Source organism: Osmerus eperlanus, chromosome 2, assembly GCF_963692335.1.
Source record: "Osmerus eperlanus chromosome 2, fOsmEpe2.1, whole genome shotgun sequence".
Lineage (NCBI taxonomy): Eukaryota > Metazoa > Chordata > Actinopteri > Osmeriformes > Osmeridae > Osmerus > Osmerus eperlanus.
In genome coordinates, this window is record NC_085019.1 from 783,070 (window position 1) to 845,569 (window position 62,500).

The 62,500-nt window shown below is 50.9% G+C and overlaps 3 protein-coding genes across 4 annotated transcripts in view; 1 reads left to right on the top strand and 2 right to left on the bottom strand.

The window, feature by feature from the left end:
* The first annotated feature begins 5,531 nt into the window (after positions 1-5,531).
* actb2 (actin, beta 2) lies at positions 5,532-9,755 on the top strand. The gene is made up of 6 exons (XM_062485514.1): positions 5,532-5,687; positions 7,088-7,217; positions 7,403-7,642; positions 8,120-8,558; positions 8,656-8,837; positions 8,959-9,755. The coding sequence occupies exons 1-6, from the start codon at positions 5,542-5,544 to the stop codon at positions 9,100-9,102; spliced, it is 1,281 nt and encodes a 426-aa protein (XP_062341498.1). The 5' UTR covers positions 5,532-5,541; the 3' UTR covers positions 9,103-9,755.
* A 2,551-nt stretch (positions 9,756-12,306) lies between these two features.
* On the bottom strand, positions 12,307-51,417 carry tnrc18 (trinucleotide repeat containing 18). Its single transcript, XM_062485527.1, has 31 exons — positions 51,267-51,417; positions 49,188-49,522; positions 40,678-40,818; positions 38,930-39,034; positions 37,039-38,838; positions 35,099-35,216; positions 34,794-35,005; positions 33,999-34,133; positions 33,496-33,683; positions 32,553-32,976; positions 31,380-32,360; positions 31,110-31,255; positions 30,244-30,374; positions 30,058-30,168; positions 29,740-29,968; positions 29,305-29,641; positions 29,000-29,206; positions 25,656-25,823; positions 25,010-25,452; positions 24,602-24,633; positions 24,427-24,529; positions 24,118-24,256; positions 23,720-23,837; positions 23,559-23,634; positions 23,176-23,284; positions 22,969-23,085; positions 22,464-22,613; positions 18,931-20,819; positions 18,447-18,683; positions 18,216-18,290; positions 12,307-15,708 (listed from the first exon to the last, which is right to left on the bottom strand). Exons 2-31 carry the CDS (start codon positions 49,393-49,395, stop codon positions 15,502-15,504), a joined length of 9,336 nt encoding a protein of 3,111 aa, XP_062341511.1. The 5' UTR covers positions 49,396-49,522; positions 51,267-51,417; the 3' UTR covers positions 12,307-15,501.
* Positions 51,418-60,619: 9,202 nt separating this feature from the next.
* slc29a4a (solute carrier family 29 member 4a) overlaps positions 60,620-62,500 on the bottom strand; it is an 8,081-nt gene continuing 6,200 nt past the window's right edge. For both annotated transcript variants that reach the window (XM_062482642.1, XM_062482636.1), the window contains exons 9-11: positions 61,992-62,179; positions 61,498-61,738; positions 60,620-60,790 (exon numbers count right to left, since the gene is read on the bottom strand). In XM_062482642.1, coding sequence (XP_062338626.1) covers positions 60,651-60,790; positions 61,498-61,738; positions 61,992-62,179 — 569 coding nt within the window. In that variant the 3' untranslated portion in view covers positions 60,620-60,650. The remainder of the gene's footprint in view (positions 60,791-61,497; positions 61,739-61,991; positions 62,180-62,500) is intronic.

A 62,500-nucleotide genomic window follows, 5' to 3' on the forward strand; every position in this document is an offset into this window, starting at 1 on the left:
GAGAGAGGCTGATGTATAAAGTAGTAAAGAAGAGAGAGAGGGAGCAAGGGGTTGTTGAGCTGCACATTCCGGTGCTGGTCTCATGCAGCCGGCTTTCCACTTCCTCTTAACCACTTCCTGTCTCTGCTGCTGGGCTATGCCCTTATTTGGCAGGTCACAGTAGCCAATCAGGAGCGGGCAGCATGCTCATTTAAACGCTGAGTGAGAAAAGGGTAGGATACTGAAAAACAGCACAGTATATTTCAAAACAATACAGCACAATGAAACAAAACACACACACACAAACACACAGCAGCTGAGAGAGAGTCCTCTGCAACACGTGTTTGGGAGAGAACACAGGGATTCTGTTTCAGTATCAACAGACAGGAGAGAGGAGAGGTGGGGTGGGGCGGCCGAGGAGAGAGGTGGGGCGGCCGAGGAGAGGAGAGAGGTGGGGCGGCCGAGGAGAGAGGTGCTGGAGATTCACAGAAAGAAAGAGAGAGATTACAGAGAGAGGTAGGACATCATATAGAGAGAGAGGGAGGGAGAGGTAGGACATCATGTAGAGAGAGAGGGAGGGAGAGAGGTAGGACATCATGTAGAGAGAGAGGGAGGGAGAGAGGTAGGACATCATGTAGAGAGAGAGGGAGGGAGAGAGGTAGGACATCATGTAGAGAGAGAGGGAGGGAGAGAGGTAGGACATCATGTAGAGAGAGAGGGAGGGAGAGAGGTAGGACATCATGTAGAGAGAGAGGGAGGAGAGGTAGGACATAATGTAGAGAGAGAGGGAGGGAGAGAGGTAGGACATCATGTAGAGAGAGGGAGGGAGAGAGGTAGGACATCATGTAGAGAGAGAGGGAGAGAGGTAGGACATCATGTAGAGAGAGAGGGAGGGAGAGAGGTAGGACATCATGTAGAGAGAGAGGGAGAGAGGTAGGACATCATGTAGAGAGAGAGGGAGGGAGAGAGGTAGGACATCATGTAGAGAGAGAGGGAGGGAGAGAGGTAGGACATCATGTAGAGAGAGGGAGGGAGAGAGGTAGGACATCATGTAGAGAGAGAGGGAGGGAGAGAGGTAGGACATCATGTAGAGAGAGAGGGATTATATACATAATAAGGAATGTGGCTCAACCTGGAATTGTTCATCCAGCCAAACCTGGTTGATCTACAGGGACACCAGAGGAGGCTTGGTGTGTGACCTCTGACCTCTCCTCTGGTCAGCTTGAGGCTTTCCTCTCAGTACAGAAGAACCAGGAAGTGTTGTGTGAGCCGTTTTCATAATGAGCCAATCAAGGACCTTAGTCTTGCTTAAACTGACCAATCCTGAAAGAGGGTCATTACCCATAATGCAGTGACAGATGGTGCTGGATAGATGAGCTGTTCTGAGCTCAGCGTTGTGCAGGGGGTATGAGAGTAGTGTGTGAGTGTGTGTGCATGTGTGAGTGTGTGTGCATGTGTGAGTGTGTGCATGTGTGTGTGTCAAGGCCTTCTGAGGATCCTGCACCCAGGAGTGAACACCATCAGATCCTTACATGGCACTCGAGCTCATGCCTGGCCAGTGGGAGCACAGAAGCAAACACAGGAAGTGAGGTGATGATACAGGAAGTCACAGACACAACGACAGAAGCCCCAGTGTGTGAGGGAGGAACAGGAAGTGAGGTGATGATACAGGAAGTCACAGACACAACGAAAGAAGCCCCAGTGTGTGAGGGAGGAACAGAAAAGCAGAAGACGGGGCGGGGCGGCTGTGGCTCAGGGGGTAGAGAGGGTTGTCTGTTAATCGCAAGGTTGCCGGTTCGACCCCCGACTCCTCCCAGGCCATGTGCCGAAGTATCCTTGAGCAAGACTCTGAACCCCAAGTTGCTCCCGATGGGCAGAGCGGCGCCTTGCATGGTAGCTCGCTGCCGTTGGTATGTGTGAGTGTGAGTATGAATGGGTGAATGAGAGGCAAACATTGTAAAGCGCTTTGAGTGCCGCTAAGGTAGAAAAGCGCTATATAAATGCAGTCCATTTAGCCTCACCTGCCTAGGGGCCTGTCCTGTGATGGACCATCTGAACATCTCTTATCACTCTGCAGCATCCAGACTCACACCTCCTGACCTGGTTCCCACTGCGCAGGATCATCTGGTTTCATGAAGAATTTGTTTTGTGGTGACACAACTACACACACACACACACACACTCTGTCACACTATCTCTCAGAACTGTGGTCTGCTTTTCCTTGGCATGAGAATTCATAGCAGTGAGTGTGTGTATGTATGTGTGTGCATGTGTATGTATGTGTGTGTGAGTAAGTGTATGTAAACGTGTGTGTAAATGTGTGTGAGTGTGAGTGTGTGGGGGTGGAGTTGAGGATCATTTCAGGACGTAAAAGGGAGGTTAATCCAATCAGAGCACGCAGAGGCCAGCTGGTACACACACACACACAAACACACACAGACACGCACACACACACACACAGACACACACACACACACGTCCAGCTGGTGAGTGGTTCTGCTCGCGAGTGGGGCATCAACACTGTGACCTACGGATCAATGAGACTTTAGGTGACCAATCAGAGAGCTGCTCCAGGAATGGGGGATGGGACCACGTCTTGTAATCCTGAGCGGTCAGACTGCAGGGTCAGCAGGACAATGAGACAAGCTGGGCCTGATTCTAAACAGGCATGACCAGGGGGCGTTCGATCCTTGGAGAGAGAAGCAGGGGGGAAAAGGAATGGAGAGGGGGAGAGGCAGTAGATAGACAGAGAGACAGAGAGACAGATAGACAGAGAGAGAGACAGAGAGAGAGCGAGAGAGACGGACAGAGAGAGAGCGAGAGAGAGACAGTCTGCAGGAGAGCACCGTACCACAAGTATGTGCTGTTCCACTGCACTGCTTCGGCACTTCCACGAATTGTAGAAAAGAGAGCCAAATCAAAGTATGGATTACATATATAAACACAAGCATTTATACACTATCGTCCACACACCCTGCCGTCCACTCACAGAGAGCATGACTTCAACATCAAAATTCCTGGCTGGCAGTGAGGGTTGAACTCCAGCCTGATAAAGGAGCATTCCAGGACAAAAGTATCATTCTGACTCTCTCACACCTCCCCCTCTTCTCCAGCCCTCACCACCTCTTTCACTCTTCCAACTTCCTCTCACACCCTCTCTCTCTCCCTTCTTCTCTCTCTGTCTCTCTGTCTCTGTGTGTGTGTGTGTGTGTGTACCATCCTCTGCCTTCATTTTCAATCTTATTCTCGGAAGAGTAATGGATAATAGATTTTGTTTTGAGCCAAGGCAGTCTGGGGCATGTGTTTGTGTGGGCTGGGGGAGGGGGGTACACTTGTGGCATCTTCTCTAGGGAACAGGAAGCGTGGGGGAGGGGCTGGCCAGGGGGAGGGGCCAGGGGGCGTGGTGATGTGGAGGCTCTGTTGCAGCAACTGCAGTAGAAACGACTATACTTCCTGCCTTCTGTTCTTGCCTTATTTGACGAGAAAGCACATTGATGATGTCACAGTGGAGCCGGGTGTCACAACATGTCAAATCAGTTGTTTCTTAAAGGGGGACAGAGATAAGGAAGAGGAGGCTATGCTGTCGATGCTGACTGTCATACCGACAGCATTACTCTGTGATCAGCTGCCAGGCATAATGTTTGTGAACGCTGATCTCTGACTTGGAGACTCAGAGACACACACACACAGGTCACTGATTTACTTATCACATAACATAGGGACCGCCCCCGAAGCAAGACATAAGGCCCTAAACACACCCTGGCACACACACCAAAGCAACACGTTGTGTATCTCCCTGTTTCAGTTCTCCAATGGAGACTCTGGCTCTTCTGGCGTGTCCTCTTCTTAACAGCTGGCATGAGCACTACTTGTTAGTGCTATTAAGTGGCTTTGTCTAAACAGTGCTGCTCATAGTTATTATGATACTATACAGCACCTGGGGGGTCTGTGTGTCTTCTGGTCTGTGTTAAACCATCAGCATACTCAGACCTGGTAGACACAGCCAGCGATGCAGCTCTGCTCTCGCTTCAAGGGTGCTCCTGCTCTCACACACACACACACACACACACACTCTGGTGGTTGTTATGTTATAAGAGACAAGTTTTCCTGGGACAGTATTCCGAGCACTTGGCTGGCAGACATTCTCGCCGTTCCCGGTGTTGACATGCCACTTAACCCTGTGACCTCTCACTTACTGCCAACAGGCCACACACACACACACAGATGCACACAAACACACACCGCAGATTCAAAGTCCACAATACCTAACGTAACAACACTCCAATCAGATTTCACTGTCCATAAACATTCCTACCCAAACCAAGGTTACGCTCATTCTCTATCAGCTGACGGTCCAGGAAGTGATGCGGGGATCAGGCCCAAAGCCAACTGCATAGTTCTCAATCCTTAAAGGGACCTTTGAACTCCGAGTCACATGATTACACTCCAGGGCACACTCCTTTTCTCTCTCCCCCTCTCTCTCTCTCTCTCTCTCCCTCTCCCTCGACCTCTCAAGAAGTTTGAATACCACACCCTGCAGTCGGGATCAAACCTTTCCTCCTTGCCGATCCCTGTTAACGACATCATACTGTCAACATGAACTGCCAAAGAGACACCTATCTTTATCGAGACTAACCTGTTCCACCTGCAGACCATGCTGAAGAAACTCCTGAGAGAAAAACGTAATAAACAGAATCCCTAAATAATACCGCCCGTTGAGAGAAAGGGGGTGTGATTTGTCATGTAGTTTGGTGTTGTTGCACAGAGCCTTGTGATACCAGGCATGCAGCGCCATCCTGAAACTGCCATAACCTAATACTTACCGCTTTAGCCTTGATAGACAGGGAGGGGGGAAACAGGCTAGGCCCACATTCTGTATGTGTGCTGGTGGGAGGGGTGACACTGATGTGTGTGTGTGTGTTCTGTGTCTTAGAATAATGCACAGTTTCATAATAATTGTTTACCTGTACAGGCTAACCTTCTGCTGCAGCAGGTCCTCCTTGTCAGACTCTGCTCCTCCATCTTGCTGTTTGACTACTACTCCATACCACGATGAGTCTAACACTGCTTACTGTGGAAACCATCAACAACCAGCCACTCCCCATACTGTCAGAATGCAGGGCTTAGATATATTAGATATGTGCGTCTGATTGCTGCATGGTTGATGAAGAACAAGCACAAATATAACAGTAATTGATAGATCTAGTTTTCTGTAGTACACACATTTTCGTGGAGTAGCACTAGCAGCCTTGCTAGGCTCATGCTCGTGTCTGGCTGTAGGTTCTATGTTATGACCACGGCATTTAAACTGTTTAGTGCACAAGTATGACTTAAAACACACACGGGGCCTATGCACTATGCAGTACAAGGGAGTCAACACGGGATTACATTCTCTAACCCTGGTACTATCATTCTACCCGCTATTTCCTTCATTCCTTTTCCTCCTTTCTCTCTCGCTCTCTCTCAAGTCGCGAGCAGTTGAGTGCAGCAGTGTGCACGCGACGCGCCCGGGTGCGTGACGCCCGTCCAATCAGATCGCGCGAATCCGAAAGTTTACCTTTTATGGCTCGAGCCGGGCATCTGACCATGGATAAAAACCACGCGCCCACCATTAACGAATTCACTCTGAGCGCCGTCATTAGCAGCTCGTGCGGGATATCATTTGCCAGAAACCGGTTCCCTAAAAACGAAAAGCCCCCCACCCAAAGGTAAGATTAATAATAATACTAAAGCACAACAATTACAATGTCATATATTCAATGCACTGTCCACTGGTTGTAATACAAATATTGTAAGGTTTACTTTTAACTGTGATATGGACCACGAGGCTCTTTGTCTTATAACTGTAGCCGGCTTGATGGCAAACTTGGGTTCAGCATTGTAAAGTACACTGGAATCAGTAAAATCAAATTGATGATTCAATTGAAATTTGGTTTTGTCTTGGAATTTGACAATGCTAATTGCTAGCAAAAGCTGATAAGACGGCTAATTGGCGCATAGTCATCTAACAGGTGCGTCTGATTTTGGGATAGCAGTTAGTAATTTGGTTCCTCAGCTTTTTCAGTGGTAGATTTATTAAATTGCCATTTACTGCGTGCAACCGATACTTGTACTCTCGGTATGCCGGTTTTGGGTTCGGTCATCTTTGGACTGCTTCCTTTGTGCGCGCTCTGCGGCTGGGTGTGACCTACTTAGCTAGCCTGTTGGCCTAGCCACATGCTAACACCGCCCTTCACCATTTTGCAGATCTGCATTCAGTAACAATTACGTTATCTAACTGACACTCGCTTACAAACAAAATATGCATCGTATTTGACTGTTCCACGACATCTGCAGTTCAGTTATGGAACTAGTTGCAGTGTCAGATGTTCATCCAAAAATATTGTTCAACGATTTAGTTTGTAAAAGGTGGGTACTGTTGCAGAGTACCTAAGTAATTGGCTTGGCGGTTTAAGTGTCCATCTAACGAAGGATTGCGAAACTTATGTTAAAAGGCGTGGCTTTCAGGAAGTGGCCATAAGTCAAGGACTTGGAGAACCAAATGATGACTCAACCTAGGTTTGCGAGCCAGCTAATTGTAATGGATTGCTGGTGCTAAACTAGTGTGAAGCATTTCGCAAGACATGTGTACGCATGGAATTGAGTAATCATGCGTTCCATTTATTTGGACAGCTTGTTATGACGCAGTAACATGCAGCATAGTTGTGAAGGACTTGATAGTCACATTCCGTTCAGGGACCAGAGCAGAAGGGGGGAAGCGAGGGAGGCTCGCTTCTGGTATGACCATATAAGAACATGTTTGTTTGAGCTACTTGGCCGCGGCCTTGCCGGTTGAGGCGTTGCGCGCACCGCTCAACCGGCAGCCGCGGCAAAGTAGCTCAAACCAAACATGTCCTTATATGGTCATAACAGAGCGAGCCCTGCTTCCTTTGTCTGGTCTGAACGAGCTTTAGCACGAGCTCCGCCCAGCGGTCAAACCCTGAAACTGCAACGCGTTAACACGAATCGAGAACGTGCTTCGTCATACGGGCGCTCTGCGGAAGTGTTTGAGATTTGAGGTCTTCCGTCGAATACAATTTGAATTAATCGTATTTTCCCTTGTTTTTAGTTCAGCCATGGAAGAGGAAATCGCCGCACTGGTTGTTGACAACGGATCCGGTATGTGTAAGGCCGGATTCGCCGGAGACGACGCGCCTCGTGCTGTCTTCCCCTCCATCGTCGGTCGCCCCAGGCATCAGGTGAGCTTGTAGACCGTTGAGTCTAAATGCAGTGACACCAGTTAGTCACCTACTGTTTGCTTGCTAGCTACAAGAGCAGCACATGCATACTAGAATCCCATTTTTCCCAACAAAATCATTTTTGGTTTCCATTTGATACATTTTAAGAATGCATATCTAAATGGCCATCTTCTGTGTGTCTCCAGGGTGTGATGGTGGGTATGGGCCAGAAGGACAGCTATGTGGGGGACGAGGCCCAGAGCAAGAGGGGTATCCTGACCCTGAAGTACCCCATCGAGCACGGCATCGTGACCAACTGGGACGACATGGAGAAGATCTGGCACCACACCTTCTACAACGAGCTCCGTGTGGCTCCCGAGGAGCACCCCGTCCTGCTCACAGAGGCCCCCCTGAACCCCAAGGCCAACAGGGAGAAGATGACCCAGGTACCCACATGAGACTTTCATCCAGACACACTTGGAAGCTTTCAGAACTTAAAGGCTTTGTAGCAGTAAGCATTAGCATACCCCATCTTACCAGTGAGGGTGTTGCCTGTGCTATAGGTAGGGGCGGTGCTAATGTAGGTTTTGGGATGGTCCTAGTGTCAAACTTGTATCCTCCTCCATCCTGTTCTCCTCCTCCTCCTCCAGGCCCTTTCTTCTCTGACCTGATCTGTTCATCTTTCTCTGCAAACTTCAGGTTTCCTCCTTCGTCTGTGTGCTGAATTTCTCTGCACTTTTCTGCCCCCTCTAGTATTTAGCACTGAGCTGGTTCACATGTACTCAGACGCACGTCAGTGTGGCCCCAACACTTCTGCCTCCTGCACCCAGTCCTCAACTAACCCTCCTCTACTGCATGAGTGTGCTGTGCTATGCAGAAGCCTGTGGATGACCACCAGTACTCACTGTCCTGTTCTCCTCCAGATCATGTTCGAGACCTTCAACACCCCCGCCATGTACGTGGCCATCCAGGCTGTGCTGTCCCTCTACGCCTCTGGTCGTACCACCGGTATCGTCATGGACTCCGGTGATGGTGTGACCCACACAGTGCCCATCTACGAGGGCTACGCCCTGCCCCACGCCATCCTGCGTCTGGATCTGGCTGGCCGTGACCTCACCGACTACCTGATGAAGATCCTGACGGAGCGTGGCTACTCCTTCACCACCACGGCCGAGCGTGAGATCGTGCGTGACATCAAGGAGAAGCTGTGCTACGTGGCGCTGGACTTCGAGCAGGAGATGAGCACCGCTGCCTCCTCCTCCTCGCTGGAGAAGAGCTACGAGCTTCCTGACGGACAGGTCATCACCATCGGCAACGAGAGGTTCCGCTGCCCTGAGGCCCTGTTCCAGCCCTCCTTCCTCGGTGAGTTGCACTCCTCCTCAAACACCAGCCAGACTCGCCGCATCACTGTGACCTGGCCGCCATCTTCTCCATGTCTAACTGCTGTTTTGTGTCCCAGGTATGGAGTCCTGCGGCATCCATGAGACAACCTACAACAGCATCATGAAGTGTGACGTCGACATCCGTAAGGACCTGTACGCCAACACCGTGCTGTCTGGTGGTACCACCATGTACCCCGGCATCGCTGACCGCATGCAGAAGGAGATCACAGCCCTGGCCCCCTCCACCATGAAGATCAAGGTGAGCTGACCAGCAACATCTACCTTTTGAAATGCCCCATACGCTGTACTTCCATTCTAGTAGAAGATCTAAATGTCAGATCTGTAGTTGGTGCCTAACCTGTTCCTCTCCCTCCCCCCAGATCATCGCCCCACCCGAGCGTAAATACTCTGTCTGGATCGGAGGCTCCATCCTGGCCTCCCTGTCCACCTTCCAGCAGATGTGGATCAGCAAGCAGGAGTACGATGAGTCCGGCCCCTCCATCGTCCACCGCAAATGCTTCTAAACAGACTGTTCATTTTTTTCCCCCCCGACCAAACGCCCAACAACGACTTCAGCTCTGCGCAGACACCACCCTCTCTCATACACGCTCCGGCGCAGAGCCTAGACAATGTCTCCATTGGCATGGCTTCAGTTATTTTTGGCGCTTGACTCAGGATCTAAAAACTGGAACGGTGATGGTATGTTTTCTTTTTATGGCTAAATAAAAGCACCCCGAGGTTCTCCAGTTTCATCTGAGGACTTAAAAAAAAAAAAAAAAAATGTACATTTCTTTTTCTTTGAGTCATTCCAAATGTTTGTTAACTGCATATTGTTCAGACACATATTCCAAATGTTAACTGCATTGTTCAGACACGTATTCGCCTCTGTGAAGGCTGCCCAGCTGTTGAAGCATACTTAACATCGTCGTCGTCGCTTGTATGTAAATTATGTCACAATGTCTGGGTTTTTTGTACTTTCAGCCTTAAAAAAATATCTTGGTCCTGTTAATATTTTTTTTTTTTTTGTTATGCAAAACCCAAGCGTGACCTCCTTCCCTGTCGAAGCTGTTGTCCTGTGGCTGCAGGGCTGGGAGGGTGGAGGTGAGGGGTGACTGTGGGGCCAACCTGTACACTGACTAAACAATCCCAATAAAGTGCACATGTGTTCCGACATGAACTGTCTTGTCTCTGGAGTGTTTCTGGGGTGTGGGGAGTAGAGGACTAGAGCAGTAATGTAGGTATCACTGGGATCAGATCCTTATGTAGCAGAACCAACTGGTTGCTTTTTAAATATACTAATTACTCTAAAGATGTCTGGCAATGCACTCAGCATGGTGCCATGGTAACGTTGACCTCTACCAGGTCAGAAACCTGGTCTAACTGCAGCTCTACAGGAGCCTGAGGGGTGTGAAGCCCACCAGGGGGGTGAGCCCCCCTGAGGGGTGTGAAGCCCACCAGGGGGGTGAGCCCCCCTGAGGGGTGTGAAGCCCACCAGGGGGGTGAGCCCCCCTGAGGGGTGTGAGCCCCCCTGGTGGGCTCACCTGGTGGCTCACCTGGTGGTTACTGTACAGAGTGACATGTTTGCTAGTCAACAGGAGAGGACATGGTCACTAGGTGAGCCTCAGGATGGCTGGGCTATATCCACATTTCTAGTTTCAACACTGTCAAAAGTTATTAGAGGGCATCAAGTTTGACAGATCCCAACTATACTGTGTAGTAAGTACTAGCGCTCTGCCTGTGGCATGTACTGGAGGGCAAAGCATGCTGGGTATGACCTGCACCTGAGACCAGTCCCTTCCTGCTGCTGGTGCAGTGTGGCTGTTCCACCTCGGTCACCTCTACTGACGGCTCGGCCACACTCCCTACCCTACTGATTCAAAGGGACATGTCTCTAGATTTTGGATAACCATTTAGTGGTGTTACCCCTTACTGGACTGTCGTGCTACTCCCAGATGTGACGGACACTTCTGTGGTTTAGACACCAGAGGGCACCAGATACACATCTGGATAGAGGGCCTGTCAGTTTCACTCCAGCACCAAAATGATTCAGCATGCTAGCAATTAGGATTTGTTCTGGATTAAAGTTGGAATGAAACCCTGCAGGTAGGGCAGCACTCCAGGAGCCGGCCTGGGTATCCCTGCTCTAGATACAGCACAGCCCCAGTCCTCCAGCACAGCCCCACGCCCCAGTCCTCCAGCACAGCCATGCCCCAGTCCTCCAGCACAGCCACACCCCAGTCCCACTGCTCTGCTGGATCTGAGTAGCTAGCTAAAGCTACTCAGATCCGTATCATTGCTGTGCAGTAAAATAGCTCATGTAGAGTTACAGTTAGCATGCGGGTCCCTCTAATCCATAACTCGCCTTTGATGGAAAGTCTCCACTGCTAAAACTATTTTTTGGAAATCAAATGTGTCTCTGGGTCAAAAAGAGATGAGGTAAGTAAAGTTCATGGATCCAGAGGCAGGAGATCATGAGAGTGAAGAAGAGGTGTAGAGAATGAGAGATAGTGTGTGTGTTGAACTGAGCAGGGTGTTTAGTATTGGAGATGTGATGGTCACAGCAGCTCTGCTCTGTGTTTTTCTGCTGAAGCTGCTCATCTGTGATGTCTTCTGTCGAGACAGCAGAAACCTCTGCCAGACACTGCATGAGAGGCTTACACTGCGCTGAGTCTGTGTGTCTGTGAGAGCAGTGTGTGTGTGTGTGTCAGTGTGTGAGAGCAGTCAGTGTGTGAGAGCAGTGTGTGTGTGTGTGTCAGTGTGTGTGTCAGTGTGTGAGAGCAGTGTGTGAGAGCAGTGTGTGTTGGTGTGCGTGTGAGAGGTATGTGGAAATGTGTCGGTGTGCATAAAAGAAAACCGCACTTCATCCATGACACCTCTGCAGCTCCACTGGCTGAGACCAGCAGCTGCCTGTCCTTCCTGCTAACCACCAGCAGGGGGAGCTGCAGTCTGAGGGTCAGGAGCAGCGTCTGCCTAGCTGAAAGACATTCACCAGAGTTCCCTGATGACTTTGCGCTGTACAGATACAGGCTAAAGGAAGATCATGCAGGGGAAAAGCAGAGGTTGGCGGCAGCTCTCACTGATCATCTTAGGTGAATAAGAGAAGTGGGACATGGAGGAGAATTAGTCAACAATGACAGGAAACAAGAGATGGTGGGAGAGAGAGGGAGAGAGAGAAGGTGAGGGGGGGAGAGGCAGAGAGAAACAGATGCGGAGGGAGAGGATATGAACGATAGGGAGGAGAGGACGTCAAGCGACGTGTTGACAGGAACAGAAGCCTTGGGCTCTCATGGTTTCACAGCCTTGATACAACCGTCACAGTAGCCTGGCGTCCACCGTGACATCATCAACCACAGCCTGCCTCCGCTTCCTCCGAGGCAGTGGGTCAGTGCCTCCCGCCTCTTTCAGTGCCTCCCGCCACTTTCAGCAGCTAAGCTGTCGTTTCACGTTACTGAGGAAGCCTGACTTCTAGGATCTGAAACCACAAGACTGAGTCTCTCTCTCACACACACACAGCTCTGAAGTACAAGTCATTCGTCAGCAAGGAAAATCTATCTTGAGTGGTCAACACACACAGCATGAAAAACTGAACTTTCCACCATTTTATCCGCAGATTCATAACAGAGAAGTCAAAATGGATTCCTGCTTAAACACTCATGTTGTCAGAGTCGCTCCCTGATCCTCTGGAAGACAGGCTGGCACAGGGGACATGAAACACGACACAACAGCAGTAGTTTTTTTTTCACGTTTATTGATTAGCTATAAAATACTGAATTACTAAAAGGATTGGAAAGAAACACTGATTAAGTTTGTTGTTTTCTGTAAAAAAAGAAAAGACTCTGAGACAAGTCTCCGTACACGTGCAGTGTGGGGACACAGATATCTTTAGAGTTTTTCTAAAACGTATTCCTTCTCTTTACAAGACCAGACGCGTTTCAAAGAATATGCAGATTTCTCCCCCTCTCATGAAGGACCATTTACAAAACATCATTTTGTTTAAACTTTCAAAATATATTTTTCTATAACATGACATATCGAAACAGCAGACAAAGAACCAGCCTCCTATCTCTCTCTCATCCCTCTCCCTCTCTCTCTCATCCCTCTCTCTCCCCCATCCCTCTCTCTCCCCATCCCTCTCTCTCCCTCATCCCTCTCTCTCTGCCTTGGCAGCAGAGCTGCACTAGAGGCAGGGATGATTGTTCTGAGAGGGGAACCAAGCGAATGCGATAATGAAAGAACAATATTGCAGAGCAGAAAGCCTGTAGCCTGCAGCAGACACATAACCCTAACCCTGTTGTTAGTGTGGCCCGTTCACAAGCTAAGGTGAAACACTGATCATAAATGGTAAAAGTCTAATTAAAGACAAAACAAACAAAATATATACGGGACACAGTCTGAGACAAGCTCAATCCTGATTTGACACCAGATCACAGTGAAGGGAGAACAGGATGAGACGGATGAAAGTGTCACGTGTGTGTCGTGTGTGTCACGTGTGTCACGTGTGTGTCACGTGTGTGTCATGTGTGTGTCATGTGTGTGTAGAGATGAAAACCTGGCATGGACGGAGGAAAGGGGTTGTATTGGATGGGAAACAGGCAAGTGTGTGTGGGTAGTAATAGCATGGGAGTGTGTGTGTGTGTGTAGTAATAGCATGGGAGTGTGTGTGTGTGTGTGAGTGAAAGAGAGATCCCTCTGGTTCTTATCACCCACACACAGAAGAAAGTGCTTCAAACAGCTGGAGGGTTAAACATTCATATGGGCACTTAAAACAGTCCAGGAACATCTCCCACTCTGACATCATCAGACAGGGACCAGTCCTGATCTGGAGCCACTCTGACATCATCAGACAGGGACCAGTCCTGATCTGGAGCCACTCTGACATCATCAGACAGGGACCAGTCCTGATCTGGAGCCACTCTGACATCATCAGACAGGGACCAGTCCTGATCTGGAGCCACTCTGACATCATCAGACAAGGACCAGTCCTGATCTGGAGCCACTCTGACATCATCAGACAGGGACCAGTCCTGATCTGGAGCCACACTGACATCATCAGACAGGGACCAGTCCTGATCTGGAGCCACACTGACATCATCAGACAGGGACCAGTCCTGATCTGGAGCCACTCTGACATCATCAGACAGGGACCAGTCCTGATCTGGAGCCTCACTGACTGAACTCTCCTGACTCAGACATAACACAACGACCAGAGAACAACAGTGCACACAGTCTGTCTGCACTGTGAGATCTGTAGATACTCCCACTAGCAGCAAAGGATCTATTATATATATATATATATATACTGGATGTCAACCTCCAACTCTGATTGCAAAACCATCTTGTGGCTGTGATAATATATCTTACAGTTCAAAATGTAATAACGGACATCCTATGGATTGCCTGCAGGGATCATTAAGGTTTCACCTCCAGACATCACACAAAGATCTCAGAGTGTAGAAAAAACTGATGATTTCCTGGACACCTCTAGACAAGACCAAACGATCTCAGGTCACAGATTAGAAATATAAACCTATTGAATATCAACAAGACATCGTCTCTGCAGGAGAGACAGGGCAACGTGGTATGAAACACTAAAATAAACATGATCATTTCAGATACTGATATCTGATATACTCTGATGTACACAAGAGTATAAACTATTAACTTTTTGAACTCTCAGACTGGCTGAGGGCTTCAGGAACAGGTTACAATTCCATGCAGACGCTAAGCAGTCTGGGTACAGGGGGAGAGATGATTTGGCAAAACATTTCCATCAAGCCTGCGGACTCCAGACTCCCGGCCTGAACACTGTGAACTCTCCCCACCACATCATGCATACAGAAACACACCAGCAGCCAAAACATCGACAAATATTTCAGTGTCAAAAAGAAGGACTAAATACATCCGAGTGTGTGTGTGTGTGTGGGTGTGGGTGTGGGTGTGTGAGAGAGTCTACAGAACAGACTGCAAGAAGGGGAGGGTCTTAGGAAGACAGACAGGTCTCCCACCCAGTCAGTGACTCTCTTGTGCAGGGCAGTTCAGTGATCAGGCCCTCCATTGTCAGCCATGACTGTGTTCAGAGGACGGGAGCAAAGGGTGCCTATTACAGACAGGAAGAGGTAAAGGAACTTAATAATGGAGACAGAAATTGCCAGAACTATATATTTTATACCCCCCCCCCTCCCTTTTTTTCTGTCCGTCTTTCTCTCTGACCTGAATGGGAGGAAATGTCACGTGACAGAGACTGACTCACTCAACCTGGGTTGGATTGTCGAAGGACTTCAGTGAGCCGAGCAGTATGGAAGGGATATCTGTTGGGAACCATAAACATCCTCTCTCTCTCTCCTGCTGTCCTGTATCTCTCTCTCGCTCTCTCTCTCTCTCCTGCTGTCCTGTATTTAGATACACTTGAGATACGATCAGGTAAATGGAACACTACGGTAACCTCAGGACAACGTCACATGACTGGAGTATGTCTACATATGCAGAGGAACCGGCAACATCACTCTCTATCCTTTCTCTCTTCCTCCATCACTCACAGTTCATTAAAGCTTCTGTACTTCTTTACTCTTTAGAAAAGTACTCTCACATATCTGTGGTACACGAAAATAAGACGTTTGTGTTCCTCTATATATATCTGTGTGTTTGCTAGGAAGTATGTACAGGTGTGTGTACATGTGTGTGCAGTGGAGTATTTACAGGTGTGTGTACGGATGTGTGTTTTAGTCCATATATACAAATGTCAGCCTATGCACTAAATGAGCAAAGAGAGAGTGTGTTTGTGTCAGTACGTCTAAAAGGAGACCTAGGCCTCACTGGTTTCCTCACAACACTGTCTTTAGTGTCTCCAGTCTCAGGTGTGTGTCAGAGTTGGCAGGGTCAGATGTAGCTGGGCTCCCGCTCCGTGTAGCGTGTGTGTAGCATGTTCAGCAGATGACGGGCACGCCGTCCGTGTTGAAGATCATGCCGGTGGTGGGTTCGTACGTCCCGGCCAGGTAGTACAGGTCTTCGCTGTCGGCATAGCGACGCGTGTGTGTCATCTGAGCGTACTCGTCCACGCTGACCACCAGACACTTGTGGCTGACCGTCTGGACGTCGTTCTCATCGCTGTGGGACGACTGGTACAGCGCCCGCTGGGAGGAAGAGGAAATGACAACACATGACACACTGGTACAGCGCCCGCTAGCAGGAAGAGGAAATGACAACACATGACACACTGGTACAGCGCCCGCTGGGAGGAAGAGGAAATGACAACATGACACACTGGTACAGCGCCCGCTGGCAGGAAGAGGAAATGACAACACATGACACACTGGTACAGCGCCCGCTGGGAGGAAGAGGAAATGACAACACATGACACACTGGTACAGCGCCCGCTGGCAGGAAGAGGAAATGACAACACATGACACACTGGTACAGCGCCCGCTGGCAGGAAGAGGAAATGACAACACATGACACACTGGTACAGCGCCCGCTGGCAGGAAGAGGAAATGACAACACATGACACACTGGTACAGCGCCCGCTAGCAGGAAGAGGAAATGACAACACATGACACACTGGTACAGCGCCCGCTGGGAGGAAGAGGAAATGACAACACATGACACACTGGTACAGCGCCCGCTGGCAGGAAGAGGAAATGACAACACATGACACACTGGTACAGCGCCCGCTGGCAGGAAGAGGATATGACAACACATGACACACTGGTACAGCGCCCGCTGGCAGGAAGAGGAAATGACAACATGACACACTGGTACAGCGCCCGCTGGCAGGAAGAGGAAATGACAACACATGACACACTGGTACAGCGCCCGCTGGCAGGAAGAGGAAATGACAACATGACACACTGGTACAGCGCCCGCTGGCAGGAAGAGGAAATGACAACATGACACACTGGTACAGTGCCCGCGGGGCAGGAAGAGGAAATGACAACATGACACACTGGTACAGCGCCCGCTGGCAGGAAGAGGAAATGATAACATGACACACTGGTACAGCGCCCGCTGGGAGGAAGAGGAAATGACAACATGACACACTGGTACAGCGCCCGCTGGGAGGAAGAGGAAATGACAACACATGACACACTGGTACAGCGCCCGCTGGCAGGAAGAGGAAATGACAACATGACACACTGGTACAGCGCCCACTGGCAGGAAGAGGAAATGACAACATGACACACTGGTACAGCGCCCGCTGGCAGGAAGAGGAAATGACAACATGACACACTGGTACAGCGCCCGCTGGCAGGAAGAGGAAATGACAACATGACACACTGGTACAGCGCCCGCTGGCAGGAAGAGGAAATGACAACATGACACACTGGTACAGCGCCCGCTGGCAGGAAGAGGAAATGACAACATGACACACTGGTACAGCGCCCGCTGGGAGGAAGAGGAAATGACAACATGACACACTGGTACAGCGCCCGCTGGCAGGAAGAGGAAATGATAACACATGACACACTGGTACAGCGCCCGCTGGGAGGAAGAGGAAATGACAACACATGACACACTGGTACAGCGCCCGCTGGCAGGAAGAGGAAATGACAACACATGACACACTGGTACAGCGCCCGCTGGCAGGAAGAGGAAATGACAACACATGACACACTGGTACAGCGCCCGCTGGCAGGAAGAGGAAATGACAACACATGACACACTGGTACAGCGCCCGCTAGCAGGAAGAGGAAATGACAACACATGACACACTGGTACAGCGCCCGCTGGGAGGAAGAGGAAATGACAACACATGACACACTGGTACAGCGCCCGCTGGCAGGAAGAGGAAATGACAACACATGACACACTGGTACAGCGCCCGCTGGCAGGAAGAGGAAATGACAACATGACACACTGGTACAGCGCCCGCTGGCAGGAAGAGGAAATGACAACACATGACACACTGGTACAGCGCCCGCTGGCAGGAAGAGGAAATGACAACACATGACACACTGGTACAGCGCCCGCTGGCAGGAAGAGGAAATGACAACATGACACACTGGTACAGCGCCCGCTGGCAGGAAGAGGAAATGACAACATGACACACTGGTACAGCGCCCGCTGGCAGGAAGAGGAAATGATAACACATGACACACTGGTACAGTGCCCGCGGGGCAGGAAGAGGAAATGACAACATGACACACTGGTACAGCGCCCGCTGGCAGGAAGAGGAAATGACAACATGACACACTGGTACAGCGCCCGCTGGCAGGAAGAGGAAATGACAACATGACACACTGGTACAGCGCCCGCTGGCAGGAAGAGGAAATGATAACACATGACACACTGGTACAGTGCCCGCGGGGCAGGAAGAGGAAATGACAACATGACACACTGGTACAGCGCCCGCTGGCAGGAAGAGGAAATGACAACATGACACACTGGTACAGCGCCCGCTGGCAGGAAGAGGAAATGACAACATGACACACTGGTACAGTGCCCGCGGGGCAGGAAGAGGAAATGACAACACATGACACACTGGTACAGCGCCCGCTGGCAACATGACACACTGTTTAGTCACTAAAACATGCAGTGACGCGCACACACAGACACATAGGGTTACAAACTAATGCATACACCAAGACATTCACATGTACTCATTTCAATAATGTCATTTCAATTTAGTGTGTGTGTGTCTCACCTCCATGAAGTCTTTTCTCTGGGCAGAGGAGTGCAGACATGCAGGTAAAGCTTGTCCAGACATCTGGTCCCAGTTCTACACAGAGACAGAGAGACACACACAGAGAGAGACAGAGAGAGCGAGAGAGAGAGCGAGAGTCAGACAGATAGATAGATTAGTGTTGATATTCAAGAAGCATCACTAATGTAAAACAAACTGCCAAGTCAACCCCCCCCCCTCCTCCTGTCAGACCTTCTTGTCTGTGAGTTTCTTCCCAGGGCTGGTCTCCTCTGGGTGGTAGAACCAGTTGACGCGCACCACCATGTTGCTGCCCCAGGACTCCCACATGCTCTGGATGCGCCCGATGAAGGGCAGGTTGGGACGGCCGGCCGATAGGAACACAGCACAGTCCCCGATACGGATCATCTCACGCCCGCGGACGATGGCCTTGTAGAACAGCTTCTTGGCCTTGCCCTTCATACCTCGCCTCTGTGGGGCAGAGGGACGTTTCAGAGAAGGTGTGTGTGTGTGAGCGTCTGCTAAAGGACTAAATGTAAATGTGTGTGTGTGTACAAACCGACACACTACATGAGTGAGAGTATTTATAGTACTGAGTTTACAGTATACATATACTGTTCAGGTATACCATATGTGGATGTGTGCTGAAGAGGTCTGTCATTGAGACATCTTCAGTGTGTGTGTGTGTGTGAGACAGACACAAAGCCCATGTTCTGACCTGCGTGGGTTTCCCAAACCACTTCCAGAGCTGGCGGGCGGGCAGGAAGGCTGATATCTTGGGCCTGTTCTCCACGCTGGGCAGCCTCTGGCGTTTGGCCAGCTCCTTGGTGGTCGGCAGGTGGACGCCCTCCCTCCTCCTGGGCCTGCCCACCGCTGGGCTCCCTCCGCTGGGCTTCTGCTTGGGAGGCCGGCCCCTCTGGCCGGAGCCCTTCCCCTGGGCGCGCTGGGAGGACGAGGTGGGCCACGGGGAGGAAGGTGGAGAGGTAGGAGAAGCAGCTTCTTCTTTCACTTCCTCCTTCTTCACCTCTTCCTCCTCCTCCTCCTCCTCCTCCTCTCCCTCTACATCTGCCGCTGTGTCCTGTGGGGGAGGGGGAGGGGGGGGCGTCTCCTCGTCTGAGCTGCACGATGACTCCTCATCGGTGGAGGACGAAGAGGAGGAGGATGAGGAGGAGGAGGAGGAAGAGGAGGTGCTGGAGGTTGAAGAGGAGGAGGAGGAGGCGGGGCTGGAGGAGGAGCAGTTAGAGCCACACTTTTTCTTCTTCTTCTGTTCTTTGTCCTCCTCTTCCTCCTCTGACTCCGAACTGGTGCTGGTGTGAGAGTCCTCTTTCTTTTCTCCCTCCTTCCTCTCCTCTCTCTTCCTCTCCTCTCTCTTCCTCTCCTCTCTCTCCCCTCCTCTCCGCCCCTCAGCCTTTTCCTTCCCTGACACAGGGCCTTTGTAGGCGGGGTCTCTCTCTGGCCCCGCCTCCCTCTCCGGAACCCTCGCCTTGGGCTTTGCTGGCTTCTGACTCCCTGTTGTCAAGGCGACGGGAGCATGGCCCCGCCCCTCCAGCAGCATCAGAGCCTTGGTCTTCTTGGTCTTAGGAGAAGTCACGCCCTCGTGGTCCAGCTTCACCAGGGGCTCTGCAGGGGGGGGCTTCCGCCTCGGCCCCGGGGCCCCCTCCCCCTGCCTCGGCCCCGGGGCCCCGTCCCCTGGCCTGGGCTTGGGCCTGGAGACGGGTCTGCTGGAGTGCTGGGAAGCGGGCTTTGGTCTGGGGCTGGATGAGCTGGGTTTGTGGGCACCTGGACCATGTGGTCTGGGGATGGGGCTGGGCCCTGGGCTGAGCCTGGACACAGAATCAGGTGGATGTTTTGGTTTGGAGGTGGTTTTGGGGGTGGAGCTAGGTTTGGGAGTGGAGGTGGAGATAGGTTTGGGGGTGGAGGTGGGTTTGGGGGTGGAGCTGGGTTTGGGTGTGGAGCTGGGTTTGGGGGTGGAGCTGGGTTTGGGGGTGGAGCTGGGTTTGGGTGTGGAGATGGGTTTGGGTGTGGAGATGGGTTTGGGGGTGGAGCTGGGTTTGGGGGTGGAGCTGGGTTTGGGGGTGGAGCTGGGTTTGGGGGTGGAGCTGGGTTTGGGTCCTGGTCTGGGACTGAGACTACTGCTGCGACCAGCCTCCCTGCGCTGGTTGTAGGAGTTCAGGCTGGGTTCAGTATACAGGTCCACTGTGAGAACCTTCCCATAGCCTGAGGGGAAGAGCGAGGCAGGCGGGGCCCTGGCAGGCGGGGCCCTGGCAGGCGGGGCCCTGGCAGGCGGGGCCCTGGCAGGCGGGGCCCGGGCAGGCGGGGCCCGGGCAGGTGGGGCCCGGGCAGGCGGGGCAGGAGCTGGGCCTGGGCTGGGCTTCTTGGGCGACTGGCTAGGGGAGGGGCCTGTGGAGGAGGTGGAGCTAGGGGAAGGGCCTGTTGAGGGGGTGGAGCTTTTGCGGCCTGTTTTGGGCCCAGGCTTAGTGGCGGACAGGGGTCTTTCCTGAGCGGCTCTCTGGGCTGGGGAGGGCTTTTCTTGGGCAGGCATGGCAGTAGGTTGGGGTCTGTCAGGAGGCTGGTAGGAGGGTGGAGGTTCTGGAGTAGCTGGGGGCTCTGAGGGAAACAAGAAATGAAGATCAGCAAGTATATACACACACTGACTCAGTCAGAAGTATTTACACACACTGACTCACAATACCAGGTGAGACTGAGTTGGATGGATACACTCATGAACAGCAAATATCTGTACTTTCTACTTCTAACATTTTAAAGCCAGGCTTGTTACTTTAGTTTTAATCTGTATTTGGTGACAATCATCAATATTATCACATTGCACGCCTTTTTTCCATTTCTGGACTATCATTCACAACAAATGTTAACTAGTCTATGAAGCACCATGGAGCAAGGCAGAAGCCAACAAAAAAAAAGTTTCCCAAAAACTACACAGTGTCGTGTTGTGTGAAAAAGTATTTTTTTTAAATAAAAAAGTACATTTAAACCCCAAAAGGTTGAAAAATAATATATATTTTGTCATCATTGATGAGTACTTGATGTGGACTCTACTGTACTCTGTTATACTCTGCGCTACTGTGCTGTACTCTACTCTACTCTGCTCTACTCTGCTCTACTCTGCTCTACTGTGCTCTACTGTGCTCTACTGTGCTCTACTCTACTGTGCTCTACTCTACTGTGCTCTACTCTGCTGTGCTCTACTCTACTGTGCTCTACTCTACTCTACTCTGCTCTACTGTGCTCTACTGTGCTCTACTCTGCTCTGCTCTACTCTACTCTACTCTACTCTGCTCTGCTCTACTCTACTGTGCTCTACTCTACTGTGCTCTACTCTACTCTGCTCTACTCTACTGTGCTCTACTCTACTGTGCTCTACTCTACTGTGCTCTACTCTACTGTGCTCTACTCTGCTGTGCTCTACTCTGCTGTGCTCTACTCTACTGTGCTCTACTCTACTCTGCTCTACTGTGCTCTACTCTACTGTGCTCTACTCTACTCTGCTCTACTGTGCTCTACTCTGCTCTACTGTGCTCTACTCTACTCTACTCTGCTCTGCTGTGCTCTACTCTACTCTACTGTGCTCTACTCTACTCTACTCTGCTCTACTGTGCTCTACTCTACTCTGCTCTACTGTGCTCTACTCTACTCTACTCTACTGTGCTCTACTCTACTCTACTCTACTGTGCTCTACTCTACTGTGCTCTACTCGGCTCTACTGTGCTCTACTCGGCTCTACTGTGCTCTACTCGGCTCTACTGTGCTCTACTCTACTCTACTGTGCTCTACTCTACTCTGCTCTACTGTGCTCTACTCTACTGTGCTCTACTCTACTGTGCTCTACTGTGCTCTACTCTGCTGTGCTCTACTCTACTCTGCTCTGCTCTACTCTGCTCTACTGTGCTCTACTGTGCTCTACTGTGCTCTACTGTGCTCTACTGTGCTCTACTCTACTCTACTCTGCTGTGCTCTACTCTCTCCCCTCTCATCCTCTTCTTCTCTCTTTTCACTACATATGCAAAAACAGTTTCTAAAGGTTTAAAAAACGTTTCTCCGCAAAAAACGTTGCTGAGAAAATGCTGTTGTTGCTCTTAGTTTGTAAACCAGACCATTCCATGGTACTAACTAGTGTGGTACTGTGCACTTCTGGTCATAGATGAACTGTCTATCTGCCCTGTTGGTTTGCTGCTGTGGATGAAAGCGTGTGCTAAATGAGGCCATGTAAGACGGTTACGAGGTAAAACAAACCAAGTTTGGGTTTGGGTTTACGGCCCCTCCCTCTGTTTTTGGGGGCGGAGTCTTGGACCTTCGAACCAGTGTCTGTGCACTCCTTACTGCACTTCCTGACACGCCTCCTGGAGCAGCTGGCCACTAGCAGCGCTGGGGAGGGCTCGGCACCTGCAGGGGGAGGGGCCAAGGGGAGGGAGGGAGTGGTTAGTTGGTATAAGAGTGTCTGCATGACTGAGTGTGTCTTTGATTGAGTGTGTGTGTGTGTTAGTGTGTGTGTGTATACGAGTGTGTGTGTATATGAGTGTGTGTGTGTGTGTGAGTGTGTGAGTGTGTGTGTGTGAGTGTGTGAGTATATGAGTGTGTGTGTGTGAGTGTGTGTGTGTGAGTGTGTGTGTGTGAGTGTGTGAGTGTGAGTGTGTGTGTGTGAGTGTGTGTGTGTGTGAGTGTGTGAGTGTGAGTGTGTGTGTGTGTGAGTGTGTGAGTGTGAGTGTGTGTGTGTGTGAGTGTGTGAGTGTGTACTTACACTGGATCTTGTAGTCGCGGGGCAGCAGGCGGATGTGGCAGAGGGGTATGCGCCCTGTGTCACCATCGTCAAACTCCACGGTTATGAGGTCATCATTCTCATCCTCGTCTGAGCTTCCTGTACAGACAGGAAGAGGAAATGGAAAGAGTTCAGTCAGGAACACACTGGGCCGGATGGTTGAGTGTGGGTTTGGGAGTGTGTGGTTACCGTTGACGACGGTCCCAGGGTACAGGCAGCGGTACTGCTGGCTCCAGTACGCAGCTACACGACAGCCCTCAGGGAGACAAGCCACTGACGGGGGCTTCACATCCACAATCTACACACACACACACACACACACATCAGCATTGGAGATTTACACTCAAATATACAGTGTTTCCATGTATAATCCCAAACACAGGCAGAGACCACCCCACACCCCCCCACACTCCCCCACCCCCACACACCCCCCCCACACACTCCCCCACCCCCACCCCCACACACCCCCACCCCCACACCCCCCCCACCCCCACACTCCCCCACACCCCCACACTCACCCACCCCCACACTCCCCCACCCCCACCCCCACACTCCCCCACCCCCACACTCACAGCCTCCTGCAACAGTTGTTCCAGGCAGTAGATGTGAGGCCTGTTCCCTCTCTCTCCCTCTACCACCACGCTGTATCTGCAGGGGTCAGAGGTCAGTGGTCAACTCTGCTCCTGATACACACTGTCAATGTGTGTGTGTGTGTGTGTGTGTGTGTACTCACATGTCTGGGGAGTGGACAGTGTTGACATGCCCAGCGTACAGCAGCTGGTCGTCCATGGGGATCAGCACTCGGAGACCGTCCACCAGAGAGTCTTTATCCAGAACACACTGGATGGGAGCTGCCAGGAACACATCAACACACACCTGTCAGTCCCAGTACTGTCCATCACCACACCTTCAATCACCTGTCAGTCCCAGTACTGTCCATCACCACACCTTCAATCATCCTACCACTCACAAGGCTCGCAGTCACAACAGACCACAGCATACAGGAGCAGTATATTCAAACGGTTTAAACATTGAGAATATACTAAATGATACATTACCCTGTACAGGAACACACAAAATGGGACTAAACAAATATAAATACAGTATAGAGCATGTGATGTGTGTACTGACCAGGTGCGGATGTCTTCTCTGATAGGCTGTTGCTAGACGGTGGGAGGAGTTCATCTTCACTGAAGCTGCTGTCCTGATTGGGCTCAAAGTCCTCATCTGCTGCCATGCTCTCCATCAGCCTACTGACTGCACCCCGAGACTACACACACACACACACACACACACACACACGGCTTAATGGTTAAGTGACTAGACTACAGTGTGAGTGTGAGAGCATCTCTAGTCCCCCACCAACACTTCAACCCCTCCTCCTTCTACTGCCATGTAGTGTGTGTGTGTGTGTGTGTGTGTGTGTGAGAGCACACTAACCTCTCTGGCCTTGGCCTTGGATTGGCTCTTGTGAGAAGGGCTGAGAGGACGAGCCAAAGGGCCATCTGTGATTGGACTAGACCTAGTGGGCGGGCTGACAGGGCTGTCGGTGATTGGACTAGACCTAGTGGGCGGGCTGACAGGGCTGTCGGTGATTGGACTAGATCGAATGGGCGGGCTGACAGGGGAGTCCTTCATTTTCTTCTTCTGTTGCCACATACACACACACACACACATACATACATACGCTCAGAATGTTATCATAAAAAGGATTACACAATCTTGGCTACATTTAAGCCTGCAGGCATTCAGGAATTCAATTCAATTTCAAATATTTTAGAAAAAGTTTCAGAAAAAGATATTTTGGAAAATGTTTGGAAATGTTTTGGGGTAAAAAGGTTAACGCTTCAAAACATTCTTCTTATAATTTTGATATAATATAAGGTTTAAAAATATTTTGGAAAAAAGTTTTGGGCAAAAAAACGTTTTGACAAAATATTTTTGAGAAACTATCTGTACTTCCACTTGAGTGTGTGTACTTTTGCCATCTCTGAAAAGGAAAATAACATGAACAGTGACTTGCCTTCCCAGTGTGTTTCCCCTCCATGCTGGACGGGGGGGGGGGTTTGGGTTTGGAGGGCTTCGGGGTGAGGGGAGGGGCTGAGCTGGAGGAAGACATCTGGTTGGCGGAGGTCGTGTTGGATGGAGAGATTTGATTGGTCGCTGCCTCATGGAGGAAGATTCTTTCGCTGCGTCGGCGAGTCCAGCACTCCTCTTCGCTGACCCCTCCCACCGAGAGGTCAAAGGTGAAGCGCCGTGGCGAGGGGCGTGGCCTAGGAGGCTGTTTGCGTTTGATTGGCTGCGGCTCCTCTCGCTTGGTCGGGCTGGTCTGGTCGATGCGGCGGGTTGCCGGGGGTAACAGCGGGAGTTCGGGGGCAGAGCGCTTGCCGTGAAGCAGAGACGGGAACTTCCTCAGACGCACGTCAGAGCCCGAGTCTGACCCCTCTGACTCCTCACACTCTGACCCTGAGACCACACACACACACGCACAATAAATACACTAAACTATCTCTGTGTTAAATGACCAAACACTGTGAATACGAATACTGATCCATTAGAAACAAGTGAATAATAATAAGCATCTCAGTGAGATTCTAAAAAAAAATATTCATTACATTAAAAATTTAAATGCCTGGGGTCTACTGTTCACCAGTCGAGCGTGTGTTTACCCAGAGTGCTTAGCATTCTGCGGTGTTTGCTGTCAGAAAGGAGGATGACGGACGTGGAGGTCACAGGAAGCGCCCTAGCCGCAAACCTGGCCAGCAGGCCCAGCCCACTCTCCTCACCCTCACTCCCCTCCAAGCCAGACTCATCATCATCATCCTCGCTGGAGGACTCTGTTTCACAGGGAATCAACAGATTATTTCAGGTCAGACAGTGTTCTACAAATGTCAACAAACTGTTGTTCTTCTCTAAACCTGGGAGGCATGTGTTACTGAGGCTCCAGCCAGACAGTGGGGCCTAGTTGTTGCTGGGATACTCTAAGCCAGGGAACATATTTAAGCTATGTGGCTGGGCATGTGGCTGGACATGTGGCTGGGCATGTGGCCCTACTCTTTAGGTCTCAGGTTAGAGGCTCGTCCTCCAGACTATGATGGTCATTCAGTATAACCTTCACACTTAAAGTATTAGAGAGACAAAGAGACTCAAAACCAACATGGCTAGATTCAATATGCTCTGCAAGCAGGTTACAGAACAGACCAGCTAAAACACACATGTGCATACACACACTGCTGAGATCATCAGAACAGAAACACTGACTCAGTCATCTATTATTAACGACTTTCGAACTAAAGGAGAGATAGAAAGGGGGACGGAGGGAAGGAGACAAAGAGCCAAGGTAGCACTGTCATCATGCTCTAACTGCAGTGAGCATGTGAGGTTACAGTAGAAGCAAACAGGCGAAGAAGACAAAGTGTTCTCACACTTGCAAGCACAGCAGCAACACACTGGCAGTTAGCTGTTAGCAACACACTGGCAGTTAGCTGTTAGCAACACACTGGCAGTTAGCAACACACTGGCAGTTAGCTGTTAGCAACACACTGGCAGTTAGCTGTTAGCAACACACTGGCAGTTAGCAACACACTGGCAGTTAGCTGTTAGCAACACACTGGCAGTTAGCTGTTAGCAACACACTGGCAGTTAGCTGTTAGCAACACACTGGCAGTTAGCTGCTAGCAACACACTGGCAGTTAGCTGCTAGCAACACACTGGCAGTTAGCTGTTAGCAACACACTGGCAGTTAGCTGTTAGGATCATGGCAGCAGTGAAGGAGAGACAGCGCCTCCCTCAGATTAGTGTTAACGGAGCAGACAGACAGGCACTGAGAGGACAGCCTTGTTAGGACCCCTGGTGGTGCTCACACCTGGCCCAGTCAGCCGTGGTTACACCCCCCTGCCATCTGCCCACAGAGGTTCCTCAAAGATCTCAAAGTGCTGGAGGAGGGAGAGCATTGTGAGGATGGCTCCATGAAGCCCCATAGTGCTGGATGTGCAGCCACCGCACTGGCAGCCACCCCACTGGCATCACCCTACTGGCATCAACCCACTGGCATCACCCCACTGGCAGCCACCCCACTGGCATCACCCCACTGGCAGCCACCCCACTGGCAGCCACCCCACTGGCATCAACCCACTGGCATCACCCCACTGGCAGCCACCCCACTGGCATCACCCCTCCAGCTGTTTGAGGTCAGTGAGGGTTAGATGCAGGAGACGGAGGGTATGATCAAGGCTCTCGGACACACTAGAAGGGCTTTAGATCATTTGTGAGCAGAGAAATATCAAGCAGATCTGTAACAATAACAGTATACGAAGTCAGGCAAAAGTTAATTGAGTTTTTTTTCTGAGAGTGTGTTTAACACCAGATTGATTTTTCGTGTTAGCGTTCAGGTAGAGAAAGGAGGGGCGTGTCCTACTTACAGAGCAGGTGACAGGGGTGTGGCCTCAGGCAGGGCGGGGCAGCGCAGAGAGTAGCCTAGCCGTAGCTTAGCCTAGCCATAGCCTACCATAGCCTAGCCATAGCATAGCCTAGCTTTAGCAGAGGTTAGCCATAGCATGGCCTAGCGGTGGCATAGACTAACCATAGCGTGTGGCGTAGGCTAAAGGTTGCGCTAGTCCCGGCCAAGCTTCTGTAATGTGTCGCCACAGCAGAGGCACAAGCACAGACAGGTTGAGAGACACAAAGCATCATGGGTAGGAGAGGTCAGGAGGTGAGGGGTGAAAGGTGAGGTGGCAAGCAGGCTGGAGAGGGGGCAGGTTATCTGGAGGTTTAGTAGCTGAGGAAGAAGAGCCCTATTCTCCAAATATCCCAAGGAGCCAATCAGAGAGCTGGATCTGTGGTTCCAGTGATGTCAGAATCTTGGTGGAGGTGTTCCTTCCCAGCACTACAGAACCTCAGATTTGAGTTGTCATGGAACCCATCAATGTTAACCTTCACTACCTTTAGTGACAGCACGACACACTAAACATCATAATGAACATGTTCTTTAATAGTACCTTTATATGTGTGTGTGTGTGTTTTCTCCTTGACCATTACTCTGTCACTTCAGGAATAAAGCCTAACTACCATTCCAGTGTTGGAAGGAGATGAGTGGGGATATTTGACTAACAGAGCGCTGTAGGGCTGTGCGGTGCGGCAGTAGCTGGACAGAGACAGACAGGTAGACAGACAGGTAGACAGACAGGTAGACAGACAGGTAGACAGGTGAAGCAGACACAGGGACTACAGCTGTTTGCTTTCTGTACCAATCAAATCAACACCTTTAATAACGCTTAGAGAAACCAAACTGCAATACAAATTAAAACAAAAAACGTTTTAACAAAATCCACACATTTGTCAATATACAAAATTCTACAAAAAAACTTTGCAAGCCATAAAAAAAAAAAAAAAAGAAGAAGCTGATTCTTATAAAAAAGCACCATTAGAAAAGCTAGCAGCAGAGGGAGCAAGCTAAGGCAGATCCTGGTGGCTCCCACAGCACCACCACCTGTGGCCGGCAGGAAACCTTCTGTCTGACAGGGTGGAGGTGGGGGGGATGAGGGGTAGGGGGTGGTGGGGTAGCAGGGTGATGGGGGTGGAGGGGTAGCAGGGTGAGGGGGTGGTGGGGTAGCAGGGTGATGGGGTGGAGGGGTAGCAGGGTGATGGGGTGGAGGGGTAGCAGGGTGATGGGGTGGAGGGGTAGCAGGGTGATGGGGTGGAGGGGTAGCAGGGTGATGGGGTAGCAGGGTGATGGGGTGGAGGGGTAGCAGGGTGATGGGGTGGAGGGGTAGCAGGGTGATGGGGTGGAGGGGTAGCAGGGTGATGGGGTGGAGGGGTAGCAGGGTGATGGGGTGGAGGGGTAGCAGGGTGATGGGGTGGAGGGGTAGCAGGGTGGTGGGGTAGCAGGGTGATGGGGTGGAGGGGTAGCAGGGTGATGGGGTAGCAGGGTGGTGGGGTAGCAGGGTGATGGGGTGGAGGGGTAGCAGGGTGATGGGGTAGCAGGGTGGTGGGGTAGCAGGGTGAGGTCAGTAACCTTGGTCAAAGGAGTCATCAGAGGAGCTGAGGCCCGCCTCCTGCAGCAGCAGAGATAAGTGCTTGTGTTTCCTCTCTCGAGACGTCTGATTGGCCAGCAGGGACGTCGGCGACGTGGTGGACCGCCTCTTCCTGTTTCTGTGGGCTAGCGAGCTAGAGGGGGGGGGCCAGCCCCCCCGTACTGAATCATCCTCCTCTGAGTCAGAGTCTGACAGAGAACACCAGGACACACACACACATAGATTACATTCTCATGAATCTAGAAGAAAAGTTGCAGAGTTGAAGGGCTTGTCCAGGAACACTCACTGTTGGAGAAGCTGCTGATCTCTGAGCGGAGTGGAGATATCGCCATCTTCCTCTGACCTTTCACCTCTGACCTCTGACCTTTCACCTTCACGCCAGCCTCGGAGACCACAGCTCGGCCCTCCGTCTTGTGTTTCCCCCCTTTGGCCAACAGGGGCCCTCGCTCCTTCCTCCGACCCTCCACCGCTCTGCCCTTTGACCTTTCACCCTTTGCCAGGGGTCCGGTGGGGGGTCTACGGGTCGAGGCAAAGGAGCCCAGCTGAGAGAGGGAGAGGGCACGGTCTAGGTCGCTCGCCAGCTGGTCCTGCTCACAGACAAGCCCATGCTTTCCTTTAAATATCTGAGAGGACACACACACACACACACAGTTATGCAGAGGTGAAACCTGCCTACAAGCCTCAATATCCCCTGAGGCACACACACAGTTTGAAGGCAGACCTCTGGAGTGTGACTGGTGGACGGCTCCTGGTCGGCCCACATCATCTTGTTCTTCTTCTTCTTCTTCGCTCCTCCGTCCGTCTCGTCCTCCTCTCTGGAGGGGCGGAGCCTATCGTCCTCCTCTCTGGATGGGCGGAGCCTATCGTCCTCCTCTATGGAGGGGCGGAGCCTCTTCCTCTGGGCCTCGCCGGCCTCAGAGTCCTCCGAGTACTGCTGACTCCTGGCCAGCCTGCACACAGCAGCACAAACACACACACGCATCATGTACTGGACACACACACATTCACAAACATACATGTGGGCTTAGTTGATACTCACCTCCCAGGCCTGCTGTCTAATTTGGAGGGCGTGGTCAAGTATTTCCTCTTCCTGGGTCTGCCCCGCCCCCGTGGTGCCAGACTCCGCCTTTCCTCCTCCTGCTGCCTCTCACTGACACAACCAGGAGGTGTGAGTGAGCCAGACGTGTGTGTGCGTGAGAGAGTGTGTGAGTGTGTGAGTACTCACTGTCTGTCTGTGTGTCTCTGTATGCGCCCCAGCTCCCTCTGCTTGTCCTTGTATCTCCTCTGCAGCTCCGCCAGGCGCACACGCAGGTCCACCTCCAGGACGTCCAGCACCTCCTCCGTCTTACTGAACAACTGAGGGAGGAGGAGGAGCTTAAACAAACCTGATGTTAAAATCCCAAACCAGGAGGACCTCAGTGTTGTCTCCCTCCAGGGGGTCTCCCTCCAGGGGGGCCTCCCTCCAGGGGGGCCTCCCTCCAGGGGGTCTCCCTCCAGGGGGGCCTCCCTCCAGGGGGGCCTCCCTCCAGGGGGGCCTCCCTCCAGGGGGGCCTCCCTCCAGGGGGCCTCCCTCCAGGGGGGCCTCCCTCCAGGGGGGCCTCCCTCCAGGGGGCCTCCCTCCAGGGGGGCCTCCCTCCAGGGGGTCTCCCTCCAGGGGGGTCTCCCTCCAGGGGGTCTCCCTCCAGGGGGGCCTCCCTCCAGGGGGCCTCCCTCCAGGGGGGCCTCCCTCCAGGGGGCCTCCCTCCAGGGGGCCTCCCTCCAGGGGGGCCTCCCTCCAGGGGGCCTCCCTCCAGGGGGCCTCCCTCCAGGGGGTCTCCCTCCAGGGGGGCCTCCCTCCAGGGGGGTCTCCCTCCAGGGGGTCTCCCTCCAGGGGGGCCTCCCTCCAGGGGGGCCTCCCTCCAGGGGGGCCTCCCTCCAGGGGGGCCTCCCTCCAGGGGGGCCTCCCTCCAGGGGGTCTCCCTCCAGGGGGTCTCCCTCCAGGGGGGCCTCCCTCCAGGGGGGTCTCCCTCCAGGGGGGTCTCCCTCCAGGGGGGTCTCCCTCCAGGGGGGTCTCCCTCCAGGGGGGCCTCCCTGGTCTTCCTCCAGACTTACCGGCTCCTCCTTCCTCTGCCTCCAGCTGTAGGTCTTGTGGGGGCGCAGCTCCCGGGCCAGCTGCATGTGAGACTGCTGCTCTATGGCCTCCAGCAGCACCTGCCGGCTGGCCTCCAGCAGGCAGCCCAGACCGCCCAGAGCCAGCTCTGCCAGGAGCACAGACACAGCACAGGGTTAGGACGGCAGCACAGGAGTTAGGACAGGAGTTAGGACCACAGGAGTTTAGACAGGACAAGGTTAGAGAGCTCATGCATCTGTCCTCTTCCTCACCTTGCTCCTGCCTGATTCTCTCCATCTCCAGCTGAGCCATGTGGCTAAGCAGGACCATTCCCTCCAGAGCCCAGACCTCCAGGGTCCCAGCACTGCCACTCTCCCTCCCCAGGAGAGAGAGTTCCGTCTGGGGCAGGGCCAGCAGAGCAGGGGTGGAGCCAGGGCAGGCCTGGGGCATCTCACTGGCAGCCAGTAGCGCATTCATCCCCGCCATGGGGTCCTCAGGAAGGATGGCGAGGGGGGAGGAGGGGGGGGGGAGGTGGAGAGGGGCAAGCCCAGTCTCTCTCAGGCTGGGAGGCTGGGAGCGTGTGTGGGAGTGTGTGTCGGGCTGCTGTGGTTCACACACACGGGCCGCCTCATAGCTGGCAGTACCAGCAGTAAGGCATGATGGGTAATACGTGACCTGTGACCCCTCTGTGACCTCTGTTTTAGGCTCCGCCTCTGGAACAGGCGGTGGGAGCGAGTAATCCTCCTGGCAGGGGTAAGATGACACCTCCATTTTGACCGGACCTCTGTCTCTCTCTTCTTTCGCTTGCTCCAAGTGCTGCTCCAGTGCTTGCTTGGGCAGGGGGCCGGCGGGGGCCTGGGGGCCGGAGGGGGCCAGGGGGCCGGAGGGGGCCAGGGGGCCGGAGGGGGCCAGGGGGCCCTCCCCCTGCTGGTGGGGGGAGGCTGGGCTGGAGCTCCGGTGGAGAGGGCCCAGGGCAGCCAGAGTCATGCCCAGCTGGGGCTGCTCCAGGTCAGGCTCTTGTTTGAGCAAGGGTCCCTGGACTGGAGGATTCACAGAACTGGGCTTGACGTCTGTGGAGAGGGGTATGGGCTTGATGTTCACAGGTGGCTCGGGGGCGCCTGGGGCTATGGCATGGGGGTGGAGAGGGGGCAGAGAGTCAGTGTTTGCCCCCGCAGGGATAGGGAGGCGGTAGGAGGGGTATGGGGAGGTGACGGGACCAGTGAGGGGCTGGTATGGATAGCCCGGAGACATTTCTGCAAAACATTAATGAAGGGACATGAACTTTAACACATTAGCAACTATGCCAGTGTGTTCGCTCAACACTGCTGCTTCTGCCCGTATCGGCACTGGAAGAGTGATACGTAATGAGCTAAGTGAATGTATTTAAATATGAACGTTAAACATGGGGTCCATCAGGCTGTAGGGAGAGTAGGGGTGTAACTCACCTGGGTAACGGCTCTGGAAGGAGCTCTGCTTCTGCGCCTCCCTCTGCTCCCTCCGCCCACCCTCCCCCGACTCCAGTTTAGGTCTGAGGGGGGATGGGGGAGGTGGCGAGGCGGAGCGAGGGGAGGCCGTGTGAGGGAGGGGGGTCGGTGGGTGGGATAGGACTCTCGGTCCTTCCTCTGACTTGAGGGTGTTGACGGGGGAGGGGAGGGGGGGCAAGGGGGTGAAGGAGGAGGAGGAGGGGGTGAAGGAGGAGGAGGAGGGGGTGAGGGAGGAGGAGGAGGGGGTGGGCGAGCGCAGAGGAAGCTTGCGAGGGTGCAGGACAGGAGAGGGGGAGGAGACTGAGGAGGGGCGGGGCTTGGGCTCAGGGTTCCGTTTGTCTGGCTTGTCTTCCCGCTCGCTTCTCTCACTAGCCTTCAGACGCTCCTGACACACACACACACACACACACACACACAGATTATTTCGTGCAATACAATGTCTGAAACTGTTTATATAAATGAGAACGTTTGAAAGTTTGTCTGTGCATGCTTGCACAATAGTTTTGTGTGTGTGTGTGTGTGGTTTCAGGAGTGTGTGTGAGTGTGCGGTTTCAGGACTGTGCGGTTTCAGGAGTGTGTGTGTGGTGTGGATTCGTATATGTTTAGTGTTTGCGCCTCCCTGCCACAGTAAATTCTGTGTTTGTATACATACATGGCGAATAAACCGAATTCAGCAGTGTGTGTGTGTCTGCAGCAGGGAGTCAGGTGGCTGAGCGGTTCGAGAATTGGGCTAGTAATCAGAAGGTTCGATTCCCGGTCATGCAAAATGACGTTGTGTCCTTGGGCAAGGCACTTCACCCTACTTGCCTCGGGGGGAGAGGCCCTGTACTTACTGTAAGTCGCTCTGGATAAATGACTAAATGTAAATGTGTGTGTGTTCTTAGCAGTGTGTGTGTGTCCTCACCACCAGCTGTGCGTTCCTCTGTAGCTGCAGCACCTGCGCTGTGTGCTGCTGGATCAGCATGAGCTCATGCTGCCTGAGGAGCTGCTGCTGGGAGAGCAGCTGCAGCTGGGCTGCATGCTGCAGGGAGCTGCCTGCACCGTACAGGCCCGGCCACACGGGGGCGCCACCACGCTCCAGCACCTCTCCTCCTGCAGGGGGCACAGCTCCACTTACTGCACTACAGCACTCAAAACACACACAGGCTATAGTTCCTGTACACACACACACACACACAGGCTATAGTTCCTGTACACACACACACACACACAGGCTATAGTTCCTGTACACACACACAGGCTATAGTTCCTGTACACACACACACACAGGCTATAGTTCCTGTACACACACACACTATAGTTCCTGTACACACACACACACAGGCTATAGTTCCTGTACACACACACACACAGGCTATAGTTCCTGTACACACACACACAGGCGGGCACCAGCACACCCCAGCATACCGTAGTGTGGCAGGTGCTCTGTGGGGATGACCAGCAGCTGCCCAGACTGGGGGTCCCGGGCAAACTGGTACGGAGTGGGCATGGAGCCTGGCAGAGAGGAGGGGTATCCTGGGGGCAGGGAGGAGGGGCCCAGACCTGGAGGAGAGAGGGAGGGAGGGAGGGAGGGAGGGAGGGAGACTGATGTCAATGTGTGCTCTTTGTCATAAATACTTCATACAGCAGGACAAAGTTGATCCTGCAGTATGGCCCTCTCTGCTGAGAGGCTCCCAGGCAGGTCTGAAGAGTCAACACAGAGTAAGCCCTCTGGGAGCCGTGTGTGTGTGTGTGTGTGTGTGTGTGTGTGTGTGTGTGTGTGTGTGTGTGTGGGGGGGGGGGGGGGGTCTGTGGGTTATTTCTGGACAAGGGAGCACTTCCGGAATGTTCTACAATATTCTGGTTTGTCTGCTGCGCTTAGAATCTCTAGGAGCCACACACACCAGCCAGGCAACACACACACCAGCCAGGACACACACACCAGCCAGGCAACACACACACCAGCCAGGACACACACACCAGCCAGGCAACACACACACCAGCCAGGACACACACACCAGCCAGGACACACACACCAGCCAGGACACACACACCAGCCAGGACACACACACCAGCCAGGACACACACACCAGCCAGGACACACACACCAGCCAGGACACACACACCAGCCAGGACACACACACGCCAAACGGCAGCTTAGAACGGCGTATACAGCAGAACATGCTTAGTTGTGTGTGTGTGTACGAGTGTGTGCATGTGTACCGTAGGGAGAGCTGGACAGCCAGACAGGTGGTGCTCCCGGGCGAGGCAGCCAGTGGTGAGAGGTGAGAGGTGAGGGGTCACCGGGCCAGCGCCCCGCCCCCAGTGCGGCTCCTCCTGTCACCATCAGGTTAGGGGTCATCATGCTGGAGGTCAGACTGCTGGACGCCAGGGGGGGGTGTGTCTGGGTGAACTCAGCCAGCTCCTTGCTCTCTCTGATCACACACACACACACACACATTAGTACAGTCTCTCAATACACAACAGGAAGTGCAGTTTTCCTGTGTTTCTTTAACCACGCCCCTTACCTGAGCACTTTCTCCTGTTCACGCTCAATACGGCCAGCCAGGAGCCTGTCGTCATGGTGACGGCCAGCCAGGAGCCTGTCGTCATGGTGACGGCCACGATCTTCCCCTCGCTCTTCGTCTGGGGAGAGAAGAGAGACGGGTTGATTGGGAAGCTAGCTCAGCGTGTGTGTGTGTCATAGTGACCACCCCCCTCTCAGAGCACGCTCATCAGAGATGACCAGAAACATGTCAACAACCTTGTCTATTCCCTGCATCTCCACCCCTCTGTCTACATAACTCTCCTGACCCCACAACCCCTTGACCCCCCACCTCCCACACACACACCTCCCCCCCAGTATGAGGCTCTGACATACCAGGCCAGACACGAGGACCTCGCCTCATCAGCCACTCACTGCTCCACACCACTCAGGAATAAACATGAACATGTGTACGTGAGTGTGTGTGCGCATGTGTGTGTGTGTGCGCGCGTGTGTCTTAAGCAAGGCTGACTGTCAGTCCCTAAGCACCAGAGTTGAGAGAGGGGTTTTATACAAGTGTATTCAACCTTTTAGAGTGTGTGTGTGTGTGTGTACATTCCATAAATAGAAGAGAGACTTTAACAGTCTCTGACTCCAGAGGAAAGGTTTTGGAAAGGTTTGAAGACCGTTTTCAAGGTTACGCTGAGCCTGTCCAAATGCTATCCTTTCTGCATCAGAAAACTGCTCTTTCTCTACCTCTCTCCATCCCCCCTACCTCTCTCTCTTCCATCACTCCCTCACTCTCTCCATCTCTCCCTCCTTTCTCACCTCTCTCCTGTTTATTCAGCCCTTCTCTGTGAGCGAGAGACTAATGCTATTATACCAATCACTCTGCTCAAGCAAGAAAATGAATAAAACGCCCCCAACACACACACACACACACACACACCCAAGACTGATCCATTGCTTAGCAACACACCCAGTAGTCTTATTGTGATTCAGAGCTTGTTTGTAGCTTTTAGCTGGGCACTGTAATGACATGTTTAATGCAACGAGGGGGAGAGGGAGGAAGGAGAGAGGGAGACAGGGAGGAGAGAGGGAGACAGGGAGACAGGGAGGAGAGAGGGAGACAGGGAGGAGAGAGGGAGACAGAGGGAGACAGGGAGGAGATGGGGAGGAGATGGGGAGACAGGGAGGAGAGAGGGAGACAGGGAGGAGAAAGGGAGGCCACAGGGGGGCCTGGGGCGATGTATGGCAAGAGCAATAAACCAACATAAAGGAGGACTGAGAGGGGATGAGAGAGAGAGGTAGAGACCATCAGGGAAAGACAGAGAGAGGTAGAGAGAAAGGGAGACAGAGAGACCATAAGGGAAAGACAGAGAGAGACAGGGAGACAGAGGTAGAGACCATAAGGTAAAGACAGAGAGAGAGAGAGACCATAAGGGAAAGACAGAGAGAGAAAGAGAGAGAGAGAGGAAGAGACAGTGGAGAGACAGATATCAGAGGGAGAGAGACCGTGAGACAGATATCAGAGAGAGGGAGGGAGACTGTGAGACATATCAGAGAGAGGGAGGGAGACTGTGAGACAGATATCAGAGGGAGAGAGACTGTGAGACAGATATCAGAGAGAGGGAGGGAGACTGTGAGACAGATATCAGAGGGAGAGAGACTGTGAGACAGATATCAGAGAGAGGGAGGGAGACCGTGAGACAGATATCAGAGAGAGGGAGGGAGACCGTGAGACAGATATCAGAGAGAGGGAGGGAGATGTAGTAGAATGACCTTGGTGTAGTAAAACATGTGGTAGAATGGGAGGAGTACTGAGCAGAAAGACATGACATTAATAACCAGTCGACCCTGTAACACTACTGCAGTATCCACTCTGTACTGCAACCACTACAGCCCCTCCTGATGTAACATCAGCCTCTGGATGTTGGTGCTGTGTACACATGGAGTATAGAGGGGTAGAGATGGGCGCCTCACCTTTGACCCCACCCAGCAGGGGGAGGCCGCTCTGCTTGCTGCTGTCCCTCTGCCTCGCCACGGCAACCGCTATACCCACAGGCGGGTGACGCCCCTCCCCTTCTCCCTCCCGCCCAAACGAGCGGGCGCTGTCAGGGCGCTCCTGCTCCCTCTTCAGCTGGGGGGGTACCCCCCTCAGCGCCCCCGCCCGCTCCCCCCCGCCTCCCGCCTCCCCCCTCATGCTCCCTAGGCCCCCAAAGGGCCCCCGGCCTTCCTGTCTGGAGGACCCCGGGGAGTCAGAGGGGAAAGTGCCGCTGTATTTGATCAGGCTCTGCATAGCAGACACCTCCCCTGGCTCGGGGCCTGGCCCCCCTGGACCCCCCCCTGGTCCACCTCCGGGTCGGTAGAGGGCAGAGGGGTCCAGGTACCGGCGCTGTTGCCCCTCCTCAGCCCCACGCTGGGCCTGTGGGTTGTGTGTGTGTCCGTGTTGGGAGGGGTGTGTGAGAGGAGAGTGCGGTGTGTGTGAGGTGTGGGGCGAGTGGGAGGGGTGTGAGTGGGCCGTGGGGGTGTGGAAGGGCTGGGTGTGTGCGTGCTGGGCCGCCAGAGCGGCCATGTGACTTGTAGCGTAGTTCGCCATTGGGCTGATGGGGTTCCATTTGGACTCCGCCCCCGCCCGCTCCAGACCCAATCGCATGGCATGTTTGGGCATGTCTCGGGAGTCTGGGCTGAACCGGGATTGGCTGGAGTACGTGTCAGAGGGCGGGCCTCGCTTCATGGCCGAGCTGCTTGAGCGAATCACAGAGCCCTCCTCTCTCTGATTGGACAGTTCACCAGTAAGGAAAGAACTGGTGGGCTCCATTATCGTCCTCTCTTGAAACCTGTAGCTCTCCCTCTCCCCCTCTCGCTCCCTCTCCCTCTCTCGCTCCCTCTCCCCCTCTCGCTCTCGCTCCCTCTCCCTCTCCCTCTCTCGCTCCCTCTCTCGCTCCCTCTCTCGCTCCCTCTCTCTGTGTTTGTCTTGCTTGTTGTCCCGCGCCTGTGAGGCGATCTGGATAGGCCCCGCCCTCTCTTCGTAAACCTCCACGGAAGGCACGTACGTTGGTGCGCTCACACGCTGCTCCCTGATTGGCTCCCGTGGTGTAGGGGGGCGGGGGAGGGGCAGGCCGGCGGGGGGGGCCCTGTAGGAGGCGTGTAAGGTTCCGAGGGGTGTGGCCACCGAGTAGTTCCTCCTCAGCCCGTCTGAGAGAGGCGCTGGGCTGGGCTCCTCCTCCTGGCCCCCCCTGCTGTCTGGCTCCAGGCCGGGGTAGCGGCCCGTAAAGCACCCCCCAGGGAGGAAGCAGGGCTGGGGGGGAGCTCTGGGTCGGGGCTCCCCCCCAGGGAGGAAGCAGGGCTGGGGGGGAGCTCTGGGTCGGGGCTCACCTGGAGTGGGCAGGGGCTGGGAGTGGAAGGACCAGCCCTGATCCCTCTCTTTGTCCCTCTCTCTTTCACTGTCTCTCTCCCTCTCTCTCTCTCTCTCCCTTTCCCTCTCTCTCTCCCTGTCCCTCTCCCTGTCCCTCTCCCTCTCTCTCTCCTTCTCTCTCTCCCTCTCTCTCTCTTTGTCTCTCTCCCTTTCTCCGCTCCTCGCCCTGCGATCCTCCTCGGTCCTGCTGTCTTGGGTCAGGTCTACAACGCTGTTCTGATGGGTCTCTTCTCTGGACCTCTCCACCCTGTAAGGCCTGTCTCGCCCGCCCTCTCGGGGGCTCCTCTGGGGGGGCGTGGCACCGGGGGGAGCCTGGGAGGGGTGGAGGGAGGGCTGGCTTATGGACGCAGGCAGGTAGAAACCCTCTGGAAAACAAAACACACACAACATTAGAACCAGGAGTGTGAGTGTGTGTGTGTGTGTGTGTGTGTGTGTGTGAGAGTGGGCACCACTGACCTTGGTGTGAGTCATAGAGAGGGTGCTGAGCCAGGGAGTGGGGCTCCAGATGCCCCAGGGGCAGGTAGGGACTGGGGTACAAACCACCAGGGAGGTGAGGGTACCCTGGAGAGACAACTCACAGTATGACACAACGTACACACACACACACAAAAGGCCAGAATATACACAGACACACATAGACACCCACACGCATATGCAGACACCAATACACACACGCGAGCACAAACACGCACGCACACACAATGTGACTGGAGTCTGCCTGTGAGGCAGCTGCTGCTCCCAGAGACCAGGTCTTAATATAGAAGCAGGACTAGACTGTCAGGCTAACGCTAACCGCTAGCTAGGCCATGCCAGGAACCAAACGGAGGTGTGTGTGTGTGTGTGCGTGAGCTTGTGTGTGTGCTTGAGCTTGTGTGTGTGTGTGTGCGTGGGGGGGCATTCCCACACACCATTCCGAAGAGACTTCAGAGACGTCCCTGTCATTCCTGCACACTGACAAGCGAGAGAGACGGGCAGCATTGGACACTTGCCAGAGAGGACAGAGGGAGAGGAGAGAGAGGGAGGGAGAGGAGAGAGGGAGAGGAGAGAGAGAGAGGAGAGAGGGGGAGAGGAGGAGAGAAAGGGAGAGGAGAGAGAGGGAGAGGAAGGGAGAGGAGAGAGGGAGAGGAGAGAGAGGGAGGGAGGGAAGACAGGTAGAGGAGAAGGGAGGGTGGAGAAAGAGCGAGATGAGAGAGGAAGGGAGGGGAGAGAGGGAGGGGAGGGAGAGTGGCGAAGAGAGTGGAAGAAGAGTAAGTATGTAGGCCATGTCTCTAAAGACTGTGGTCAGTGGAGCTGCTGCTCGTACAGGCAGGGGGAGACCAGGGGAGAGACCAGGGGGGAGACCAGGGGAGAGACCAGGGGAGAGACCAGGGGAGAGACCAGGGGAGAGACCAGGGGAGAGACCAGGGAAGAGACCAGGGAAGAGACCAGGGGAGAGACCAGGGGGGAGACCAGGGGGGAGACCAGGGGAGAGACCAGGGGAGAGACCAGGGAAGAGACCAGGGGGGAGACCAGGGGAGAGACCAGGGGAGAGACCAGGGGGGAGACCAGGGGGGAGACCAGGGAAGAGACCAGGGGGGAGACCAGGGGAGAGACCAGGGGAGAGACCAGGGGGGAGACCAGGGGAGAGACCAGGGGGGAGACCAGGGGAGAGACCAGGGGGGAGACCAGGGGGGAGACCAGGGGGGAGACCAGGGGGGAGACCAGGGGAGAGACCAGGGGAGAGACCAGGGGGGAGACCAGGGGGGAGACCAGGGGAGAGACCAGGGGGGAGACCAGGGGAGAGACCAGGGGGGAGACCAGGGGGGAGACCAGGGGAGACACCAGGGGGGAGACCAGGGGGTAGACCAGGGGAGAGACCAGGGGAGAGACCAGGGGGGAGACGGGCTGAGGCTAGGCAGAGCCAGCAGAGCACAGGTGGGGGGCGCTGTCATGGCAGAGCAGACCAGAAGGAGAGAAGGAGGGGAGAACCATGATGAAGAAGAGAGAGAAGAAGAAGAAGACAGGAGGCAGAAGCAGCGGAACACAGGGCGGAGGCTGAATACTGGGGAAGGTTTCTAAAGCACTGACCTTCCCAAGCCCTGGGCACTGACACACTAATACTGCATGAAAGGGTGGGGTTTTATATGAATCAGTTAGTCTGTGGATAAGTGCATGTGCGCTCCTGTGTGTGTGTGTGTGTGTGTGTGTAAGACAGTGTGTGTTACCTTCGTGAGAGTGGGAGGCCCATAGCTGAGACACCTGCAGGCTGCTGGGATTGGCTGATCGGTACGCAGGGTCAGAGGTCATGGGGGAGGGGCCAGGATAGCCTGCCAGGAAGGGGCTGGAGGCTGCTGGGAAGGCCTCGTCTGGAGGAGACAGTTACCATGACAACCAGCACAACCACAAACCAAACAGGGAAACACCAAGGTCAGTCAGGTCAGGCCTCACAGGCTGTGTGTGTGTGTGTGTGTGTGTGTGTGTGTGTGTGTGTGTGTGTGTGTGTGTGTGTGTGAAATAGATCAATAAACCACGTTTCAATGCAGTTCTCTGGTATAATCACATATAAATGTACTTTGACAACAAACATATCACAATCATAAAATGTCACAACCTTGCTGACTAACGAGCTGAAACCAAAAATTATACGACACAGCCAGAGGTTTCAATTCCCCCAAAATCTACCATTACCTCATATTTATGTATACACTAGGGATGCACGAAAATGTTTGCCCAAAACCGAACATAATGAAACACTTTGCCGAAGGCTGACTTGGCTACATGCACACAACCGTGACAGGCATCTCTGGGAAACAGCAGGTCAGGTCTACTCCAGGTCTTTGAACAATTCTTTTACATTCTAGAAGACATTATACCAACAAGCCCAATACAGTTTAAAATATTTGTGCAAATAATCTGAAAGAATGTAACGTAGGCTACTCTGTACGCCTAAAACTAAACAGTTCATTAAAAAGTAGCCTACATTGAAAAGCGAAAATCTAAGAGTCCATCTAAACGTGGATGAACCCATAACAGATGAATAATCATCTAGCCTAGTTAGCCTACTTCTTCAGCAGTCTTGACGAACCGTAAACACTGGCTGTCTAAATATCTATTCAAAATTTAACTTCAAACTGAACTTTTCCAGGGTCATTCTGCATCTGTCTGGGACACTGACTCCGCCTCCTCACAGCTGGCGTCTGCTGCGTCCACAAAGCGTGCGTGCGCCGCACTCCACGCTGGTGCCGCCTGATCACATCATAAAAAACGTATTTGTTCAGTAACATTTCTCGGTCTTTCACTTATTCGGTTTACCAGAATAATTTTGGTTGCCGAACATTCGGCGCATACCTAACACCCCCCCCCTTCCATGATCCTAACAGCCCCCCCCTTCCATGATCCTAACAGCCCAAGCACTGGTACACGCGTGTGCGTGCGCAAGCAATCTGTATTCATCCTGTGGGAATGCTAAAGGCCTGCTGTGCTCCCAGAGTATCTCTGAATCTAAACCACTGCATTAAAACTGCAGTCCGTCAGCACACACACACACACACACGTGAGCTCAAGCACACACAATGAACCACTCCCTGCATTCTAAATCAACAGCAAACACAGCCTTCCGAATAATCACACACACACTCGTTATGTAGTATCCTCTGTACTCTGACACTGTGTAGGTGGAACATTCAATTCCTAGGCCTATTAAAAACTGATTTAGATGTGAAGTGTGTGTGTGTGCACGTGCGCGCAGTGTGTGTATAAATCACAGAGCTCAATACTCGCGGCACTGCATGAGTGTGTGATCACCGACATGTGCAAACAATTTTGTGTGTTTTCAATGAATGCCCTTTGACTCAGTCTCACTGTGAAACCCAGCAGGAGTGCACACACACACACACACACACACACGTGACACGCCCACACAAACCATTAATTCATGCTAGTCAGTGTGCTATCCTGCAAGTGAGGTTCTCTCTTCAGAGAGCAACACAACCTCTCTAGAGAGAGCTACATAAATAGAGGTAGAATAGAGAGAAGAGAAGCAGAGAGAGAATATAACAGAAGAGAAGACAGTGAGACAGGAGAGACAGGTTTCAGAACATTAGTTTAGGTGTTTGGGCATTTATAGTAATGTATTATTCATCCTAGTGTGTGTTTTAAGATAAACACACCACCTGCAGCAAAGGACACAGGAACTAACGGCACATAATGACATCATTAGGTGGTGAGATAGGATGGGGAGAGCTGATCCCAGTTCCTCTCACTATGAACAGCGCTGTTAGGATGTCAGCCGTTCCTCCCAACTCAGGCTAAACACCAGGATCTCTCTCTCTCACACACACACACAGCCCCCACAACAATATGGATCAATCTCAGCAGCACCACTGGCTCTACAGCAAACACAAATGATCAACACACACACAGTTAGGATGAAAAACACAATCCACAGTTCAGCCTTCTTGCAACCCCCAGAGAGAAAGAGGCAGATGGGGGGGGGGGGCATCATTTCTGTCAAATGTATTTCATTCTCTCTCCGCCATACATCTCTCCCTTTCTCCCCTTTACTTATTTATTTCCCTCTCTCCCCCTCCTCATCTCTCTCTTTCACACACACACACACACACTTCAAAAACAGCGAGTTTCCGTTGTTGGTAGTAGCAGGCTGCCAGAGCCTGTAAAACATTCTGACACACACAATACGCCTATAATGTACACACACACTCCCAATAGTGTGTGTACCTGTCTCAAAACACACAGGTTAGATCAGATAGGCTTCCCACACACCCACACACACCCGTAACTGCCTTCCATCAGTAGCCCCTTCAGTGCTGGTCAGAGTTAACGGGGGGGCATGTCTCAGGATGGAGGTCCTCCTCGTTCTCTCAGTAGGACCCTCCTGTGTGACATGATCGGACTCAGGAGAAGTGGTAGCGATCCAAGTGCGGGTTTTTAATGGTAGTACAGAGTAGTCAGACAGGCACAGGTCATCAACAGGCAAACAGCAAGGTAGGCAAATCCAAAGGATGCTCGGGTCACAGGCTTGGGTGTAACAGGGGCTGGCAGGAACTTCAGAGATTAGTTTGAAAGAAATTGCGATTTCCTGTGTGCTTACATTATTCACTAATCAATATAACTAGTCATTGGATACTAGTTAGTATGTTCTCATGTAAGCTTGCTATTAATAAGAGTAGATTGTGTCTATGTGTCAGGGTTAATAGATGTTCGGGATCAGGAGAAAGTACTGGGTAAACGTCCTTTGTCATGACTACAAGGAGAGCGCCAACTATGATCTCTCTAGTCTGAGTGGTCATGTGTTGGGAGCTGTGAATCTCTTCCTCTGAGACTGTTGTAACGTCATTACTGCCTGACTGTCACTATCTATGTTTACATTCCTGTGCCCTATAAAAGATGGTCCTCCGGCCTTCAGGGCTGAGAGAGACATGATTGAGACCTAAGCTTGGTGTTGTGTTGTCATTTTATTGTCAGAGGTCTGGTTTTCTCTCCCAATCTGCAGATTGATAAATACTTATTAAAATCCAGAACTCAACTGAACTTAGTCACTCCGTTTATGAAGAGACGGACAAAACACTTCATCACTAGGCACAGAGCAGGTACGGATTTCAGGCAGGGGTCGTTATCTCCGTTTCTAGAAAATCCAAAGGGAAGAGCAGAAGAATGGTCGAGGCAAAAACAAAGGTTCGGTACACATAAATCTCTTAGATAAGTAACGCTCAGTATTGCAGGTAAGACCTAACTAACAAGACTTTGCAGTGAAGAAACAGGCTAAGCTGGTATACAGTTAGGTCCATAAGTATTTGGACATTGACACAATTTTCATCATTTTGGCTCTGTATACCACCACAATGGATTTGAAATGAAACAATCAAAATGTGCTTTAAGTGCAGACTTTCAGCTTTAATTTCAGGGTATTTACATCCAAATCAGGTGAACGGTGTAGGAATTACAACACATTTTATATGTGCCCCCCCCCCCTTTTTAAGGGACCAAAAATAATTGGACAAACTAACAATCATAAATCTAATTGTCACTTTTAATACTTGGTTGCAAATCCTTTGCAGTCAATGACAGCCTGAAGTCTGGAACCCATAGACATCACCAGACGCTGGGTTTCGTCCCTGGTGATGCTCTGCCAGGCCTCTACTGCAACTGTCTTCAGTTCCTGCTTGTTCTTGGGGCATTTTCCCTTCAGTTTTGTCTTTAGCAAGTGAAATGCATGCTCAATTGTATTTAGGTCAGGTGATTGACTTGGCCATTGCAGAACATTCCACTTCTTTGCCTTAAAAAACTCTTTGGTTGCTTTCGCAGTATGCTTCGGGTCATTGTCCATCTGCACTGTGAAGCGCCGTCCTATGAGTTCTGAAGCATTTGGCTGAATCTGAGCAGATAATATTGCCCGAAACACTTCAGAATTCATCCTACTGCTTTTGTCAGCAGTCACATCATCGATAAATACAAGGGAACCAGTTCCATTGGCAGCCATACATGCCCACGCCATAACACTACCTCCACCATGCTTCACTGATGAGGTGGCATGCTTTGGATCATGAGCAGTTCTTTCCCTTCTCCATACTCTTCTCTTCCCATCATTCAGGTACAAGTTGATCTTGGTCTCATCTGTCCATAGGATGTTGTTCCAGAACTGTACAGGGTCTTTTAGAGGTTTTTTGGCAAACTCTAATCTGGTCTTCCTGTTTTTGAGACTCACCAATGGTTTACATCTTGTGGTGAACCCTCTGTATTTACTCTGGTGAAGTCTTCTCTTAATTTTTGACTTTGACACAGATACGCCTACCTCCTGGAGAGTGTTCTTGATCTGGCCAACTGTTGTGAAGGGGTTTTTCTTCACCAGGGAAAGAATTCTTCTGTCATCCACCACAGTTGTTTTCCGTGGTCTTCCGGGTCTTTTGGTGTTGCTGAGCTCACCAGTGCGTTCTTTCTTTTTAAGAATGTACCAAACAGTTGATTTGGCCACACCTAATGTTTTTGCTATCTCTCTGATAGGTTTGTTTTGATTTTTCAGCCTAACGATTGCTTGCTTCACTGATGGTGACAGCTCTTTGGACTTCATATTGAGAGTTGACAGCAACAGATTCCAAACACAAATACCATACTTGAAATGAACTCTAGACCTTTTATCTGCTCCTTGTCAATGAAATAACAAACTCCCATGAGGGAATAACATACACCTGGCCATGGAACAGCTGAGCAGCCAATTGTCCAATTACTTTTGGTCCCTTAAAAAGGGGGGGGCCACATATAAAATGTATTGTAATTCCTACACCGTTCACCTGATTTGGATGTAAATACCCTGAAATTAAAGCTGAAAGTCTGCACTTAAAGCACATCTTGATTGTTTCATTTCAAATCCATTGTGGTGGTATACAGAGCCAAAATGATGAAAATTGTGTCAATGTCCAAATATTTATGGACCTAACTGTATATAGATCGAACATCTAATCAGGCAAATGAGGTGCAGGTGTGAGTGTGTGTTGAGGAATGTCAAAACTCTGGTGACAGTGATCTGGGAAGGGGAGCCACCACTGTCACACTGTGTGACGTCTACCACAGCTCCTAACTGGCCGGCTCTAGGTGGAAACAGTTGCTAACTCCGCTCATGTTAATACACACACACGTATCGACACAAATGGATATTCTTAAAAGGTGCACACACAAACACACACCTCCCCCCCACATCCAACTGTGGATGTACCTTTTAGCATGTGACCTGACAGCTCAGTTCTGCTCCAGGTTGTTAGTACAGGGTCTAGAATAGTACAGGGTCTAAGATAGTACAGGGTATATAATATGCTGTTAGCTAATGCTCTGGGTATTCTACGTGCCATAACATGCTCATACAAGCGCACACACACACACACACACACTGCTTTCACACACAGGCCTTCAGTGTGTGTGTGTGTGTGTGTGTCGTTTGTCTGGCCATGACAGGTTTATTGTAGAAGGGAGGCTGGGCTGTGTGCTCTCTTAAGGAGCCTGTTTTCTCCCCTGAAAGATTCAATTAATCTGAAACACGACATGTCTGTGGTGCATCAAACACACACATCTAAACACACACACACATCCAGTCAACATGAAATCGGCATGCTCACATTAGCACACATGAACACCAGAGCAAATGGGTGGTCAGGAAAAGAAGGGGAAGAAACAGGGGAAGTCCAGTGTGTGTGTGTGTGTGTGTGTGCGTTTATGAGAGCCAGCAGATTTATCTAACCATGTATAAATTCATGTGGCTGTTGGAATAAATCTCAGTATGGAAAGACTCTGGAGAACTGTAACAGAACCAGAAGAATCCCACGTTACCATGCCTACGCAATCAAGCTCAAGCTCTAACACACACACACACGTAGAAAACTAGTACATACACACAGAAAGTCTTCCAAAGGCCCAGGCTAGTGCTAGGCTTTAGCTCGCCGAGTTGGCACTTTCCTCATACTAGAACCAACCCCAGCATCAATCCCTCCCGACAGATGGCTTCAATATGGTGGTGCTCCAGCACCTGTCCAATAGGAGGTCTCCTGGACATACCAGTCCTTGTCTGATTGGTCAGTGGGGGCTTCTGGACCCAGGTCTAGCCTGGGAGCAGGACAGCTGGGCGGGACACAGGCAGGATCTGTTTTTCAGTTTGTCGTTTCTTTCTGTTGTCCGTTGCCATGCGTCCTGGACAGAGATTTGAGTCCACAACAAACACTTTGAATGTTTGTGCTAAGTGCATTCCCCAAGTCCCTTCAAATATGATGATCAGCTACAGTAGATGGTTTTGGTAGCGATATACTTTAGTACAGCTTAACGGCCTGTATCACAGGGCAGTGTGTTCTGTGTGGGTGGAACAGCACTCCTGTTCAAAGGAGAGATAGAAGCGAGAGAGGGTCACAGTGTGGGCAGAACAGACTGCGTACCCCCCTTTCCCAGGGAGCAGCAGTGAGGGGTGGTGGAACAGCCTATTTGGACTGGCAGTATCGAACACATTTACATCTTACAACCATCCTGTCTCCCAACACTTAGCTGCTTTCACAGCGAACGCTTTAAGCTCATTTTTAACACAGGACTTGCAGCAAAATGGCCTCACACACACACACATAAAAACATGCACGCACAAACTCCTCTCCGCACACACACACAAACCCTCACACAAAAGCGATTCCTCCACACAGATCGGCCCATTAAACAGACCAATGTTTCCAGGTCATTTTAGAACCAGAGCAACAGTGAAAGTACCATCACTTTGGCTTTGATACCCTGCAATAAATCCGTAAAAAGGCACTCCCAGCACTGTCTCCATCACACACACATTTTATCATGAACACACCACACCAGTTGCTCCAGTTTTGATCCCGATTTATCTGAGTATTAAGTAATGTTATTCCAGTGCGTGCGTGTGCCTGCCTGCATGTCTGCCAGTGTCCGTCTGTGTGTGTTTGTGCCTGCGTACGTCTGTGTTTATGTATGTCTGTGTGTGTGTGTGTGCCTGCCAGCGTAGGTCTGTGCGTGTGTGTGTGTGTTACATCATACAAGCCATCATACAGGGTCCATGGATAAGAGAGCCTACTGGAGCAGCAAGCTCTCAAACAGCCTGACGGATGAGAATCAAGAATCTGCCATCTTCAGCTGGGACCACCCCACCCCCTCAACACACATGCATCCACACACACGCTCACAGTTACACACACACACGCTCACAGTTACACACACACACGCTCACAGTTACACACACACACGCTCACAGTTACACACACACACACACACACACACACACACACACACACACACACACACACACACACACACACACACACACACACACACACACACACACACACACACACACACACACACACACACACACACACACACACACACACACACACACACACACACACACACACACACACAGCTGGTGCTACTGAGCACAAAAGCAGTGATAGGGATGTCACAACATAAACATGGTCAGAGAAGCGGAGACCAGCTGATTCTGGTCAACCTTACGGAAGGCCTAGTTCAGAAAGAGCTGATTTTACCACAGCAATATACCCTTGCGCTCTCTCTCACACACACACACACACACACACACACACACATCACTTCCCAACAGCGCAAGGAGTGCTCTGTGCTCTTTTCAGCCTGATCCAGGTCACAACTTCTTTTCTTTTTTTACACCTGTCTTCACAGAGCTCTAAGCACGCATAAAACACACATATTTATACACTTAGGACTTCACTCCCACCAGGAAGACTAATAATCCACTGAAGAACAGTGTTTTTACACTGACCTGTACTACAGCACTAGGCTACCACTGAGACAAGATCCATCACATCCACAAGAGCCGCTTGGGTGTGTTTCGTAGCGCCTGCGGTAGAACCATTTCTCGGCTATTACAAACCAAACACGAGAGCAAAACACAAGCAGCGAATTTCATATTTTTACGTGTAAAATCTTACTGTGTTTGTCTATTTGAGCTCGTCACTTAGCGCGTCCACGGCCCGACTTTTCTGGAATCGGGGACTTAAAAGGCTTCTCTTCCGAACAGTCAATTTACAGCCATTTGATGTAAAGCCTAACCGCTCATCATACACTGAACTGTAATCATCTCCGAAACCTTAAGTTAATTTGTGGTATTTTAGTGACCGTACATCTTGAAGCAGTTGCTGTCCATTCAACTTACTGGCATTGCTCATGCAGGTCAAATACATAGCTCACTTACTATGATGTTGATGTAGGTTAATGGCCGATGGCATGAATTTCCCAGAATGGAGAGGCGGCGGATGCCCCGAGCCCAAGTGGCCGGGCGAGGGAGGGAATCTCCCGGCTGCAGCAGCGGCTCCGAGTCGGTGAGACTCCATGGCGATCCCAGCCAGCAGCGGCGGTGGGACGTGGACGGATCGGGGGGGACCGAAATCTCTGCCATCCATTATCCACAACGGGTAAACTTATGTAAAATAAACTGTCCGTTTTGGATATTCCGAAAAAGCCACGGTTGGGCTAAAATACCTCTAGATCTCCAAGCGAATCCGAATCCTTTTCAATCATCCCACTGACCTATAAAAACACGAGGAAAAATAATTTGACACAGAATCGACAAGAGGTCAGATTGAGCAAAGTGCTGTAAACAGATGGTTTGAGGATTTCGTCGTTTTCTGTGGAACGCTCGGCCCATTAAACGGCCAATGACGCAGTTTAGAAAAACACTTTAAAAACTAAATTTAGTACATTCGCTGAAACGTGCAGAGAGCTCAATACTATATTCGGTTTTAATCTATATTGCTGTCGTTTACAATTCCTTCCATAAGGAACTAATCTAATGAGTTTCGAACCGTAAGCTTTTCCTCCCCCACCACATACCTGACCGTTCAGCCGTTCCAGGGCTACGCTTCTTGGGCTACAGGCACAGAAGCTTCGCCGTATTTAGCTCGAGAGGCAGGGACGCTCTCCGCCTTTAGATTCAAGTCGCCCCAGTTAAAACACATTGTCAAATTGCCATGGCTACATTTTAATTTCTGTGTCAAAACCCTGCGGTCTACTGAACACTGTAGGGTTATAAACAACAACGATTCCCGATGTAAACTAATAGCCTACACATAAATATCTAAGGAGCATCAAATATAAATTTGAAACTGTTTAAAAATAAATAGGGTTGACCTGACTAGTGTTAATAAGGTGGGTTTGTGGTGTGTAGTTCACTATTGATGCGGATTTAAGGCAATGTGTCAAACATAGACACGGGTGCAGCCCATAGAGAAATCAAAACAGCCCGTTTATATTGGGCTGTTTCGCCCAACTCCCCGGTAACGTTTGATTAAGGATTTAGGCCAAAAATATAAACCGAGACAAGTCGCCACAGCTCTTTATATGATGACGGATTATACACCATTTACAACAAATTGCAAGTTAGCCTATTGTTAATTCTGTTTTATTCGTGTTAATGAAAATAGGCAAGTAAGAAGCAGACGCATGAAGGCGTCGAGAACCGAAGGCGGTCAGCTTGTCGAGTTATTTCCATTTCAAAACCTTAACGGTTTTTGGCTACTTCATAAAGTACTGTTCATTGTGATTAAGCGATAGGCCTATATATCCTACACCTGTTTTGATTAAGGGTGAGATAATTAAATACAATTAAAACTCATTCCAGTCCATAGGCTACACAGCACTGGCTAAGCAAATGTTTAGGCTAGCCATCCACTCTTACATTTCAGAAAGTCCAGGCGGCTTAATTGACCACAGTTTGGAACAATAGCAGTTATAAGTTAAATGTAAAACTAATGAGCAACATATTTCACCAAAGTAGACTAAGTTTAAAAAAAGAATTAACCTTCAAAGTGAACAAGCCGCGGGCTGCTAGATCACACCATAGCTCGTGATAGCCTACACGGGCGGGCGAACCAAATAAAGACTCTGGAAATTAGGCTATGTTTAGGAGAATTTGGTTATCCGACATCATTCTACAATCAATTCTATAAAGGCAATGACAGGTTGGTGAATTGTTTTTTTCTAATAGTTTCGAGTCTCGGAAGGAAAGGCTGCTTCGGCCACGTTTCAAAGTTTTCGGTTCTACCAACAACTCGCTACGGTAAAACTTTCTGGAAGGAAATGTCCCGAGAGTAGGTGGATTTGCTTTCTATTCAAGACACAGCAAATCTATTTTGTTTCCGAATTATAGCGCTGGGACCAGCTCCCCGCCTTTTTACTTCACAACAACATAGCTTGCAGGCTAATAACAGAATTGTATCAGCTTTATAAGTATCGACGGTATGACACCGCTTCAGAAAACATGTCGTCCTCTTACTTGAACAGGAAAATATGAAGAAAATGTTTTAAATCTTCAAAAAATCCGAGCGTTTGTGAAAAGATTTGGAGTAGTCCATTAGGCTACAGGCCTGTCCGAAGGTACGCTATGGGATAACATTGGGGTATGAGGCCCCCCTCGCGCTTCTGTAAACTCTTCTGCAATGAAACAAGCATTGTTTTACAAGGCCCGCCCCTCTCCACCCAGAGCGACACACTCCACGGCAAATTCTTTGATTGGCTGAGAACAGTGTCAATCGCCTCGATGTAAACACTTTGGCTTCTCGCCAGTTCTATAAAACCAATTATGGTCCAAGGAGGTTGAGCCGTTTCAAGGTCCCCTCTTCCTTCAAGATGAATGATCAAAACAAGTAAAGGGAATTTTGGGAGGCGGTTTCCAGGTCCAAGTCCCCTATTCCGCACTGATTCAAATAGACTGGAACGCGCGTGAACGCAGATCAGATATTCTGCCCCGTCAGGTTTGACAGATAGGCGGGAAGCGTTATTATTTTTTTAACCTTGCCTATGAAGGGCGGTCTATTAAAATAAACCATGTATATTTCAGCCTCCAGTTTAAGCTGAACTGGCCTGTGGATTTGACCATGTTTTAAGGGTTGAGTTCCTGCTTCATTCCTGCGCACAGGGGACAGAAACTACAACCATCAGATAGTCTCTGAACTATCTGGATGTAGCTAGGCAGGCTATAGGCTACATGTCTTAACAGTCTGTAGCCTATATGTTAATACGTAGGCTACAGTTCAGCAGCGTATTTGGTTTCTTATTCCCCCACCCCCCTCCCAAAACGAAACAATACAAAGATTTATGAACACCCGTGATTGATCACAAGACATGACAAAACATAGGTGGGGTGGTTGGCTCAAATAGGGTTGCCATAGTGAGAAGCCAGCACGGGGCCCGAACATGGAATTAGCATTAGAAGAAGATCAAGTGTGAGGACTCATTCTGACCATTATGCAGAACCGAGAGAGCGAGGGGGTGACGACCTTTATAACACGGAACGTGTGAATCCACGTCCAAAAATCTCACATTAATTCCATATCTTTAGCGTGGCTAGGGGGTCTCCCTGCTTAGAGTCCACACGTACCTTCTGATTTAACCGCTCTGCATTTCAATGTTACAAAAATGTTGATCCAGGGAAAAAAAAAAAGAAAAAAAAAAAGGGCTGTTTCAAAATACCCATGTCAAGTTCCCGTGAAACGGTTTCAAGGTACCCCCACCCCCGCGATAGAACAGTAGTGGGAGAGAAGGACACCGAGACGGGAATGGAACTAGGAGAAGCCATTACTAACCAAGACGAGATCGGCTCATCTCAGTAACAGTCTCTGTCTAATTAAAACAACCGATCAAGTAGGCTACAATTTGAGACTGGACGGACAAACGGCGACACGAACCTGGCACTGCGGTGACCGTGCATGCGAGTATCCTGCGAGCTCCAGACTGGACGAACGAGTACGGAGCTGTCCCGGACGCTCCACACTCTCACCCCGCTGACCCCTCTACTCGCTCCGCCTGGCTCCTCGCAGGACCAGGGAAAGAATCACCAGGCAGGGGTCTGAGGGATGTCCTCCCGGAGAGTCCGTGGGGAAAACGCTTTTGTTCCCTCTCGTACAGGCCGGGATCTCAGACAGCAGACTGACATGAGGCCCTTTGTTGCTTTTCCTTCATGCGCGAGAAGATGAGTTTCTTATCATTACAGTTTTTTTTCTCCGCACATCATGAAATGCAACTCTAGTGTGGCCTAAGGTGGGTAGCTCATGTAAAATATTTTGTTGATTAAATTCTTACGTTTGCAAATACTTTGCAATGATGCGTTTGTTGAGTCATTATGTTATTGATTCTCATGTAATTAATTGATTTGTATCACCATTAGGCCTATGAAAATGTAAATAGCCTACATTGTAAGCATTAATAAACAGAATAAACCAACAAAGAATATAAACAACAAGCCTTCAAACCTACATTTATGACATCGCATTATAGTTTACAAATAGTCTACAAATACCCATGATCACTCACACTAACTCTTTTGATAATATTTCTTAATAGCCTTTTACGCATTTGTATTTGATTCATGATTTCGGGCTACTACCTACATGTAGCCTACAAAAAAGGTCAACAGAGCCTAAATTGAAATGCCCGACCATAGAATAGTTTTTAACGTTACCTGTTTAATAATATCGATAGCCACCATATCTGACGTCTATAATATCTATAATTATGGTGTGTATATGGAAGGTTGTCCATTATTACATGCTGTAAAGCCACTAATTACGAAGATTACTCAAGTCTCTGCGGGTACTGTAGATTACGCCAGACACCGGTTTCGTTTTTCCCTGCCCGCGGCCTCCAGTGCCTCCCGGTCCAGGCACTCTTCCCACGCTGCTCCGCTACGACGGGGCTTGCGCTGCTGCTCGCGCTGCTGCTCACCGGTGACATTGGCGATTTAATAGCACACATTTAAATTAACATAGCAAATTCTAGCGGAAACGTACACTTATTGATTCAACAAATAGTTGAAATTCCACACGTATACTAGGACCTTATTAAAATAGCATTGAGAGAGTTTATGCTGCTGTAACCTGACACGCTAATAACAAAATGGGCCTGGGTGGATTGTTTGTAATTGTTGTCGTTTTTAAAAACCACATTAAGACACAATTTGGCCAGCTACAGATAAGGTTCTGTGATTTGATATTCTCCCAGTAGACCTGCTCATATTTAGCGCTTGATAAACCCACGCTAACCACAGGAATTGGATATGCAGCTGTTAGTGTGTCCTCGTTATGTGAGTGAGCTTTATCAGTTAACGATCAAGTAAATTATCTGGCAACCAGAGTCACCTGAACACGCGCTCTTCCTTGGGTCAAATGTTTACATGAAATGTCTACGTAACGATTTTTACTTACAAAAGGCCTATGTAAAGAAATGTTAGTATACCACCAACTGCCACACACACACACACTCAGACAGGAGAGCAGGCACAGTTTTCCTTGCACATATTCATCTTATTATCAGACAGAATTCTTACTGGGTGAGAATAAAGGCTATTCTACATTGTTTGAACACATTCAGTCGGTCAGTTCACAGCTGGAAACGTTGGGTAGCCAGGGGAGAAAAATATATTTATGAATGATTGATGTGAGGGTGTGGTGTGGCGATTCACATCCCGTCACTGCACTCCACACACACACACACAGGCCTGCTTCCCCCCTCACCCTGACCCCTTGATGGAACAAACAGGCCACTCAGATGACTGACATCAACATCTTCCATCTACCCGCCCCATGAGGTACCTGTCAATCAACACCAACCACAGTGACGCATCGGGGGAGGGGTGGTGGGAGGGGAGGGAGAGGAGGGAGGGGGACTGGAGAACAGAGGAGAGGAAAGGGGTATAAGAGGAGAGAATAGAAGAAAGCCAGAGGGGGTGAGAGAAGAAAGGATGAGAGGTGAGAGGATAGGTGAGGAGGAGAGGTGAGAGGTGAGGAGAAGTAAGGGTGAGAGGTGAGGAGGAGAGGTGTGAGGAGAGGTGAGGAGGAGAAGTGAGGGTGAGGAGAGGTGAGGAAGAGAGGAGAGGTGAGGAGGAGAAGTGAGGAGAGGTGAGGAAGAGAGGTGAGAGGAGAGGTGAGGAGGAGAGGTGTGGTGTGTTGGGCACTAGGCTGTTATGGGGAGTACTGAACACAAACAGACAAGAGAGATGGGCCTATTTTTTGTTTCCAGGACAATGATTTTACTACAAAGATTTAACTGCTTCAGTTTGTGTGGTTTGGAGCAAACTAAACTGTGTATGAGTCCTTCGCCATGTGACCTTGGTGAGTGTGTGCTCCAGTTTCACACAGAGTAGAGGACCAGAGTAGAGGAACTCTAGAGGAACTCTGATCCACTGAAGAACCACCATCAGCAGAACATGAGGCTGCCACTTTACACAGCCCTCTGATGTTCATGTAGATAGAGTGAATGCTGCCGCACACACACACACACACATACACACACACACACATACAAATACCGACATACGCAAGTAAGCACACACACACCCACAGCCCCTCCATCACAGCGCACAGCCCTCAGTGGGTGTGTCAGCACATGCTGATCTGATTGGTTGAAGTCAAGACAGCAGAGCTCTCATTGGCAGTGAGGAGAGTTTGCACTGAACATCGAGAGCAGAGTGACGAGAGCATTGTGAGGGAGGTGTGTGTGTTTTCTGTGTGTGTGATTTTTTTTCTGCGTGTGTGAAAGAGAGATCTTAGTTCATTAATGTTGAATACAACCACCTCTCCTTTTGCTATCTCCCAGCTGTGTGGGTTTATAAAGGCAGGAGACACACAGAGGTGACACACACACACACACACACCGCAGGGCTCGTGTTGCCCGGGTGATAGGTGTCTTGTGTGAGGGGACGTTTGAAAGACTTGTTTTCAGACTAGGATCTGCAGCCGTTCTGTCTTGGCTGCACTGCAGAGGAAACAGCAGCAGAAGAAGAGGGACTGGATGGGTCCTTTCTATTTCCAGATCCCTTTATCTCTCTCTCCCTCAGTTTTTCTCTGTTTCTCTATGTTTATCTCTCTCTGTTATATCTCCCTCTCTCACCTTTCTTCTGCTCTCTGGTCCTTGTACTCTCAGACTCTCTCCTGTGTCTTGTACTACACCTGAAGTTAGTATGCAGAATGACAATCCATCTGACAAATATTAGCTTAGAGATATCCCTCTGGTAGAACAGTGTGTGTATCAGAATACCCAGTGCATATCAATTAGCCATATATTATTCATGCTGACAACACACTGAATGATACATCACAGTCTTTTCATTTCAGGTATGTTCACTGATGTGCTAAAGAAAGTGAAACACTGTCAGGCTACACACTGTCCTCTCTCTCTCTCTCTCTCTCTCTCTCTCTCTCTCTCTCTCTCTCTCTCTCTCTCTCTCTCTCTCTCTCTCTCTCTCTCTCTCTCTCTCTCACTCACACACACACACACACACACAGTTGTGACAGTTTCTGACACTCAGAGAACAGAAGCTCATGGTCATCAGTACTGCTGACCTGAACGAGGAGAAAAGAGATTGGAGGGGGGAGGGAGGGAGGAGGAGGGGGGGAGGAGAAGGAGGGGGGGGGAGGAGGAGGAGGGGGGGAGGAGGAAGGGCAGGAGTTAGATGGACTTTGACCCAAGATCGCCACCTGGTGGAAAAGCAAAGACAACAACCACCACACGATTTTGTCTTTAACACCCTCACTCTTTCTCTCTCTCTCTCTCTCTCTCTCTCTCTCTCTCTCTCTCTCTCTCTCTCTCTCTCTCTCTCTCTCTCTCCATCCCCACTTCTTCACCTCCTTTGCTGTCTTTCTCCCACTTCTCTCCTGTTTTACTGTCCTCCATCCCCCTGTGCCTCTCCCTAACCCTCTCTATGTGGAGCAGAGTGAGTAATGATCAGCCTCTCTATCACACACTAGAGACTATGCCCCGCAGCTACACCCAAAATTAGCTTTCCCAGGTTGACACCCCCCAACACACACACACACACACACACACACACAGATGACATATATAGGCTACACACAGTTTCAAGGTCACTTTCCTGTGTCTTTTAGAGAGTGAAATCAACTGGGCTGTGTCAAACCTATACGTCCACATCAGGGTAACCTGCTTTTCCCTGTCCTGGTGATTTCACACAAGTGTAGGAAACCTGCTTTTCCCTGTCCTGGTGATTTCACACAAGTGTAGGAAACCTGCTTTTCCCTGTCCTGGTGATTTCACACAAGTGTAGGAAACCTGCTTTTCCCTGTCCTGGTGATTTCACACAAGTGTAGGAAACCTGCTTTTCCCTGTCCTGGTGATTTCACACAAGTGTAGGAAACCTGCTTTTCCCTGTCCTGGTGATTTCACACAAGTGTAGGAAACCTGCTTTTCCCTGTCCTGGTGATTTCACACAAGTGTAGGAAACCTGCTTTTCCCTGTCCTGGTGATTTCACACAAGTGTAGGAAACCTGCTTTTCCCTGTCCTGGTGATTTCACACAAGTGTAGGAAACCTGCTTTTCCCTGTCCTGGTGATTTCACACAAGTGTAGGAAAGAGGAAGAAACAGAATGGAGACGACGAGCCCATTATTTTATTAACAGCTCAACCCTGTTCTATGTTAAGCATGTCTGCGTTAAATGTCTGTTATCTAGCTGGCTGAACAGTACGCCCATCAAGTACACGTGAATGAAACCAGAATCGTATAAGAGGCGTTAATGACGTGCTCTCACGATGCTCCGCTAGAGCGCTGGGAGGGAATTAAAAAAATAAATAAAGCTGAACATCCGTCTTTATTTCCTGCGTTTACATTTGATTTGGTCCGTCTGCCTGTGTTTCACAGTGATGCTCCACCCCCTGCTGGACACATGCCCACACTACAGCTGTGTCTGGCCAGCCCCTTCCTGTTACGGCTTCTTCTAGTGTTGCCATGGGCACATCAGTTTGGAGTCGAATATAAAAGATCTCTTTATTAACAGCAGCTGATGATGACAGAACTCAGCCTCGACAGAGTGATCTACTGGATCCCCTCTCTTTTAAAGGAGAACCGGGGATCTATCAGAGATCTGATATCCAATCACATTTCTCAGCTTAAGCAAGGTGAAAAAGCAGTGCTTTTAGAATGATTCGTTTTCACTGTATTGAGTGTATTAACAGTGACACAGTGACACAGTGACAGACTCACTGTATGAGCAGTGAACTCCAGAGACAGGACACATATTTACTTTACTTCTCCCAGTTCCTCATTTACCAGTGTAAAGAATCATCTAACAATCACTGTCTTTTCTATTAGACAGTCAGTAACATCTATACTGTACAAAAGCTTGCAAAAGGGTTTTCACAACACAATTCCAGATTAATTAGAATACTGCAGTCAGTATAAAATATCTATATCTTAATATATTAATGGACACAGTAAACAACGTTCCCCTTTCAAATGCAGACAAAGAATCACCACACAGACTGAAACAAACGTCAGAGAAACAGAAAGATGCAAACAGATAAAGAGAGTGACAGGAAAAGAAAGGGATGAAGAGAGAGATAAAGGTACAGACAGCAAGAAGGCCACAGAAAGAGAGTAAAAGATGTAGAGAGAGAGAAGCGCCTTAGGCAGTGTAACAGGGAAACAGGGTAACAGTGTAACAGGGAAACAGTGTAACAGGGTAACAGGGACACAGGGAAACAGGGTAACAGGGTAACAGGGAAACAGGGAAACAGGGTAACAGGGTAACAGGGTAACAGGGAAACAGGGAAACAGGGAAACAGGGAAACAGGGTAACAGGGTAACAGGGAAACAGGGTAACAGGGTAACAGTGAAACAGGGTAACAGGGTAACAGTGAAACAGGGTAACAGTGTAACAGGGTAACAGGGTAACAGGGAAACAGGGTAACAGGGTAACAGGGAAACAGGGAAACAGGGAAACAGGGAAACAGGGTAACAGTGAAACAGGGTAACAGTGTAACAGGGTAACAGGGTAACAGGGTAACAGGGAAACAGGGAAACAGGGTAACAGGGAAACAGGGTAACAGTGTAACAGTGTAACAGGGTAACAGTGAAACAGGGTAACAGGGTAACAGGGTAACAGGGAAACAGGGTAACAGGGTAACAGGGAAACAGGGTAACAGGGAAACAGGGTAACAGTGAAACAGGGTAACAGTGTAACAGGGTAACAGTGTAACAGGGAAACAGGGTAACAGGGTAACAGGGAAACAGGGTAACAGGGAAACAGTGTAACAGGGAAACAGGGAAACAGGGTAACAGTGTAACAGGGAAACAGGGTAACAGGGTAACAGTGTAACAGTGTAACAGTGTAACAGGGAAACAGGGTAACAGTGTAACAGTGTAACAGTGTAACAGTGTAACAGGGAAACAGGGTAACAGTGTAACAGTGTAACAGGGAAACAGGCTAACAGTGTAACAGGGTAACACATGTCGTACACAGAATGAGGTTAAGTCCCACACAGCATCCTGTTCATCATGCAGTCATGAAACAGTTAATGTCCTAATTGAGAGTCTTATATATGGGCCTGAACACCACTTCAGTGTCATGACTGAAAAGGCCTTCATGTGTACTAACTCAGAACCTTTCCACAGTGGAGAAAACAGTGTGTCTTCCAAGGAGCAGGATGTGAAGGATGAAGGTATGTAAAAAGAACAATGGCACAACACCTGGACTCAGGTCACAGGCCTAATCCTAGGTCTGGAGGTAGGTCTAGTCTGAGGTCTAGTCTTAGTCTGCTTGTCTTAAACATTTTAATGATAAACCTTTAATTTGTTTTTACATTCACAACTATACATTTGCAACTCTGGGTCCTAAGTGTACAGACTTATGGCACGATTTCAACTCCAAACCCTCCCCAGGGCCAGGAATGGAGCGAGGAAGTGAAAGCATCCGTAGAACGGAGGGAAGTAGCTGTAGGTTACTGGGAGGGCAAACACCAGTGTGATGTCACAGAAGAAACAGGAAGCAACACAGCAAACATGGAGGACTTCTGTCTCAGGGAGCAACACACAGCAAACATGGAGGACTTCTGTCTCAGGGAGCAACACACAGCAAACATGGAGGACTTCTGTCTCAGGGAGCAACACACAGCAAACATGGAGGGCTGTCCAGAGGTACCATCTCAGGGAGCTCTCACCCTCGATACCACTTCTCATGGTACGTGACAGAGCGGGTCTTTACGCAAACACCAGCAGCACACAGTGTAGGTATACAGGCTATCTACTGTACACAGCAGTGACAGAGTAGAGTGGTTCAGACAGGAAGTGACCCTGAGACAGGCCGGTTGAGGCAGATGAGGCAGGTGGATGATGGAGAAGGCAGGTGGAGGCAGTTGAGGCAGGTGGGTGATGGAGAAGCTGGGAGGCTGGACACCACAGCTGGGCTGTCAGTGTGTGTGTGTGTGTGTGTGTGTATAAGAGTTCACAGTGTGGAAGATACACGGCAGCTGCAGCAGGACTGTTCGCTTTCTTCTCGTGGCTGGGCTTGGTTAAAGGTGTTTCTATTGGACGCGTGGTTCTCAAGCTGTGCTGTGATTGGTGGAGTGATGAGGTTGAGTTTCCTGTCTGCTCAGGGCGCGTAGCGCATGGTGCTGTCTTTGTGTGTGTGTGTGTGTGTTCAGTTTCCTCTAGTGTAGTGTGTGCGTGTGTGTGTGTGAGAGAGAGAGTGTGAGAGAGAATGTGTGTGAGAGTGTGGGTTCAGTTTCCTCTAGTGTAGTGTGTGCGTGTGTGTGTGTGAGAGAGAGAGTGTGAGAGAATGTGTGTGAGAGTGTGGGTTCAGTTTCCTCTAGTGTAGTGTGTGCGTGTGTGTGTGTGAGAGAGAGAGTGTGAGAGAATGTGTGTGAGAGTGTGGGTTCAGTTCCCTCTGGTGTAGTTGGTGAGGGAGTGTGTCGGGGCACCAGCTCCTGGTGCACCAGCAGTGAACCTGTAGGCTGCGTACGCTACTGAGGAACCCAGCATCAGCCCAGTCATGTAGGATACCGTCATGGTGTTCCCTGAGAGAGACAGGAGAGAGCAGGGAGGGAAGCAGGGGAGAGAGGGAGGAGAGAGCAGGGAGGTGGAGAGAAGCAGGGGAGAGAGGGAGGGGGGGGGGAGAGGAGAGATAGAAGAGGAAAATAGGTGGTGGAAAGAATAAAATCACCAATATACAAAAACATTATATGCAATATGATGTTGACTTCAGTATCTCATCTCTCTCTCTTCTATCCTGTCTCTCCATCTCCCTCTCCCCATCTCCCTCCTCATCTCTCTCCATCTCCCTCCTCATCTCCCTCCCCATCTCTCTCCATCTCCCTCCTCATCTCCCTCCATCTCCCTCCTCATCTCTCTCCACCTCCCTCCTCATCTCTCTCCATCTCCCTCCCCATCTCCCTCCATCTCCCTCCCCATCTCTCTCCATCTCCCTCCCCATCTCTCTACATCTCTCTCCATCTCCCTCTTCATCTCCCTCCTCATCTCCCTCCTCATCTCTCTCCATCTCCCTCCCCATCTCTCTCCATCTCCCTCCTCATCTCTCTCCATCTCCCTCCTCATCTCCCTCCCCATCTCTCTCCATCTCCCTCCTCATCTCCCTCTCCATCTCCCTCCCCATCTCTGTCCATCTCCCTCCTCATCTCTCTCCATCTCCCTCCATCTCCCTCTTCATCTTGCTCTCCATCTCCCTACTCATCTCTCTCCATCTCCCTCCCTCTCGCTCTCTTACCCGCCAGCTCCCTCTGGTCAGGAGGGACCTTCCCCGCGGCCTGGATCATGGGCACGGAGCCAAAGTATCCGTTGGTGACGCCCATGAGCATGGAGAAGAGGCAGGGCCACGCAGGGTGTGCCAGGGCGGGGGCCGAGGACGGGTACACACACATGACAAACAGGGGGATGAACACCACCCGGAGACAGGAGAACAGCAGCAAACGCAAGCCCGGCCAATCATACGGCAGCGCTGCCAGGATCTGGAGAGGAGGGAGGAGGGAGAGGGAAGGGGAAGGAGGAGAGATGAGAGAAGAGAGGAGGGGAGAGAGAGGAGGAAGGAGGGAGAGGGGAGAGGGTGGAGCGAGAAAGGGAGGACATGACTTAACATGGCGACAGCACCTAACCTTCCACTCAGCTGGAGGAAAAAGGATGAGCAGGAGATAGGATGAGGAGATGAGATGAAGGAGGCCGGGGAGGACTGAGACCCTCTCTGGGATGCAGCCACTGTCTCACCTTGCCTACGAAGTCGGCCATGTTGAAAGTAGCCATGATGAGTATGGGAAGCCACTCCCCCAAGGTGGTGTTGCGTATCTCAGACTCCAGGCCAGGGAACAGACACAGAGTGATGCTGTAGGTCACCGCTATAGACAGCATGTAGGCCCAGATTACACGCGCCACCACATACCTGTGCAGGATCATATCTGAGAGAGATAGAGACCAGGAGAGAGAAGGAGAGAGAGAGGGAAAGAGAGAGAGAACAGGAGAGAGGGGGGGAGAGGGAGAGAAAGAGAGAGAGAGGAGAGAGGAAACAGGATGGAGAGACAGAGACACTCAGGAAGACTGCTGAACTCTCGTCCTTTAAATAAAAAGACTTGAATAGAGAATACAGAAAAGAGAGCAATAGATAAATAAAGATAAATAACCAAGTGAAACTGTGGACAGAGAGAGAGAGAGAGAGAGAGAGAGAGAGAGAGAGAGAGAGAGAGAGAGAGACAAAGAGGGGCAGAGAAAGAGGGAGAGAG

Coding starts and splice junctions, on each gene's coding strand:
- actb2 (XM_062485514.1), top strand. CDS start 5,542: ATGGCTCGAGCCGGGCATCTGACCATGGATAAAAACCACGCGCCCACC. Junction 7,643..8,119: donor ACAGGGAGAAGATGACCCAG/GTACCCACATGA, acceptor GTTCTCCTCCAG/ATCATGTTCGAGACCTTCAA. Junction 8,559..8,655: donor GTTCCAGCCCTCCTTCCTCG/GTGAGTTGCACT, acceptor TTTGTGTCCCAG/GTATGGAGTCCTGCGGCATC.
- tnrc18 (XM_062485527.1), bottom strand. CDS start 49,395: ATGGATGGCAGAGATTTCGGTCCCCCCCGATCCGTCCACGTCCCACCG. Junction 29,207..29,304: donor GATCAGCAGCTTCTCCAACA/GTGAGTGTTCCT, acceptor GTTCTCTGTCAG/ACTCTGACTCAGAGGAGGAT. Junction 22,614..22,968: donor CCGCGACTACAAGATCCAGT/GTAAGTACACAC, acceptor CTCCCCCTGCAG/GTGCCGAGCCCTCCCCAGCG.